This window comes from Lactuca sativa, chromosome 6, assembly GCF_002870075.4.
Source record: "Lactuca sativa cultivar Salinas chromosome 6, Lsat_Salinas_v11, whole genome shotgun sequence".
In the NCBI taxonomy this organism is placed as follows: Eukaryota; Viridiplantae; Streptophyta; class Magnoliopsida; order Asterales; family Asteraceae; genus Lactuca; species Lactuca sativa.
Window position 1 is genome coordinate 91,606,673 of NC_056628.2, and position 72,089 is coordinate 91,678,761.

The 72,089-nt window shown below is 36.6% G+C and overlaps 1 protein-coding gene across 1 annotated transcript; it reads right to left on the reverse strand.

Annotated features, from left to right (window-relative positions):
• Nucleotides 1–34,433: 34,433 nt before the first annotated feature.
• Nucleotides 34,434–36,369, reverse strand: LOC111895924 (uncharacterized). Its single transcript, XM_023891975.3, has 3 exons — nucleotides 36,213–36,369; nucleotides 35,968–36,070; nucleotides 34,434–34,696 (listed from the first exon to the last, which is right to left on the reverse strand). The coding sequence occupies exons 1-3, from the start codon at nucleotides 36,217–36,219 to the stop codon at nucleotides 34,609–34,611; spliced, it is 198 nt and encodes a 65-aa protein (XP_023747743.1). The 5' UTR covers nucleotides 36,220–36,369; the 3' UTR covers nucleotides 34,434–34,608.
• Nucleotides 36,370–72,089: the final 35,720 nt, after the last annotated feature.

The following is a 72,089-nucleotide window of genomic DNA, read 5'->3' on the forward strand; positions in this document are numbered from 1 at the left end:
GTTTTTGTAAATTGGTCAAAATTATACTTTGAAGCAACATTTTTGATTTTATACATAGTCTAGCGGAACTAAAAGTTGGTCGGTCTGAATCAATTTATTTAAAATCTAATATTAAAAAAATATTATCTAGAGCTGTAATTAAACATTACCTTATACAACTAGATGTTTTAATTTGATTATTACCTGAAATGATTAAATCCAAAATTCAAAATGATGTATGCTCTCAACAACCTCCAACTCAACTCCACGCAAGCATTTGTGCTTGATAAGCTTTTCTATAGACCAATGGAACTTTCACACGTCATATACACCTTGAGCCCTTTTAAGTATATACGATGACAACTTTTATCTTTGTAGTTTATCAATTCTAGTATATCCTTTTACACATTTGATTCATATTAAAATGGATAATATATATTAAAATGGATAATATATTAAAATGGATAATATAGTTAAAACAAAAATTAGCATCTTCCTAAGTGTCAAACCCATGTTAACAAAGCAACATTATATCCTTCCAGGAATACTTTTGAATTAATAATTTACATAATTTAAATACCACATGATTTACTTATACAAATCAAAACACCATTATATTATAGCAAATATAACATCAAATACAGGTTTTAAAGATTTAAGCTGACAAACATATCCAATGAAAATTTAGGGAAGATCCAACACTCTTTGATGTGTTCGATGATGTTTTCTTTTAGAAATTTTAGCATTTACTTTTTTTTGTTAGAAAAAACTTAAATTTAAGAAAAGCTTTATTTGAAAGTACAAGTTTGAATTTTTAATTTTAAACAAAAAACAATAGAATTGTTGATTTTTAAAGTAAATTACACAAATGGTCCCTATGGTTTGGAATAATTTGCAAGTATAGTCCCCAACTTATTTTTTTAATTCGGAAGGTCCTTATTGTTTGTTATTGCTATACGTTTGGTCCCTATTGTTTGGTTTTGTTACGCGTTTGGTTCCTATCTTACGTAAAAAGACAATTATTTAAATAAGGAAAATGGTAGGGTAGGTAAGATAAGGTGAGAGGTGGGGTTAAAGGTGTGTTTATTTAAATAAATTTAAAAAAATCAAGGGAAAAATAGATTTTTTTATGTAAGACAGTGATCAAACGTGTAACAAAAACATACAGGAGAGACATTCCGAGTCAAAAAAATAAGTTAGAGACCAAACACACAAGTTACCCTAAACCATAAGGACCATTCGTGTAATTTACCCTCATTTTTATCCAACACCATATCTTTCTTTATTAATATATTCATTCAAAATAAATAAAGACCAAAAGAAAACATTAAATTTAAAATGTTAATAAAAAATAAAAAAACACAATTAAACAAATAACATCAAATAAAAAAATAAAACAAAATAAATAACATCAAAATAAAAAAATACAACTAGTTGCCCAAGTTGAGTATTTAACGGTTTGCAATATGTTGAGGAGTCCCAATGAAAAGTAGTGGATTTGTTAGCAACATAATTTCCAAATAATATCTTGATTTACTTCTAGACTTTCTTGATTGGTTGGAAGATCATTTTTTGGTGAAAAATGACATATTACTAGATATTCGTCTATGAGACTTATATTGTATAATGTAATAAACGTATATTATATTTCTAACTTGTATAGATGCACTACCCATGTAGAGTTTCAAACCATAACACAACGACTTATAAGACACCAAAAGTTCATTCTATCGTCGTTCTTTGTTGATTTCTCATGCTGCCCTAAACCTTTTTCTATCAGCGTCGTTTTGATAGGTAAATGTTTTTATCAAGAGTTTATTCGGCAAATAACCAAAAAAGAGGGGTTCTTTGAAAAAAATAACCATGAAAAAACGGATTTCGGCTAATGTCATAAAAACCCTCAAGTTTTCAGGGTTTTGTCGGTTTTTGCCCAAAGTTTAATTTTATGTCCGTTTTTACCCTAACATTTTCCAAAAAAATGTTATGTTTTACTATTTTACCGGTGATGACAGGTTACCCTTCGCAAAAAACCCTTAAGTTTATAGTTTTTTTTTATGTTTTTACCCTTAAGTTTATATTTTTTTTTACACTTTTACCCTTTTTATTTTTTTTTCATATTATATGTATTCATGTAGAAAAATTATATTTATATATGAAAAAAAAATAATTAAATATTGTATTTACATTTGTTAATGTTATTTCTTTATATATATATATATATATATATATATATATATATGTGTGTGTGTGTGTGTGTGTGTGTATGTGTGTATGAGTTTTTTCTTGGATAAACCATTTAAGATGTAAAAGAAACACAAATTAATATGTTTTTAGAACCACAAGTACATATTTTTATGCATTTAAAAATGTACATATTTTTAGAAGAATAGATACATATTTATGTATAAATATGTAAAAAAAATGTATTCATACTTCTAAAAACTACATCTATAAAATACATATTCATTATTCTAAAAATATTATTTATCTTTTTAAATGGTATAACCTTGCAAACACACACACACACACACCAATATATATATATATATATATATATATATATATATATATATATATATATATATATATATATATATATATAATACATTAAAAAAATATAAATATAATATTTAATTAAACATTTTTTCTTATATAAATACGATTTTTCTGCATGAATACGTAGATTATGAAAAAAATACTTAGGGTAAAAGTGTAAAAAAATTATAAACTTAAGGGTAAAAACGCAAAAAAGGATAAACTTAAGGGTTTTTTTTTGCGAATTTAATATAATTGTAACCTAGAAAACCTGTTATCACCGGTAAAAAGGTAAAACCAAACATTTTTTCGAAAATGTTAGGGTAAAAATGGATATAAAATTCAACTTTGGGCAAAACCGACAAAACCCTGAAAACTTGAGGGTTTTTATGACATTAACCCTTTCGGAATCTGACCATAGGATCGGCAGAACACCCTCTGCGGATTGAGTAATCCCACTGAGCAAATGAAACACCTCTGCGGATCTTGTGTTTTTTAATTTTTTTTTTGTTTATTAATATATTTTTTTTAATCACATAAGATATTATGTGATTATTCTGTAAAAAATTTGACAAAAAAAGGATAAAAATAATGAACTTATGTTTAATATCAGTCCACAAACTATTTGGAAATCTACAAAACTGTTATCAGCGGATCAGTGTACACCTCTATACAGATCAGTGTATAAATTGTCATACCGGATAAATATTGTATCAACTCACCCCGGCATTGAAAAATATAGAAATGACCTCCAATGCACCAACTTCTACGAATGCAAATATAGAAATTTGAAGATGAACTCATATTATAAATAAGAAAATGCAACTCTTTATGAAAATTGAATGAATTTGTATAAGACAAAAAAACTAGTATTCTTACAAAGTACTGTTAATTCCGCAGCAAAGTATTATTAGTGCCGCAACACTAGTTCGATTTGCATTACTATTTCATCAACTCCGTAGCAAAGTATTGTTAATTTTGCAGTACTGTTTCGTCTACTCTGTATCAAATAGTGTTTGATCTGCAATACTAATATTTTACTATAAATTTACTTTAGTATGCGTATGATTTCATCTAATTTTCACCCTTTCTTTCATTAATTTTTCTAGACACCATCAAATTTTCACTCACAATGGGTTCCAGACAATGGAGCACTGAGGAGATCGTACGTCTAACACGTGTGTATATTACTGTGTACGAGAGCATCGGTGTGAATGATCCAAGTTTTTTGACCCGTTTAACTTATACCTACAACGCCGATCCTCAAACCGTTGCAGGAAACTATCGTAACATTGTTGCTGTCACAGTTAAATGGTATGAAGTAAAAACATAAATTTTGTTATTCAACGATCTTTATAACAAAACTGATGATGAACGGCTCAATGAAGACGAGGAAGTGATCTTAGAGGCGGCGAAAGAGGAATTCAAATCCATTAGCGATGAGTCGGAATTCAAGTATGAAGCCCTTGGAATCTTATAAAAGATCTCCCGTACTTTTAATGTTTTTGTAGTACGTTATTTTGATGTAGTTGGTTTTTATTAGGTTATTTAGATGTATTTGGTTATTTTAAGGTTGTTTATATGTACTGCTTTGTATAAGGTTATTTTTATTTTTATTAGGTTGTTTTCATCGTCTGCGTAATACATGGAAACAGATACAAACACTTTATTCCATAAACTACAAACACTACAAATACATGGAAACAGATAAGACAAACCTTACAAATAATAAGATAAAGAAGTAGCAAACATTACGCATAAAATACTACATTCTACATGAAATACTTGTTTTTTTTCACTACATTCCAAACGTCATCATATTCGAACTCATTTCCATCACGCTCCATCATGTAATGCTCTTTAACAACTTGTAAAAGTTCTTCATCTCATTTCCATCACGCTCCATCATGTAATGCTCTTTAACAACTTGTAAAAGTTCTTCATCGTCTACGTAAAAACTTGACATATTTTTAATATAATTATACCATCGATTGAACCATGTGACTTTTTCCTTTAATTCCATCCACTTAGTAACAACATCTTCTTTAAGGCGGTGTTCTCCTTCTTCCATCTCATAGTTGAACAAACCTGTTATGCGGGTCCATTCATCACCTACAAGGCAATGATGCGGAACTATTGGTGTCACACCCTCGTTAACGTTCATCCAACATTGTGTTAGGACCATCACCTCTGTTGTCGTCCATGAGCATAGAGCATCGGTTGATGTCGGTGCATTTGAAGAAGTTGGTACATTAGTGGCCATTTCAGAATAAAGGTGTGAGTTTATTGAAGAATGAATGATGATTTAAATAAGATAAATGACTCTACGGATTGACAAACAACTATGCAGACTGAGAACAGCTCTGCAGACTTGCAAACAACTCTACGGACTGACAAACAGCTCTGCGGACTGACAACAAGCTCAACAGACTTGCAAACTGTTGGAATAGTGTCTAAGGCTGCAACTATATTTGGCAAGTATTTGACCCGGTTGTGCATGGTCCTTTTGGGTTGCCTTCACCATAGCAACTTGATAGGATGATTTATTATGAGAGAATAAATATTATTAATATATTATGGGAATAATATAAAGAATAATATATTATTTGATTAATATAAGTCATAGAATTAATTGGAATTAATTTGGTGACTTAAAGAGATTAATTAAATAAGAGGGTATAAACTGTCAATTGTTTGATAGTTAAGCTTTGGACTGTAAATCCATATAGATATACAAGGGACGGACTCTAGAAGCTAGGATAGCTTCAAAATCGTCCAATGAGTTATCTATGGAATGGATTTGGATAGCCTTAAGAGAAGATTATCCAATTAGGGTTTAGGTTGTAACCCTTAAGGAGTCTACAAGTATAAATAGACCCCATGGCTAAAGGAAATCGGCACTTCACCTAAAGTAAGAGAACCCTGTCCGATTTCCTCCCCTCTCCTCTCTCCTAAATCATCTTTCTTGCTATTGGTGTTTGTAAGCCATTAGAGGAGTGACAATTGTGACTTTAGAAGCTCCAAGACAACAAGATCAACAAGGAATTCAAAGGTATGGTTCTAGATCTGTTTCAATGTTGTTATTTAACCTAATTAGTCATTAGAAGTCTTGGATTCAAAGCATGTTTAATTAGAAAGCCTAGATCCAAGCATTAGGGTTTTGCATGCGCACATAGGAAAGTTCTTATGGCTAAAACTCATCAGTGGTATCAGAGAGTAGCTTGGTTTTCATTAAATTGTTGCTTGATTAACTGAAACTAAACTCAAAATTCGATTTTTGTGTTTCTGAGTCATGGACTCGGCGAGTTCCAAAGTGGACTCGGCAAGTTGGCCTGACTCGGCGAGTCCCTTTGTGCACTCGGCGAGTCCAGGCGTCAGGAATGGTCAGATTCGGGATTTTTTCATAATTATCTTATGGAAACTTACCTTAATCATATTAGATCAACCCTAATCCGATTTTTTGATATATATGACTATTATCTTGATCTAATTAAAGATATTTATCAACTAATAAAATATTTAATTTCCTTATTAATTAATTATTTTGATTATTTTGGTAATTATCTTGAAAAGAAATTTTGAATAAAATCAAATATAGATAATTAGGATATTAATTGTTAATTGGAATTATTTGTTATTTGATCCTCCATGTTTTAAATGTTTAAAACTTGCCCTCAAGTTTTGAAATTTATATTTTGTAATTAAAAGTTCTAATTTAGACAATTTAAATTTCAAACCCTAGATTTTATAAGGTTTAAAATACAACCCTATACTAATATTATATTACTAGAATAATATATATATATATATATATATATATATATATATATATATATGTATAACTAAATGCTAGTCTTACCGTTAGTAGGCCTCATTCACGAAGCCAATCTATAAGGTGGGTATAAGGTTGCGGCCTATAAAATGGTGCTTAATGGGTGTACACTCACACCCACCGCTTGCTTGATTGGTGGAGGGTCGTTAGCCGAACGGGTAGGATAGGGCAACCTCATCCTCTCATTAAAAGTATAATAAGTAATACAAAGTCACTACACATATTTTTAAAAATTTCCCAATCTTAGTTACTTTAGGAAAAGTGAATTGATGCAATCCCATGAAATTACACTTTGCACCATTGCTAAGAAGTTAGTGGAGCGTGTGTGGTTTACCGGCACACTAATTGGTTCTAAGCAAAGGTGGCAAAGGGTGATTCATTGTTTATCATAGTTCGATGGAGCGTGTGTGGTTTACCGGCACATCGAATAGGGGATCGTTACAATGAAGGCACCATGTGAATTTGCATGGTAATTCACACCCGCTTTGTGATCCTCGGTATCCCAGTCACAAACAAGAGGGGCATATCGAGATTTAAACATGCCATTGAATAGTTTCAATGAATCTCATCCGAACCTAGGAATTCTCAATACACTTAGGACTAATAGTTTAAGTTTTGTGATGGAGAATTAGTGAATCGTCATTCACTTACCTTTAATTTATTTGCATGTTAGATTACGTCATCCCTTTTCTAGTATGTAAATGTTATTGTTGGATCCTAGCCCTAATTTTTCTTATTAGGTGATAATTAGGGATTCTTATTCTAATCTATCTTTGTCCTTTCTATTTGTAGATGTCGAACGCTAACAACGCTGCTGCTAGTTCTTTCACGTTGATGAGCCTTTGCCAAAAGGTCACCTTCGATGGAACGAACTTTAGCGAATGGATAAGATACATTCGCACCATTGCTCGCTATGAGGATAAGGAGTATGTCCTCGATGAGAAGCTCGAGAAGATCAACCCTGAAATTGCTACTCCGGCTGAAATCACCGCTTTTGAAACTCATGAGCGAGATGCAACGAAGGTACATTGCATCATGATTGCCACCATGAACTCCGAATTCCAAAAGTCCTACGAGGACATGTACCCGTACGAGATGCATCAAGACTTATTGGAGAGATACCATCAGAACGCGAGACAAGAGCGTTATGAGATTTTCACCAACATGATTTCCGCTAAGATGGGTCATGGAGAATCTCTTACCGTGCACCTGCAAAAGATGCAAAGGTATGTCAACCGTCTTCGCAAGTTAAATGTTGACTTTGGGGAAGACTTGGCGATCGACATGGTGCTTCACTCTTTGCCTCCGATGTAAAACCAATTTAGGATAACCTAACACATGAACAAAGCAGAGGTCACCCTAAGCAAACTCCAAGGTCTCTTGAGGGTCGCTGAGAGCAACTTCAAAGACAAGTCTATTGCACCTACTCCCAATCCGCCTGCTGCTCCTGTCTTGGCTATTGGTCAAGGAAAGGGAAAGAAGAGGAAGGCTTCATCGAAGAACTATCGCAAGGTCAAAGCCCGAGATGGTGCCTCTTCTAGTGGGACCAAAGTTGATCCCGCTAAGCCCTGCCCTAACCCGAAGGAGGCAGAGTGCCACCACTGCCACAAGATAGGACATTGGAAAAGAAGCTGCCCAGAGTACCTGCAAGCCATCAAGGAAGGAAAGATCAAGCCATCTTTCGCAGGTATATACACAATTAAATCTAACGATTCTAACCATGCTATTTCTTGGGTTCTTGATACCGGTTGTGGTTACCACATTTGTTCTAATGTGCAGGGACTAAGAAGAAGTAGGGATGTGGAGCAAGGAAGAATCAATCTAATCATGGGGAACAGAAGATCGTCGCCTGTGACCAAGATTGGAGTGTATTCTTTAGTGCTTAGGAATAATTTGTGTTTAGATTTGAACAATTGTTGCTATTCGCCAGAAATGGCTAGAAACATCATTTCATTTCATGGTTTATATAGACAAGGTTTTAGATTTTCTTTTAATAATGAGAATGGTTCTATTTTGGCTTATCTAAATGGTGTCTTTTACTTTGAAGCTATACCATGTAATGGAATTTATGAAACTGTTATGATTGTTGATAACTTAGGAAATGATGTTTTGAATATAGATTCTTCCACTAGTATGGATAAAGCATCCTTGTGGCATTGTCGTCTTTGACATGTCAACAAGAAATGCATAGCCCAACTCCAGAAGGATGGAGTGTTGGAGTCATTCGACCTTAAGGAAGATGACACGTGCGAATCTTGTCTACTTGGAAAGATGACTAAGTTACCCTTCACGAGTACGTGTGAAAGGGGTGAGGGTCTATTGGACCTAATACATACTGATGTATGTGGACCGTTTAGATCAACCACGAAGGATGGGAACCGCTTCTACGTGACCTTTACCGATGATTATAGTAGATATGGGTATATCTATTTAATCAAGCAAAAGTCAGAAACCTTTGAAAAGTTCAAAGAGTTTAAGAATGAAGTGGAGAATCAATTGGGCAGGAAAATCAAGATGCTTCGATCCGATCAAGGAGGAGAGTACCTAAGTCTTGAATTCCACAATTATCTCAAGGAGTGTGGAATAGTTTCGCAATTGACGCCTCCTAGGACACCGCAGTTGAATGGTGTGGCAGAAAGGCGTAATCGAACCTTATTGGATATGGTTCGCTCTATGATGAGTCGTGCTTCACTACCTATCTCTTTTTGGGGGTATGCCTTAGAGACTGCCGCCCATATCCTTAACCGAGTCCCTACTAAGAAGGTTGCCAAAACACCTCACGAGATGTGGAGAGGGAAAGCTCCCTCGTTGGCACATATCAAGGTTTGGGGTTGCGAGGCTTTCATAAGATGAGATACTCACGACAAGCTCGAACCTCGAAGTGAGCGATGTATTCTCATTGGCTACCCGCAGACATCCTTTGGATATCTCTTCTATAGACCGAAGGACAATGTTGTCTTTATTGCGAGGAGAGGAGTTTTCCGAGAGCGAGAACTCATAAGCCAAGGAGACAGTGGGAGGCAAATCGAACTTGAAGAGATTCAAGAGTCGATAGATGAAGGAACCTCTACCGCTGGCACTCAACCCGAGGAGGAAACTCCGGTTGAACCTATTAGACATTCCGATAGAGTTAGAGTTCATCCCCATTTTTATGGTTTTCATATTACTACCGAAGGGGACACGTATATTAGTGATGGTACACTAATAAATCTTGATGAACCTAATAGCTATAAGAAGCCATGGCAGGCCCAGAGTCTGCGAAATGGAAAAAGGCAATGGATAGCGAGATCCAATCCATGTATGACAACCAAGTTTGGAATTTGGTTGATTGTGTACCCGGACGTAAGACCGTTGGGTGCAAATGGATCTTCAAGAAGAAGACCGACGTGGATGGAAAAGTACACACATATAAAGCGCGATTGGTTGCGAAGGGCTTTACTCAAACTCCCGGTTGACTATGATGAGACCTTCTCACCAGTTGCGAAGATAAAATCTATTAGAGTGATGCTAGCAATTGCTGCATTTCATGATTATGAGATTTGGCAAATGGATGTCAAGACCGCTTTCCTTAACGGAAAGTTGGCTGAGGATGTTTACATGGCTCAGCCAGAGGGGTTTGTGGATCCGAAGCATCCAAATAGAGTGTGTAAGCTTGAGAAGTCCATATATGGACTTAAGCAAGCGTCTCGCAGATGGAATCTTTGCTTCAATGAGAAAGTCAAAGAGTTTGGATTTGTACGAAGCGAAGATGAATCATGTGTATATGTCAAAGCCAGTGGGAGTATAGTAAGCTTCCTCGTTCTATATGTCGATGACATATTACTCATAGGAAACGACATCCCGACTCTGTAGGAGGTTAAGTCCAGGCTCGGGAAGTGCTTCGCTATGAAGGACCTTGGAGAGGCTTCTTACATTTTGGGAATAAGGATACTAAGAGAAAGAAGTAAGAGACTAATTGGACTTAGTCAGAATACTTACTTAGAGAAGGTACTAAAACGTTTTAGTATGGAAAACTCAAAGAAGGGAGAATTACCGATACAAAGTAATGACAAGTTGAGTAAGACTCAAAGTCCGAGTACCGAAGCCGAGATAGCAGAAATGAGCCGAGTACCATACGCTTCCACAGTTGGCTCAATCATGTACGCTATGACTTGTACTCGCCCTGATGTAGCCTTCGCTTTGAGCATGGTTAGCAAATATCAAGGGAACCCTGGCGGAGCACATTGGATTGCGGTGAAGAATATCCTTAAGTACCTTCGGAGGACGAAGGAATGGTTCTTGGTCCTCGGAGGGAGTGATGACTTGAAGGTGCGAGGGTATAGTAACGCCAGTTTTCAGACCGACAGGGACAACTACCGTTCGCAGTCGGGCTGGGTCTTTACCCTGAATGGAGGAGCAGTGACATGGAAGAGTTCCAAGCAGGAAACCGTAGCTGATTCAACATGCGAATCAGAGTACATTGCAGCGAGCGAAGCGTCGAAGGAGGCAATATGGCTAAAGAACTTCATCGGTGATATTGGAGTTGTACCTTCCATAAAGGAGCCAATGGAGATTTTCTGTGATAACGAAGGAGCGGTTGCCTTGACCAAGGAACCGAGGGATCATGGTAGATCAAGACATATCGACAGAAAATATCACTTCATTAGACATCGTGTAGAAGAAGGACAACTCGTAGTGAAGAGGATATCATCAGAAGATAACCCAGCAGATCCGCTTACGAAGGGACTGAGTAGGGTTAAGCACTTGTAGCATGCTAGGAGTATTGGGTTGAAGGATGATATTAGCATAGATTAGATAGTATTAGAAACGTGTAATAGATAAATGTAATTAACATTTGATGATTAAATAAAGGAGTTTTATTTATGAGTAATGTTACTATCTTATGTTAATTGTTTAACTATTGTTTCACATTGCATGTTTTGACTTCCAGAATAATTAAGTTTATTAGGAATAATCGGATTGTTCAAATTATCCACAATCGTTCATATGTTGGAAGTAGATATGAATGAAGATTGTCATGAATTGGTGTGTAGATTGTCTAAATGGTTTTAGACATAGCAAAGGGTTGCTGCAACGTTCATGAGTGCTTATGAACTAGTTTTGAGCATTGGAACAAATCTGCGCTTGCTGGAATCACCTTATGGAATATGATATAAAAAGGGTGATCGCAAGACGATAATATCATATAGTCTTAAAACCTAGATATATGGTTTGTTATTTGTTAATTGATTGTACATTGATAATGCGAAAACGCATCAGTAACTCGGTGTTATAAAACGCATTGTTGTGTATAGTTGGTTAATGAATAAGTAAATGCATATAAGTCGAAGTTTATCTGTAACTTTTATCTAAAAAGGTAAAAGCGATATCTCAACTGCTCGATGATTTGATTTGACTTATGTGCTGGGCCCGGTCAGAACTGAATTGATGTGTTCGATTAAGTTCTATGTCAAATAAATCAGAGAGAGAGAAACCTAAATGCTTGACTAACCATTCCATAGGATTGTCAGCATGATATCTAACAAAGGACTGTACGATCCCTTATCTAAAGGACAAGATTGATTAGATCAGAGTTTGACAGTGTCTTTGAGAGCTACGATTGCAAATCGAATTGTACTTGTGCATATAGTTACTAGACTTATCCAAGTGAGAGACTGTTGGAATAGTGTCTAAGGCTGCAACTATATTAGGCAAGTATTTGACCCGGTTGTGCATGGTCCTTTTGGGTTGCCTTCACCATAGCAACTTGATAGGATGATTTATTATGAGAGAATAAATATTATTAATATATTATGGGAATAATATAAAGAATAATATATTATTTGATTAATATAAGTCATAGAATTAATTGGAATTAATTTGGTGACTTAAAGAGATTAATTAAATAAGAGGGTATAAACTGTCAATTGTTTGATAGTTAAACTTTAGACTGTAAATCCATATAGATATACAAGGGACGGATTCTAGAAGCTAGGATAGCTTCAAAATCGTCCAAGGAGTTATCTATGGAATAGATTTGGATAGCCTTAAGAGAAGATTATCCAATTAGGGTTTAGGTTGTAACCCTTAAGGAGTCTACAAGTATAAATAGACCCCATGGCTAAAGGAAATCGGCACTTCACCTAAAGTAAGAGAACCCTGGCCGATTTCCTCCCCTCTCCTCTCTCCTAAATCATCTTTCTTGCTATTAGTGTTTGTAAGCCATTAGAGGAGTGACAATTGTGACTCTAGAAGCTCCAAGACAACAAGATCAACAAGGAATTCAAAGGTATGGTTCTAGATCTGTTTCAATGTTGTTATTTAACCTAATTAGTCATTAGAAGTCTTGGATTCAAAGCATGTTTAATTAGAAAGCCTAGATCCAAGCATTAGGGTTTTGCATGCGCACATAGGAAAGTTCTTATGGCTAAAACCCATAACTTTGCAGACTGACAAACAACTCTGCGGAATGAAAAATAGCTCTATGGACTGACAAATAGCTCTGCGGGATTACTGGATACATATTTCATTTAAATTGGACAAGCCTTTTAATTTTGAGAAGTTGTGGATAGTTTTAAAAATGAGTTCCTTCAATGAGGTGTTAAAAAAAAGTTTCTCCAACCTACCAATTTTCTTTCATAATCTGCAAATAACCAATCCTAACACCTTCACGTGCATTAAGAAAGATATGTACAACCGTTTCCAATTTTTTTTGTGGCATTGGGATGCGTGGTATGTAATCATTTATACTAAATTTTTGGTTATTTGAAGTTGTTAACTGGTCATTGTTCTTATCTTTTCTTGAAGATTCGTATGTTTCTCACGTCTAGGATACCAATCATATTCGTTTGTCACGTACCTCTAATTGGGACTTACATAACATCCATGTACATTTCGGTTGCTTTAGATGGAAATCATGAACCCCTACTTATAGTAGTTGCTTTGGGAACCATAAACTATGACGAGTCATGGGTATGGTTCATGAGGAGGCTGAAAGAATGTTTAGGTGACAATATGGAAGTTGGTTTCATAAGCCATATGTTTGACTCTATACACTTCACAGTACAGAGAGTCTATCCTGATTCATATCATGGTTATTGTTGTAAAAATATAGCTGAGAAAATACGAGCTTCCACCGAAAACAATACAGTTGTGGAGCAGTTGTTCTGGAAGACATGCAAAACATATAATGTGTCTGATTTTTATGGGAGTTTGAACACCTTACAAAATGAGGTGAATAGAATGATCTTTACTGGCTTGACAATATTGCCATTGTAAAATGGGTACGGGCATTTTTCCCTAAAGTACGTTTCAATGTGAAATTCATTGACATTCCCCATGTCGTCGATTGGATAATGACAAACAGGCATGAGTTACCAATAACAACAATCATTCAAATGGTCCACGATTTCATGCAAGGAGTGTATGGTCAACATGCAGCATTCAGAGGTAATAATGATATGTTTTAATATAAATTATTGCATCATAATTTTATTTGATGATTCAGTTAATTTCACAGGGGATTTCATGGTCTTCTGACCCCTTAAGGTGCTTCAAAAAATATTTATCAACTCCGATGGTTGTAGGGTTAGGCATATTGTTGGCGACAGATATGAAGTGAGTAAGTATTTAACCACCGAATCCATGCAATTAGATCGTGACATTTGTATTTGTGGGAAATGGAAAAAGTGTGGTATACCTTGTCATCACGCTATAGCATCACTACAAAGGCTTGAAATTGAAGAAATCCAACTTATGGTAAATTATAAGTTAACTATTGCGGTATATCGAAATGCTTATCAAACTGAGATGGTGAATCCTATTCCAAACCTTATGCATTGGGAAATACCAGTTGAAAGTATTGTTGTCTTACCACCATGACAATTTACTTGAATTGTAATGCATGGATGACAACTAATATTAGTTTCTATTTACTTTTATGTTAACATTAGTTTTGGTCCGTTGACGCTGTTATATTTTAATAAATAATGTGTACCTTTTAATTATTAATATTTACCTTTTAATAAAAAATTGTAATATATGGATCACAATTATTGGTTAAAGACAACTTTGCGGACTGACAAACAACACTGCAGACTGACAAAAAACTCTAAGGAGTTGAAGAGTGTATAAATAGTCATAGATGATCGTTGAATTTTTCATAAAGAGTTGCATTTTTTTTTATAATATGAGTTCATCTTCAAATTTCTATATTTTTCAATACCGATGTGAGTTGATACAATATTTAACAGGTATGACAATTTATACACTGATCTGTAGAGTACACTGATCCGCTGATAACAGTTCTGTTGATTTCCAAACAGTTATGTGGACTGATATTAAACATAAGTTTATTATTTTTAACATTTTTTGTCAATTTTTTTTACATAATAATCACATAATACCTTATGTGATAAAAAAAAATAATATTAATAAACGAAATAAACAAAAACAAAAAAAATTAAAAAACCTAAGATCCGCAGAGGTGCTCCATTTCCTCATAGGGCTTACTCGATTTGCAGAGGGTGCTCTGCGGATCCTATGGTCAGATTCCGAATTCCGTTTTTTCATGGTCATTTTTTTCAAAGAACCCTTTTTTTTTGTTATTTCCCAAATATTCCTAAATACCAGCTAACGTATTGCAGATGTGTACTTTTATAATAGATTAAAACTCATTCTGCCTTTAGTATCATAAAATAATCTAAAAATGGAAATTATTTATCGATATCATCAACTATTTGTATGAATAGTTCTCTTTGCCTCCCAAATCATCTTCTAAACATCTCATCACTATATATGAGAATATCAACGGATTAATATTGCACAAGACAATCATGTGAAGCTTCACGATTTTTGTTTACATGATTTCTTATATTTAATGGTCCACTTGAACTTACAGTATAATGAAAAGAGGAAAGAAGTTTGAGCACTTTTTGACAAAATATAAATGTTATGAAGGACGAAATCGGTTTGCTAATGAAGCACTCCAATCCGTCGGTCCCAAGGTGGATGGAGTCGAACCCGCCCAGGCCGAATCCTTCCTACCCATCTGCCCCATATTCCTTCTCCTCCAACAGTTTGAGGAACCCTCAATACCCTCTCTTTCTCTCTTGCTCTCCTCCTACCCATCCCTCTCCTCCTTCCTGGTCAAACCCGCTCACTCCAACCCGCTACGATTCCCTCTTCCCTTATATTCATATGTATTAGATGAAATTGCAGTGTTTGAACTTGATGATGAAGATAAATGTCGATATATAGTGCCCGAACTTGATTATGAATCCATTTAATACTTGTAAAGTGGTTTGTGAAAATTAAAAAATGAGAGAAATAGTTTTTTTTTTTTTGAAAAAATATAACATGAATTAAAGTTATTTTAATTGAAATTTAGCCGTTACAATGGTTGGTGTACTGCGTTCTCACACACATACACACACCTTAATTCTTCATTTTTTTCTGCAGCACCAAGCACTGAAGCGGTGTTCCCGCCAATGCTACCCCATCCCGAGATGCCCCCACTCCATCTTTAGACGACCCGTCCACTATTGCTGTGAAAAGGTCAAATGCATTTTGATAAAACAAGAAAATTTGTCTAGTTCATATTAAAAAGAATTTCGGTTTTAAATGAAATTTGTTTGAGGAAACTCAAACAAATTTGTCTAGAGAAATATAATATTGTTGGTATATTGTATCTTTGGGCTCCTACATTATCATAAATGTTATTGGGTGTCATCACCCTCTTTCTTATTGGGTGATTGGCTTTTGAGATGTGTTTGGGGGCATTCTTTTGTGTTGATGGGCAATTTTGGGAAGGTTGTTGACATCCACAAGCAGCCTCCACTCCCAACTTTTTCAAATTCTTTTAATTTAATATATCTTATTTATATAACTAGATAAAATAGCATGTCTTACTTATATGATACGTTAAAAGAAAGATAAGGTTTATAAATAAATAAAAAAGGAAAAAAAATAATATAAACAAACGGGATTATTTATAAATATAAATGAGGGCATTTGAAGTTTCAACCTAATCATGCAACACATGTGGATTTGAATATAATATTAAGGCGCCCTATATAATATTGATAATGGTTGAAATTTTTGGAAGCTCTTAAAGCATATTTAAATATGTATAATTACCTTATCTAACAATTAGATTATGATTTTCATAAACATTATAACATTTAATACAATAATTATTTATTAAAACTGGACAAAAAAAATATTGACTGCCATCCGTCCTAAATTTTTTTTTATCCTTCTAAATTAACGAGTTTTGGTCCAACTAGTATATGTATTTATTTTTAACATATTAAAGTTTGTTAATTTGAGTAATTGGATTCAGTTTTTCTCCAAGCCAACGAAATATTAGGCAAAAAGAATTTCATACCGAGCTTTGGTACATTGGGCTCCTATTTTTTTTTCTCTTTCCATTTTCTTTTAAGGCTATAAGAAATACCTTCACCACATGGTACAGTAGGTTTGACTTGACACTATGGTGGATGTGAGAACACCAAACCGACAGTAAATTTCCCATGCACTGTGAAACCTTGCGCAAGAGATATTCACCCACTTATCTCCTTGTTCTTCCGACCGTTACCTCAATTTGGATCCATATTTCAATCCACATGTGCATAAAAAAGGTCAAGAGAATACACATGTAGATCCGGATCCATATTGATCCTTATTTATAAGCACGGTTAAGATGGAATATCTTTGGTGCGATTTTAGTGGGTACCAAATATGTAAATAACTAGAATATCCATTAATGACCATGTTTTACACCCAACTGGGAGTTTCAAGTACCTAGGATCTATCATCCATAAGATAGAGGGTATCATCCATAAGACAAAGGGTATTGAGGATGACGTTAATCACTGTATAAAGGTGAGATAGTTAAAGTGGAGGGTAACGACATGAGTTTTGTGTGATAAGAATGTGCCACCGAAACTAAAGGAAAAACTTTATAGGGTGGTGATAAGGCTAACTTTGTTGGATTTGAAGGAATTGACCCTTACTGACATGACCTTAGATAAGAGAGTGTGGATGCTTAGAATCATGATAGTAGAGTAGTAATTGGCATGGTCTAGGGTCTTGTTTCATTTTTAGTGCTTGTCTTCGTACTAGTTTTCAATTCCTAATTTTTGTCTTTATATTTAATTATAGAATGTGCAGCTAGTATATGCTTTCGACTTACTCATTATATCTACTTCCACTACCCGCTTTTTATTCATTGTTTTACTTTCCGACCTTTCTCAGATATAAATTTTCTTTTTCATGTATCGGTCTTCTCCTTCATATATAACATTTCATTATTCATCATGGGCCGATGTTTTGGTTTTAGAAATTTTATGCAGGGATAACTTCAATGTAGGCGTGATGCTATGTGGCTTCTCGATCAGATGTTAAAGAGGAAATACAACTTCTTCTATTATTTGGATAAGGAGTCACGTCTGTAAAATAAAGGCGAATCTAAGTTAAGAAAATTATCGGTGGAAGACCTTGGGAACGTTCTCTAATGCCTAGGTTAGAACTCGATACCATATTGGTAATATTGTTGAGAATTAGGTTGTTAAGTGAATTCTTGTTACCTGCCTTTTGTGCTGGAAATGGTTGTGGTATTTAAACAGCCAAGGAAGCCCTTTGTTACTTACCTTACCCAGGACCTTGCATTGCCTCTTAGTAATAAGGGTAGTATGCTTATAATAAAATAAGGCTTTTCCTTGATTCCTAGGATATTGCTTCAGTACTAGGATGTATATTTTATTAGGTTATATTTGATGGTTTTTGTAGGTTAGTAGATATTGTCAGAAGCTTAGGAGACTCGTAAGCTTTGGATTTGTAGAAAACCTTTGGTTTGTAATGTCTTCTTAAACCTTTATTTGATAGCTGTTGTAGCACTCTTGCATGAAATGTTGTATCAAACCACTAAATGTTTTGGGAAGCTTTTATTGGGATCGCTATCCACTTTAAACTCTGAAAAATATTTTGATTTAAACTTTAAGGCTATTTTTCCACAACTAAAACTACGAAATTATTTTAAAGTATTTTATTAAAGGGCTATTTCATATAGGCCCAAGCGAGGGGTGTTACAAATGGCAATCAAGATTACTAGAAAAGGATCCATGATGATCCACAACAATCAGCATGCCACTACGTATGTACTCCTTTGTGTTCTTTACAACTGTCACACCCCCAAACCGGAACAACGGAAACGTTCGGGGGCGGAGAACGTCATATATAATATCATAACAATTGCATAATAGTAAAACAAGCAACAACATCCATTGTATTTAAAATATAGTTACTACATGTGTGTTCTGTGTATTGTTTATAAGACACCAAAAATGTATAGCAAAATAAAAGCAGAGTCTTGAATAAGCTCCGTCTTCTCAAAAACCTGGGCAAGTGTACTAGTCTACTGGTTCCCTGAGAATACAAGTTATTTTGAAAAGAGAGTATCAACATTTAAGTTGGTGAGTTCATAAGCATTTAGTATTTGATGTTTGTATTTGTTCCTTGAAAATTATAGTATGTTCCCCAGAAAATCCCATATTTTCTCTATTTAAATGAAAAAGCATTCTTAGGCCTTAAGACCAAAATGTTTGTATGTTATTGTACTCTGAAATAGTGTGAGTGGGTGTTTTCCATAAATGTATGTTTTCTTTGATAGAAAATAGTGTACTGCACTTGTATGAACTCTATAGTGTAATAGTCCTGGAAAATAATGATAGGTAGTCCTAGTACATAAAGTAAAACCACAGAAGTGATGTTTTTTTTGTAAACCGAAATGTTTAGTTAATGATTAATGTGAATGAGATTATAACCATGCTTAATTGACTAGTATTCTAAACGACATTCTTCAGGCTTCGAAAAGTTATGACATTTGTCACCTGTAGACCTGCCGGTCCCAACTGTAGCTAACAACCAAGGTGCAGGATTGTCAGTCCCGTATAAATCTATACACAAACTCAGGCTCTCCCTCCAGGAGACTCTAGTTATAAAACATGACTTAGCAAGAAACTTACTAAGTGCCATGAAGTAGTATCTCACATTCTAGTATTAACTCGTTTACGCATAGTGTGTATATGTTTTCTTGTTCTTGTAAATGAATAATGTACTCGTAATGAAAAGTAGTTTGTACTTATGTATTGATTCATGTATTGTATTATTGAGCTAGATAATAGTGTGGATGGATCTCAAAACAATACCTATTATAGTTTCCAAATATTTTGTTTGTACTGAACTGATTAACACTGTTATTGAAATAAGTTTAATACTCATATATATATTTGGCAAGTATAATTAAGGTTTAACTAACCGTCGGACAGGTGATCCTACCCTAAGCCCACAACCAAACAAGGAACAGGAGTCAAGGCAAGAGCAATAGTCCTAAGTTTGTTAAATCCTAATTATACATAAAGATATATACATAAAGATATATATATATATATATATATATATATATATATATATATATATGAATATGGTTTGATAAAAACAAGAATTTAAGAGTTTGAAAATAGTTTAAACTACTTTAATAAGTTTTATAAGAGCATTAATATCATAAAAATGGTTTGTAATCGCATGTAAGTGTTAACACAAATATATTGTGTTCTACTTGTATTATCCCCCTAAAAGCATTTAAAAATGGTAAAACATAGGGGTATGAAATCACCTTATGTGAGTGTTCGAGTGAAGATACAGTGTAATAGAGTAAATTCCACAAGTTAAATCTCGTAACAAAACCAAGTCCTGATAGCATTTCATGCAATATATATGTATATAATTAGCGAATATAGTGATAAACATGTTATGGAATAGCCTAAGATGTAAGAATCACTTACAAAATGGAAGGATTATAGGTGATGAACCATGAAGCTGTTAGGAGTTTTCGGCCACCCAAGGATTTTCGGTCTCTTGATGATCAAGTGGTGTTCTTGGTGAAACCAAGAGGATCAAGGTGTTTTCGGTTGGGTTTAAGGAGATGGAATGATGATTGCTTGATGGTATGAAGAACACTTGAAGAACTCGGTATGATCCTATGAAGATTCAAGTGATATTCGGATGATAGTTGAGAGAGAATGGTGGGTTTTCGGTTGTGTTCTTGAGAGAAAAAAAGGTGTTTTCGGCTAGAAGGTGTGATAATGAGGTATTGTTTTCGTTCCCCATGTATATATTGTCGAAAACATGATGGGATACCTTCGTTGGGAATGACAAAATACTTAGGATCTCGTGCCAATGGATAGAATTTAGGGGTTTTCGGTCAGGAACTTTACCCGAGAAGTAGTTTTCGACCGAGAATAGTTTGTAGTCCGAAGAGTTTACGGCCGAAAGCGGTTTACGGTCCGAAATAGTGATCATGCAAGGGTTTTTGGCCGAAAAGAGTTTTCAGTCCGAAGGTCTTATGTTGCGAGGTTCTCGGTTGGAGTGATTTTACTTCTAAAATTTTCAAATTTTTACAACACTTATAACAAAAGGTTTTTACAAAATTTAACTTAAGAAATTAACAAAACAACAAGTTTGAGTTTTATTGGATATGTTTGACCTTTGTTGACTTTGGTTGACTTTTACAAGATTGAAAAATGACGGGTTGTCACAACAACTCTACAAAGTTAAATCAAACTTATTGATTTTCAAATCCATATTTTAAGTTGAATTTTTAATAACTTTACTTCAAACTTTGTGTTATCATATTAAAAGTTATCTTTCCAAAATAAAAGTGTAACTCATTCTTTCTATTATCAACCAATTTTTATAAAATTTAGAACTGAAGTCGAAAAAGTAAAAAAAAAATGGAATGTAGTTACTTACAATAGCGTCTGGTTAGAATCAAGAAAGTGCATTGATTGGAATTTGCTGCATGATGAAGTTGTGAACACAAATCTTTCAAACTCCTACAACAAAAACAAATAAAAACTCAAAATTCAAAACAAAAATCAATCATATTATGAAAAAAATAAAAACAATAATTATTGTGTTATTCTTTCAAATTTTAGTCCTAAATTCGGATTTTTTTCTTCATTTGATTGCTTAATGGTTATATTAATAGTAAAATACATGCAAGAACACACACAAACTTGTGTTTTGATGGAACAATTCCTACATGTAAGAAAACGGATCAACTTACGTGTAACGTCGTAAAATTTAAAACAATTTTACATTTAAATAAAACAACCATAACTCATATAATAGTTCTCAAAATCTCATAATGTCAAATGTCATAGTAATAAAAAAATCCCAGAATCTCAATCAACTCTTCTTCCAGTGTGTACAGATCATGTCGGCGCCTTCCCGCGATTATCGCTAGTACCTGAAACACATATCACAAGACATGGTAAGCATAAATGCTTAGTGAGTTCCCCACAATACCACATACAACACATATGCCACTCAAGGCCATAGCTCTATGGGACCTTCCGATCCATGTGTCTCAGGGGACTTCCATCCCAACCCTGGTAGACCTTCCGGCCCTACCCATATGACCTTCCGGTCCTCATCATCTTGACCTTCCGGTCCATACACTGTTGACCTTCCGGTCCATATCATACTACTCATAACATACATAGCACATACATATCATATAACAACATACATCACATTCTACTCGTAGCACATAAGACCTTCCGGTCACGCATAATTACCACTCTAGGTAAAGTATAGTGAGAAGACTCACCTCGTATGAAGTCGGATAACTCTCGTGCTCGAATATCCCGACCTAGCCTCCTCCTATCAACAGGATAACATCTCTAATCAAAATCCTCTCATGTCCTCATCTCTAATAATGGGTAGAAGACCATTCTAAACTTCTCTAACCTCTCTTGAGTCATCTTGACCAAAAACCCATGGTCAACTCTAGTCAATGGTCAAACTTTGACCAGACTCGTCGAGTGCACATGGGTGACTCGGCGAGTCCAAGCGTGTCCTCTGAATCCTTCTAAGGCCTCACTCGACTCATCGAGTGAACCTTCCACTCGACGGGTTACCACTGGTCATGAATCATAGGGCAACCCCAACTCGACTCGTTGAGTTCTCTTATGGACTCGGCGAGTTTCTACCATGGCCATGCTCAAATGACCTCCTGAGGTCAGATCTGTTTCTTTAACCTATAGATATGACTTCCCAATGCTCAATAATCACGTAAAGGTCCAATCTTGGCACTCATGCAACGTCCATAATGCTTCTTTTGGTGAAATAGCTTCTAAAATGGCACCCTAGGTTCATATCTCCAAAGGAATAGCATAAAGTAGGATGGTTGGGACTCTCTGGACCTCTTAAGGTCTAGATCTAAGAGTTATTGCACCTTGGGTTCTCAAAATCTTCGAATCTAAGCTAAAGAAGGGGAAAGAAAACCCTAGATTCAAGTAGATCACCATAAACACGAGATTAAGCATAGATCCATACCTCTAGTAGCCTCCTCTGATAAAATGGTAGCAGATCTAAGCTCCTTAAGCCGTTTAGCTTTCCCTCCTTCCTTCTTCCTTGCAAAATCACACTAGAATTGATGAAAACGACTTCCCCCCTCTCTCTCTCTCCATGCTCTCTGGTTCTCTGGTGCTCTCAAGGGTGAAGGTGGCCGCAAATGAGAGCCATAAGATCCCTTAAATAGGGCACATGCCCGAGGATTTAGGGTTTCTTCCCACAGCGCGGACTCGTCGAGTCGACTCACCGACTCGTCGAGTCCCTTCATTAAACCCAGTCAGCAAATCGCGATCCTACTCCACGAGTCTAGGCGTCAACTCGTCGAGTCCCCCCTTGACAAAAATAAATAATTAAAATATGATACCTGAAATTCCAGATGTTACATTACAGTTGATGGTTATATATATATATATATATATATATATATATATATATATATATATATATTCATTTGTGTTTTACCTTGATCTCTTTCTTGCCAATATAAAGCTCCACAACCTTTCTTTGCTCTTCTATAATTGTGAATATGTCTTCCTTCGATGGTTAATCTATTAAAGATAATTACGTGTTTACAATATACCATCTGAATTCATCCTATTTTATCTATTGGTAGCAATGTACTTTTGTCAGAATTTCAAAATTTATTAAAATGATTGTTAGCGTTTTTTCCATTTGTAGCAATGTACTTTCAGTTTGATTTTTAATAAATCATTAAATCAGATATTGCATTAAATCATGTATTTTATATTTTTCGCAATTATGTATTGAATCTCAAACTTCAAAAGAACATACGATGATGATGTTTCTCTCTCAACAGTTTTTCCCTGGATTTTTCTGAAGTATTTTTTTTGGATTTAATATGATGTATAGTTTGAAGGTTAATGTTGATGTGAATGTGAATCCACTACACAAGTGCTAGAGTTTTTCGGATTTTGGAGGTAAAAAATGATGGGTTTTGGTCATAAGACATCCTATGTGCTCATACAAACCCTAATGCTTGGATCTAGGTTTCTCTATTGTACATGCTTTGAATCCAAGACTATAAACCCTAATTCTAGCATATGGAAATCGATATTAATATATAATTAGGTTTATGATATTACCCTGATTGTTATGTAGCAATAATAATCCCAATTCCTCCTTGAATTGACCTTGGAAGGCTTAGAGTCACAAGTGTCACTCCTCTAATGGCTTACAAACACCAAGAGCAAATGGAGAAGGTATAAAGAGAGAGGAGAGGTATAAGAATTCGTCTCTAGGACCTCTTGGGAAGGCATGGATGAATTCATGAGCCTTGGGGGGTCTTTATATAGGTGTAGAGATTAGGGTTTTAGTCTTTATTCTTATCTAGTTGCCTGCCCACCAAGTAACCATAAGATAAGCCTTGAAAACCCTTATCCTAGTCGAATTCTAAGGCCTTATCGCCTTAAATTCGTCCAACCTATTAATAAGATAATCCTTACCTTATTTTGTAACTATCACATAATTACAATTCAGCCCCTCTAGTTTAATTAATTACACTTGATCACAAAATTAATTCTTAATTAATTATTGACCAATATTAATTAAAAAAATATGATTTCTCCTTTAATATATTATTCTTATAACATATTAATAAATCATAATAACCTCTCTCTCTCTATTTATTTCTCCAATCAAGTTGCTTTGGTGAAGGCAACCCAAAAGGACCATGCACCATCGGATCAAGTACATACCAAAATAGTTATGGACTTAGACACTAATCCAACAGTCTCCCACTTGGATAAGTCTAACAACTATTATGCGTATGACTTCAGATCCTGATCTGCAATCGTAGCTTTCCAAAGCCGTTGTCAACTCTGATCCTATCAGATACGTGTGTCCTTAGATAAGGGATCATATATTCCTCCATTCTAGATATCATATGAGATATGATTTCAAATCATTCTCTTTGTACTATATCTCGATTCCCGATTTATGACGACTGACTAATTGAACAAATCAAATTAGCCCTAGCTCGGCCGAGCATTTACGTTTGTCATCACAAAATCATCGAGGGGCCCAAAGATATCGCTTTTATCCTACTTTGAATAAAAGAAATGGATAAAATTCGATACAATGCTTGCTTGCACTCACTCACCGAATCACACACAATAATATGTTTTATAACACCAAGTAACTAGTGCGTTTACATATTATCAATGTGCAACCAATTCGCAAGATACAACTCACACATCTCGGTTTCAAGAATATAAGATGTTATCGTCTCACCAATCACTCATGATACAATTCATGGAGTGATCCAAGTGAGCGTGGGTTTAATCCAATGCTCAAATTCATATTCATAAGCACTCATGAACGTTGCAGCAAACATTTGCTTATGTCTAATGCTCTTTAGACAATCAACACACCAATTCACGACAGTCTTCATTCATATCTACTTCCAACATATGAATGACTGTGGCCCGTTCGAATAATTCGATTATTCTTAATAAACTCAATTATTCTGGAAGTCAAAACATGCAAATGTGAAACACAAGAATAATACAAATCCCATATGGCCTCAAACCTTTGAGTATAAATAAAACACCTTTTATTTATCACCATATCGATTACTCATTATTTGTCGTTTCGGTTAATCAACTTCTTACTTGAATTATTACACTTGTCCCATGCTCCTAGCATGCACATAATGTTTACTCATGGTTCTTACTTTGTGAAATAGATCAAATTGAACACATTTCCAATCTTTCTCATTTCACAACTCCAAATCCTTTTCCATAAGTGAAAGAATATCAAATTCTTGCTACTTATAGAATATGCTAGATTCTAACATTCGATGCAACTATCCTTTCGTAATGTCACTGCACCAAAGTCACAAAGACTATTGCCAATGATATTACAAAGTCCTCTATCAGAGATTGTTACAAGACAATTCCTTAGATATGATGTCTCTCACTCAAAGTACATTCCTTTGAACATCCTTTTGCATAAAGGTTTCTAATCTAGACATAGTTATTTCAATATTCAATTTCCAATATGGACACGCTTCCATATTTTCCATATGACAACTTATTCTTAATAGAATCTTATCTATTCATAATAATGTCGATATGGTCCATTCAATACCATGCTTCCAACTACTCACAAGCAACCAATCCTCGTCGAACTTTGGATTGTCCTTTGATAGTTGTTTAATTATTTTAGTCAAAACCGATTCTAGTCCCTTTTCCCTCTAAATGCACTAGACATTTGGAAAATTTTAGAATGGTCAAACATTAAAGCATTTGCAATCGATCCTTTACCCGAAGCGTATGGGACACGACGCATAATGTTTTATTTTCTATGTTCTCAAAATTCGAATTGTGAAGAGGAATGCCGTAATCATAATCGAAATTTTAAGAACACACTATGTACCCTTGACTAAATTTATTAACATTTCTCAACCTAAACCTTTAGATTTGAAATGAAGCATAATATTCTCTCCCTTAATTATAGCAAAACAACTTTACAACCCTTACGACTTTGCAAGGTATAACTCTTGTTTTCTATAATTAATATTGCCAACTTGCAATACGTGACTTAATAATCATACAATCATAACATTTATGCTCCCACTATCATGATGATTATTATAAAACATAACACTTATGCTCCCACTAGCTTCGACATGTACTCATAAACATCTTAACTTTCAGAAAAAAAAAACAATGCTTATTGAATTTCTTAAGTTCATGTTTCTCATACTTAGTGCTTTGATAATCTTTTATCAAGGCTTCTTGAACTTATACACCTTTCCCTTCGATAGTTCATATGTGAGTCTAAACACTTAAGACTAATTGCCAAACCTCACAATTCAAATTATGGAAAGGGATACCGTAACCATAATCGAATTCGAGAATGCAATTTTACAATCACTATCTTCTTAAAATCTTTCTTAGTGAAAGCATTTACTCACAATAATTTTCATGAAGGAGGAAATCTTATGACACTTAGATTTAAACGGTGTATGTGTTCCTATCCATGTGAATTTGTTAAAACTAAAGTTTACGACAAATTCAAACTCATATGGACCAAACTTTCTTAATCTTGATTTCTTGCCTTATGGTAGCACAGCTGCCCTCCACGTCTTCCAAGTAGTTAAGCAGCTCACCTTTTCCTATCAATATACCTTTCATTGATTAAGGTGCTTTACCTTTTATGCGTTCAAAATGAGAACTCATAGAACACACATGCATAATTGATTGGATTGGCACAGAAACAAAATAATGTCAACACGATAGGTTGTAAACCTCAACTCGTGCGCTAGTGATGATCGATAAGGTTTATTTGATTTGTTCTTGAAACCTTTCAAGACCATTAAGACTCCCACTTACTCCTTGACATATAAGATTCTCTTGTCAATAACCATTTCTTGACAAACAAATATCCAAGAGTTAGTGTAGCTCATATCAAAATACTTCATAAATTGGTCCTAGTTGGTCTTTGTCTTATCCAAGACATCACAACTTTCCACATTTGATGAATGTTATAAACCTTACTTTTTCACTCGATGTCACAATCTTAACTCTAAGACTTGTTTTGGAACGAAGTATGATTGACTTATTGATTTAACCATTTCTTCAATTCTTGATTCCTCTTCTTAGACATACAATTGTACTAAGACTCATTTAGAGGATCAATTGAGATATGGTTCTTAATCATTAAGACCTATCATAAAGCATAAAAGGTACTCTCCCATCTTCTTAGAATGGAGAAATTTTTATCTTTCTTCCTACTTGATTCTTCTTATTCGTTCTGCTATTGATCTAAACCCTTTAATCAATTCAGAATTACACTTAATCTTGTAAGTATAATCATATTTACTAAACCTTTAGTAAATCATGACGAATATCTTTGTTACTCTTATGGTGGACTTGATCAACACGCAAATTTGTGTATTCGATCTCCAAGTCCTTCACTTGACACCTTGTCAACGAATTAGTTTAATTTCCAAATATGAAATTTCTCATTCATCGTGCAACCAAGTTGCATGATTCAAAGTTTCTGTCCAATTGAAACTTGGGCGATGAGAAACTCTCCCTATTTGGTAAATTCTCGACTTCCCATAAATAACATAATAAGAACCAAATCCATTATTGCTAATAATAGAAACATTCAAACATCAATTTTTCATATACGCCATTTCAAGGATAAATAAATAATATAAAATCAAAATTTATTTTATTGCGGAAAAATTTTTGTCCTTACAATGCAATTCATTGAAAAACTATGCTAATACATTTTTCATAGCAATCTAATTCTAACTCTAAGTAGTAGCTCAAGAATCTAATCTTCGAGAAATGCGATCAAAATCCATTCCTTCACGGTTAGATTCTGCTCACTTCTTCCCTTAAGCTTCATTTCTTTTCTTCGATCCTACAAAACATCAATTGTAATCTTATCACATTATGTATTAAGAATCTAGAATAGAAGCTTAAAAGAGTTAGTTAATGGATTTTTCCTAAAGCAAAGCCATACGTTTTGACTCTCCCATCTCTTAAATCTCTTAGGTAAATAGGGCAACTTCGTCTCTAATGCCCCTTCATTGGCAATAAAAGCAAATTGACTCTATCGGAATAGGACATGGAACTACTTCAGACATCGCCTTTCTCTTATGATCAAACTTTTCAATCATTGCATGTCTTTCGTTGCCATTGTCTACATCCATAGAGCTCTCGAAGGCAGATTCACCAATCAACATTGCTTTTCTATTGCGCCAAACCATTGCTGATTCAGCAGCAATAAGCATATAGGTGAGATCTATGAGGGTCACGTCGCGGTTCATCATATAGTACTCTCTTACGAACTCACTATATGAGTAAGGAAGTGACTGAAGAACCCAATCAACAGCCATTTCCTCACAGACAACGGATTCCATCATTCTTAACTTATCAATGTGTGATTACATCCCTAGGACGTGTGCACACACCGACTTTCCTTCTTTGTGTTTTCTTGCCAAAAGGGCTTGAGTGATCTTGAACTTTTCAAGCCTTTTAATTTGTGGGTTAGGGAGAATAATTGGAGGAGGAGGAGGAAGTGAAGCATGGTTTCTTGTTCCTCGATCGAATCGTGGAATATCATCTTCATGTGGAATGCTTGTTCCACGGGATTTGGGAAAACCATAGTTGTCGAACTTTGACATCTACAAAACGGGAGAAAAACAAATTCAAGTTAGTTGATTGATTGATTCCTTAGTAAATCACCCAAATGAGATACTAAGGCTAGGACCCAACACAATATTCTACAACTCGGGATAGGGATGCCGTAACCCTAATTGCAGAATATTTGAAGGTAAGTGAATGACGATTCACTAATTTCCACCACGAAAAACGAAAAGGAATTTAAGTTTTAAATCTATGAAAACTCCTAGATTCTTTGAGATTCATTGAACTTTCAATGGCATGTTTAAATCTCGATATGCCCCTCTGGTTTGTGACTGGGATGCCGAGGATCACAAAGCGGGTGTGAATAACCATGCAAACTACATGGTGCCCTCACATGTTACATTCACCTATTCGATGTGCCGGTAAGCCACACACGCTCCACCGAACTATGACAAACATTGAGTCACCCTTTGCTACCTTTGCTTAGAACCATTTAGTGTGCCAGTAAACCACACATGCTCCACTAACGTCTTCGCAAGGGCACAAAGAGTAATTTCATGGAATTGCATCAATTCACTTTTGCCTAAGTAACTAAGATTGGGAATTTTCTGAAAACATTTAGTTACTTTTATACTTTATTATACTTATAATGGAAGGTTTCGTCCTATCCTACCCGTTCGGCTAACGACCCTCCACTAGTCAAGAGTGTGGTGGGTAAGAGTGGATACCCATTCAATCGCCATTTTATAGGCAATTTCCTTAAACACCCCTTATAGACCAGCTTCGTGAATGAGGCCTACTAACGGTAAGACTGACTTTTACTCATACATATATATAATGTTAGACTTTTAATGTTATATATAGTATAGGGTGTATTTTATACTTTCAAAATACTAGGTGGTCTAATTTAATAATTATACTTTTAATTCAATTAAATTGCAAACCTAAACTTTTATGGATTTATTAAACCTCTTTTAATTATACACCTTAATTAATTAATTAAACCATAAGGGTGTGATTTGAACTTTTTCAAAACAATACTAGAGTTTTAGAATTTAACATTCCTAATTAAACTTTTAATCCACTTTTAAATTTCAAAACTTGAGGGCAAGTTTTGAAACATTTCAACACATTAGGGTTTAGAATTTAAACATACATCAAAATTAAACCATTTAATCAAAATTTAAATTCCAAAACTTGAGGACAAGTTTTGAAACATTTCAAAACCTTAGGGTTTTAACTATTTAAATTTCAAAACAACAAAACTTTTGGGTTCAAATTTAAACTATAAAACCTAAAGGGGAAAATATGAAACATTTCATAACAACAAGGATCAAATAACAAATAATCTAAATGAACAATTAATCACATAATTATCCATATTTGATTTATTTAATGATTTCTTGCAAAACAATTTATCAATTTAGTCAAAATAATTAATCAATTATCACATAAGGAAACAATTATCTTATTAATTGATAAATATCTTCAATTAGATCAAAAATATAGTCATATATATCAAAAAATCGGATTTATATTGATCTAACATGATAAGGTAACAATCCATAAGCAAAAACAGCAAGAAATCGCGAAATACCCTCCATCTGACGAGTTGACTCGTCGAGTCAGGCTTGGACTCGTCGAGTCTACATGGACTCGGCGAGTTCAGCTATGGACTCAGCGAGTCCAGCCTCCAGAAACCAAAAAATCGAATTTTTTGAACATGTAATGCATCAATACAATTGAAACCAGTCTAGTCCCTGATACCACTGATGAGTTTTGGTCATAAGACATCCTATGTGCTCATACAAACCCTAATGCTTGGATCTAGGTTTCTCTATTGTACATGCTTTGAATCCAAGACTATAAACCCTAATTCTAGCATATGGAAATCGATATTAACATATAATTAGGTTTATGATATTACCTTGATTGTTATGTAGCAATAACAATCCCAATTCCTCCTTGAATTGACCTTGGAAGGCTTAGAGTCACAAGTGTCACTCCTCTAATGGCTTACAAACACCAAGAGCAAATGGAGAAGGTATAAAGAGAGAGGAGAGGTATAAGAATTCATCTCTAGGACCTCTTGGGAAGGCATGGACGAATTCATGAGCCTTGGGGGGGGGGGGTCTTTATATAGGTGTAGAGATTAGGGTTTTAGTCCTTATCCTTATCTAGTTGCTTGCCCACCAAGTAACCATAAGATAAGCCTTCAAAACCTTATCCTAGTCGAATTCTAAGGCCTTATCACCTTAAATTCGTCCAACCTATTAATAAGATAATCCTTACCTTATTTTGTAACTATCACATAATTACAATTCAGCCTCTCTAGTTTAATTAATTACACTTGATCACAAAATTAATTCTTAATTAATTATTGACCAATATTAATTAAACAAATATGATTTCTCCTTTAATATATTATTCTTATAACATATTAATAAATCATAATAACCTCTCTCTCTATTTATTTCTCCAATCAAGTTGCTTTGGTGAAGGCAACCCAAAAGGACCATGCACCATCGGGTCAAGTACATACCAAAATAGTTATGGACTTAGACACTAATCCAACAAAAAAAAAACACATAATAAGAAGCTTTAAATTAAGAATTTTACCATGACAATAAAAAAAAGGCCCAACAGCTTTCATTATCGTGTTTCTCTAAACGTACGGAATATTTAATACCCCAAAACAAACAATAACAACCACTTCCACCCTATGTGACGCATGGGCTAAGCCCCTAGTTCTAATTAAAAATGGGTAAAAAAATGACAATCATATAATAGAAAAAGAAGTGAAAGGGCTATAATTGTCCAACTTACTCTATCTAATTGGGTAAGAGTCTGCAGACCGAGTAAGAGGTGAAATTTTGACGAAACAGACCGAGTCAGAGGTTACCTCTTACTAGACCAGTCAGAGGCAAACAAACAACACCTTAATGTATATTATAAGTTAGAGTAAAGAGAAAAATTGGTCCATGTGGTTTACCAAAAAGTGCATTCTAAGTCTAATTTTTCTTTTTGTCGCACAGATGGTCCGAATTTGAAACTTCTATGCAAATTTGGTCCCTCGAGTAAACTGTCGTTATCTTTCTCTAGTTAAGTTGGCTACATGCTCCTTATGTGAGGGTATATTTATCATTTTACATATTTCTCTTATATTATTTTAATATATAAAATCAAAAACACATACCTATACCCCCTCCTCATCCCTCATCTTTCTCATTTGATTTTCACAAGTAGATGATACCACCACCACCACCCTCATCACCGAAACACTGGCCTCATTGTCGAAACGCCACCTTCCTCGTCAGAATGTTGCTACGTTGCCAAAACGAAAGCCCTAGCTTGCTCTCAGATCTTAAAAACATATGGTAAGGTTTCAGATCTTACTAACATTGTTGATGTTAGGGTTACTAGAGATCTACAATTTTTCTAACAGAGTTCCACACTATAGAAGACGAAGGGCAGCGACAACATTCCAGATAAAAAAAAACCCATGAGCATCCATCCTCTTCTCCATTGATTTCTTTTTTCAGTAGGTTTTTATTTCTAAAAACCCTAACTCCTACGGGTCGTATTTGAGAGTATGTGTTCATCTCGTTTTCAGGAGGTTATCACATCATGAGAGTCAGGGTTTTAGAAAACCCTAATCGATTTTGCTTTCAAGAGGCTTTTGCAGATCTGTCATGGATTAACTTAGCTCAAGAGATGGAAAGCATAATATGTCATGGATGAACAAAGTGGATTTTTCTAGATCTGCAAAAACCTCTTGAAAACAAAATCTGAGATTTAGGAAAAATCCTAACCGATTTTGTTTTCAAGAGGTTTTTGCAGATCTAGAAAAACCGACTTTGTTCATCCATGGCATATTAGGCTTACCGTCTCTTGAGTTAACCCATGAAAGATTAGGGTTTTCAAACTTTCAGACTTTCTGGTGGTGGTGGAACAAATGACATGAAGATGGTGGTGGTTCGGTTGATCATATAGAGAAAGACAGTAAGAGGATAGAAAGGGGTGAGTAGGAGTGATATTTTTAATTTTAAATAATAATATAGAGAAACATGTAAAATGACAAATATGCACTCACTTGAGAAACATGAGACCAACTTAACTAGCGAAAGATAATGGTAGTTAACTCGAGGGACCAAATCTACCTAGAATTTTCAAATTTAGACCATCTGTGCAACAAAGAAAATTGAACTCAAACAACATTTTTTGGTAAACCGTAGGGACCAATTTTGCTATTAAAAAGTTTCTACCAAAATTTGTAATTTTCAACTCTCTATAAAAACTAGTTCAACATATTTCCATACACATTTTAAATTCTTCATTTCTATTAACTTAAATCTCCCCCCTGAAATATTTCTCCGATTTTATTTCTCGATTCCTAGAAATTGATTTCCCATCTCTCCATGCTTCTACAACCTGCAATTTGTCAACATATATATCATCTCATCTAGTGACAGATTGCAATGAGGACTTCAAATTTATCTTCTCTTCTTCTTTTTGTCAAGAACATTTTCAGTCAATAATCAAAATCCCACTTTGATATTCTGTCACATATAAGAGTCCTTCAAGAAATACCATCGTGGAAGAAGGTCGCCTTCGTCACCAAAGGATTAAAGAAATCAATCCAAATCCAAAACAAACCCTCTGAAAATTCTTCAAAATTTGTCATTGAGTAAATTATAGAAATAGCCCCTGTGGTTTGTTTAAATTCACAGCTTTGGTCCAACCATTGAACAATGGATAGGCTACATCCCCATGGTTTCTAGAAATTACACTATTGGTCCCTCCACCGTTAAATCTAACACTGAAGCTGTTATATTTGAATATATTGACCATTTTACCCTTAATATAAATCAATTAACACTAACTATATGGACCAAAACAATAAAAACACTAAATATAGGGACAAAATCAGTAAAAGCTCTAACCTAAGTTCTTATCCCCTACTACCGGTTACCTACCCGCCTCCATCCTTGTGTTCCCTCCCTCATCCTCCATTATCAACGACGTCCCCCACCCCACCATCATTATCGCCTCCTCCTCCATCCATCTCCGTCGCACCTTCACTTGCAACTACATCCCACCCTTCACTACTCTTTATCAAAGTTGAATCCCAGACGCAGATCAATTAGTGAGATAACAAAGGGTTTGATGAAATCCATGTAGAAAACAAAATTTTCTTTTGTGTTCCCAAGTTGGAAAAAAGTGGAAGGAAAATAAATCATTTTGTTCTTTCTTTCCAAATACTCCTAAATCGGAAGGAAAGTTAAGAGGAAAAGAGATCTTTCCATTCCCTTCACTTTCTTTCACTTCCCTCCTTTAATGAAACTCGGAAACACCGATTTTTTTTTGTTTTCTTCTCATTTCAACTCATTTCCTTTCCTTTAACAATCTCTTGTTAAGTTGAACTCGAAAACGGGGTGAAAATATTTTGATTTATATAAATATATCTTTTTTTGTATTTAGACGACAATACAAAGATTACCATACATAATTGGTTAAAAGGGGGAGATGGTGTTAACCACCAAATGATGTCACATGAAAGCACAGAAAACTAATGGATTATTTCTTGATAAATGTAACAATTAAAATACAAGCCAAATGTTACAAACTTACAATATCTTTATAAATATAAATCTTTTCATAATCTCAAGCAATGTAAAACTTGAATTTATCTATTATAATCAAATCACAGAATGAAGATAAGTTCATCAAGAAATTGTGTTATTTCTTGGTGGATTTACCAGCATCACCACTCCCTGCAGCCTTTTCTGCTTTCTTAGCAGCCTTCTCTTGAAGTGCTTTTCCATCCCTGTGTTGTGTATCACCCGTTAATTAACATCTTAAGTAAAAAAAAAAAGTTTGAGGTTTAATACGTAAAAACACAATATATAAGGTATTTTATAAAATTAACTAAAGAATTTAATAAATCCTTTCAAACAAAGGAATGTATAATTTGAATTTTATTGTGGAATAGACCAATTTCAACTATAAATTTAAAAGGAAAAAAAAGAAATCTTGAATTTCTAAGGAAAAATTATTACCAAAGAATCAACTTTTTGTAGTTCACCTGACAACATCTTATGGTAACCAACTATTGCACAAATTATACACACCAAATAATTAAAGTTTCAATTTTTTCAATTTTAACCCATTTAACCAACTGAGTTGGCATCCTATGTGGCATACACTTGGCTAAAATCATCCATGTCAGCTTTGTTTTTCCTAAAAGCAGGATTGTCTACTTTCGTGTTAACTAGGTATTTTTTCAAAGTAGGAGTTTTAAGTAAAAAGATACCTAAATGAAACAAGAGACAACGTTATTTTTGAGTAAAACCAGATGTTTTGGACAACTGTTGCCAACATTACACCAGGTAGGATGCCAGCTCAGCTGGTTTGCAAGTTGAATGGGATAAAACTGGATACAAAATGAATAAACTAAAACAAAATTGAAACTTTAATTTTCTTTTTTTCTGTTCCAATTGACAGACCCTAAGAGCTGTAACAGTTCAATTCACTAGACACATAATCATATCATTTTGTAAACAGAAAATTGTTGGATGGCTACTTAACAACACAAACCTGTCTGATACTTCAGAGTTCAGAGATTTCAACTCTCCCCTTCTTTTAAAAAGAGTTGCAGATAATTAGAATGATGGCTTTCTTCTTATAATAATAAGAGTTCCTTTTCACCAAACATACCATAGAACTGATGAGATACAATAAGAATTTTAACAAAAGTAAATGGTAAACCCCATTATCTGGTGTTTAGTTCTTTGTATTCAACAATTATTATGGTTTGTGTGATTATCAAACTTTACAAAGACTTACAAGCGACTCTTATTCACAAATCTAGCAAGATTAATTGCTATACCACGTAAAAACTGTGTTTAAGTCTTCGTTTTCTAGTATTTACAGAATGTGTAATTCTCAATCGTAAATTATTCACAAATTAGCAACACCAAATGCTAGATCCATTGTTTCATAAGGACTAAATCTAAGTTATATTTGACGCGCCACAAATTAACAGATATCAACACAGAAGACACAAAATTTTACCAAAATTAGGGCAAATATTCAAACCTTTCACGACGTTGTTCAGGAGTCAACCCATCGTCTTTGTTCTTCCCTTTGGCGCCACCACGAGCATTAGCTCTTTCGCGATCCTTCTCCCTCTGGTTACCTCGTTCGATCTTCCATTAAGAAAAACATATACACAAACGAAATCCATGTGTAGATATTTGACGCAAAATATATAGAAAGCATAGTTAGATAGCATCAGATCTAGTACGAAAAGCAGCAAACTATGTAAATCTGCAAAAGGATATGAGTCATCGTCGGAGAAGAAATCTAAGATCCGGTTTGCGTGAAGGTGAAGTTGAAGTTTGAGCAGGTGAATAATGAGCTGTGAGCTGAAGTAAATACTCCATACCAAAGGAGAATATCGAAATTATAATATTTTATTGGTTTAATGACTTTTTCCCAAGTTTTATAAATAAATGAAAGTAAAGATGAAAAAAAAAGCATATTAAAAAACGACAGTGTTGTAAATCATATGATGATGAAAATGGTTGCTCAACTTGATAAGAAAACTATGTATATAAAGTCTATAAGTCAACTTACTCAAACTCTACCCTATAAATAAGAGTGTTATGTATTTGTCTTGCATATTTCGTGTATCTTTAGAAATACTTGTAAACACTTTTATATGGTTAAATAAGAATGTTGTCGTGATCTTTATGTGTTATAAATGGTTTTTTTTTTGCCCCTTTGGTATGACTAAAGTTGTTTAAAAACTCTTAACATTTGCATCGTAAATTTCAATAGTTTTTTTTTTTTTTTCTCAAAACATGAGTTTTGTTATATATTAGTCATCTACCAAACGATATATTCACATTTAAGTTGGAAAAATTATGAATGACCGTTTCCCCAAATGTATTTATATGTTGAATTGGTGTCTCAGGATTGATCCGTCATTCGATCAATGAGAACTCGTTCACACTTGTGTTTATTGAACCCGTTGTTTTGAAAAACAAAGTCCATTCTCGTAAATCGTGTGCTTCTCGGACTTGTCGTTTCGAAACAATGTTAGCAAATTGTGTGTTTCTCAAGTCTGTCGAAACACACTTTGTCCTAGTACAAACCATAAACGTATAAACATGTCATTATATGTGATAATTAATCTAGTATTTTTCTTCCCGTTGTAGGAAAATATCGATCAAACTTGAATTCCTGATCTTGGATGTTGTCGACAAAAACTATTTGGACTGGACTCAAGATATGTAGAACCATCTAGATGCCCAATGCTTGTTGGATTTCATTTATGAAAAGGACAATCGTGAAGTTGGAGTTGTTGGATTGTATGTCTAAGATCCTAACTAAATTAGTATAATGTTGAAGAATAAAAGTAAAATCCTTTTATATTGCCCTCATAACCAGGAAATTGCTTGAATTGATTATAATAGAGAGACAAATGATTTATTAATATATTATGATTAATATATTGATTGAAAATAGTAATAATTAATTGACAATTAATCAGAATGATTTGGAATTAATTATAGGTTAATTAGAATTAATTAAAGGTACAATGACAGAGTTGTGATTGTTCAATAGTTGAATAAAAGAGAAGATATAGAACCTCCCTTTTAAGAGTGGGATGGTTTTGAGTCCATAAAGAGGGTTTCTGAAGTCTCCAAATGATAAAAGGAAACTAGATAATTATTGAATTAAAATATTATTATTTTGAATTCAAACATAGGATTTGTGGGATTATCTCCAGCTATATAAAGGGGCACAACCCTTGGACTTTCGACCTACTCCTCTACACATAGAGAAATCCAATTTTCTCCCTTCTCCCCTGAAAGAACACATTCTCTAAACTTTACAATATTACTTCAAACATGCTACATGCATATTCATAATTATAATTTACGTTAGTGGTTTAATTACAAAAGTCTGGATACAAACCAACTATTTAGGTTTTTATAAAGTTCTATATATTACATAACTACCAGGAACTTATAATTCATATACATATAGGAACACTAAGTACAAAAGTAATAATATTAACTATTCTAAATCTTCCAACAATACATGACTATACTAGATGCTTATCACCTATAATAGTTAAACACTGAGAGGGATTATAATTTTGCTAGAATATATAGGCTTTCAGCCCTACCTAGCCCTATGCCAATACCAAAAGTGATACGAATCATGCTCTACATGGCTAAAGGGACAAAGCCAATACCATAAGTGATACGAGACATGCTCTACATGGCCAAAGGCACAGATCCAATACCAGAATAATACGAGACATGCTCTACATTGCCAAAGGCTCAAAGCCAATACCAGAAGTGATACGATACATGCTCTACATGATCAACGGTATAAAACCAATACCAGAATAACACAGGAAAGCACATTGTACATATAACACATAACATACAATTGTCCCTATATTGAACTCACCGTGAAATAATCGAATGTTGCGATGAAATTACCCCTTAAGTGCGTTTTTACCGGTAGAATCTGACTAAACACTATCAGCAGTTAACAATCGTCGGCTCGAAAAAATGGATCAAAATCAGCAATACGGGAGAGAGGGTTGCGTTTTCGTCTAAAAGGAAACAAGAGGGCTGATCCTCTATTTATAATTCGAAAATTCAACTCTCACGTCGTGAGCCTTATTGTTGGATTAGTGTCTAAGTCCATAACTATATTTGGTATGTACTTGACCCGATTGTGCATGGTCCTTTTGGGTTGCCTTCACCAAAGCAACTTGGGCTGCTTGGTGGCTAAGTTGACCATTAGGGTTTAGACTGAAACCCTAGCTGCCTACACTATAAATAGAGGCCATTGGATGCAATTTTGGATACTTGCTTCTAAGAAAACCCTAGGGCCGATTTTTAGTGTTCCTCCTCCTCTCTCTTGATAGTCTTCTTGCTTGTGGTGTTTGTGAACCATTAGAGGAGTTACAATTATGACTCTAAGCTCAAGATCAATAAGATTCAAAGGATTCCAAGCAAATTGAAAGAGGTAAACACTTAGATCTATTCTGTCACACCCCAAAACCGGAACGACGGAAACGTTCTGGGGTGGATGACGTCATGTCAAGTATCACAACATATGCAGTATAGTAATCAAAGTACAACAACCATTGCATTAATAGTAATAATTTTACATGGTTTACATTACATAGAAACATCAAAATAATACAAGTAATAATATAGGTGCAGCTTGGTACTAAACTGTCTTCACCAAAAGTTCCTGAGATGTACCTGTCTATAGCTGACCTGAGAATACAAGTTATTTGAAAGTGAGTATCAACATTTTTATAAATGCTGGTGAGTTCATAAGTATTTAGTGTCATTTTATTCAAATAACTTTATAAAAGTAGTAGTTTAAAATCAACGGTGTATTAGAGTCCTTTCCAGAAAATCCTATATTTTCTAAATAAAAGCAGTCTTCTACCAAGACCCGACAATGTTATGTTTTAAAGAGAATTTCCCTAAAATATTATCATTACCAAAATACGGTAGTTGATTTTAAAGAAAGTAGGAGAATATTAGGGAAAATAACATATGCCTCAGCAGTGACTACTGCTGACTAAGGCAAAAGAAATCATAGACTCCAGGAGAGTATCGAATGAACGACACGCCTGGCTCAGTCTAACGAAAGGAGACATAGACCTCAGACAGTATCAAATGAATGATACGTCTAGCAAGGTCTAAAACAGAGAGACACTGACCCCAGACAGTATCAATTGAATGATACGTCTAGCAAGGTCTAAAACAGAGAGACACAGACCCCAGACAGTATCAATTGAATGATACGTCTAGCAAGGTCTAAAAATAGTGAATACAGACCCCAGACAGTATCAAATGAATGATACGTCTAGCAAGATCTAAAAACAGTGAATACAGTGTTAATTCCCGTTACCTTAAGACCATGAATTATAAGGTAACCCCGAGATACTCGTAACCATATTGATAGACACTAGAGAACTTGACGCCCTGCAAGCGTAAAAAATAATGTGACATTTGTCACCCCTTGGCTTGGTAGGCCGTGGATTGTAGCTAGCAGTCAGGGTGTGGGGGTGTCAATCCCGTATAGATCTATACACACAATGCCCGCTCCCCCTACAGGAGACTCTGGTTACCAACTAGACGACGGAGAAGGTCGTGTCCTGAAGATGCATCTCGTGTAGTGAGTTCTGAGGTAAATACTGGACTAATAATAGAGACTCACAAATAAACTGATCGACGTAAACCTATATGTCTATGCCTGTATACATAATATATAATTAATGATCAAACGACCTTCGGACGGATATCCGATCCCACCAGACCACATCTCAACGAAGAAAAGGAAATAGGGCGAACTAGCCTTCCTAAGTCCATTAAACATTATTTATATAACTATACAAGCACAGGCATACATTTAACTAAGTAGAAGCATTTAACGAGGTTGAAGTGTTTATCGAAATAGAAGTGTTTCACGAAGTAGAAGTGTTTCTCGAAGTAGAAGTGTTAATAAAGTATAAGCGTTTACGAAGTAGTAGCGTTAATAAAGTAGGAGTGGTTCACTAAGTAGAAGCTTATCAAGAAGTATAAGCGTTAACGAGTAGGAGCGTATCACTAAGTAGAAGCGTATCAAGAAGTATAAGCGTTAACAAGTAGGAGCATTAACTAAGTAGAAGTGAAGCAGTAGTATCTTAACCAAGTAGGAGTATAAAAACATGGAAGAAAACTTTGATGAAAACTTTGGAAAACCTTTATACTTTAAGAAAATCATGACTTGGTATTCTTTTGTAAAATAAGTTTGAAAACCTTTAGAACCCTTGAAAATCTTTCATAAACAAGTTTTGATTATAACTTTGATAAAACAATATATGTAAAGAAAACCTTTGTTTAAAATGCTGCTGTAACTGAATTTGAAATAAAACATACAACGCGAGAGACAATTTGAGAAGAGCTTTGAACAAGTAAAAACATCTTAGAAAGCCATTTACAATATCATACTTGGTAAAATAGTTGACAGTGTAAGAAATCCTTGTGCATGCGGGTTATCAATCACATGTGATTGATATGATATCTGGCATGTTTAACTTGTATTCCCTCCCATAAAAACATGTAAAAACATTTAAAAGGGTAATTCAGGGGTATGAACTCACCTGTTGTAAGTGGATCGGGTGAAGGTGCCGGTGTAGGATGCTAAGTGTCAAGTGAGGACTTGACCACACACACGAATCCTATTTAACATGTAATGATACATTTAAGTATCTAATTAGTCATTTAATAAATAATTAAGCAAGTAAGGATGTCTTACGACATAAAAACACTTTTCTACAAGTGCTAGAAGTGTCCCGGGTAACATCTAAGGGTGTGTATGGCCTAGATAGGAGTTTACTCTTCAAGAGTAAACTCTTTATAGAGTTTACAACCCTAAGACCTTGTCCCCATGAATTTACGGCCGTAAACTCATGGATGGTGTGTTCTTTGATGCATTAAGGTCTTGTAACACTTGTGGAATTAGGCTTGGTTCAATTCTAGGGCTTATGAAGGGTTTAAGGCTTCAAAATGGACCATTAAAGGAGTTTACGGCCTATGGATACTCCTTAAGGAGTTTACGACCGTAAACACATGAGTTTACGGTAGTAAACTCATGTTGGTCCATTTCTTTTGTTGTTTGGTGGTTCTAACTCATGCATGTAAGGTTCTAGTCACTCTAGGAGCATAGGAAGGTGTTTAGGGCACTTAAACACCTTGGAAAGGTGTTTACGGTCTAAGGAGATGCTCTTTGGGGAGTTTACTACCTTAAACATATGATTCTACAGTAGTAAACTCATTTTGTCCGTGAATCCTATGTTTTGGTGCATCAAACGAAGGATTACAAGGCTATAAGCACTCATGGAAGCTTTTGGAGGTGTTTGAGGGGTAGTTTAACACCTTAAAAGGTGTTTATGGTCCATGAACATGGGTTTACGGTCTAAGAACATCCTTAGACCATAAATTCATGTTTACTCCCCATTTGGTCCAATTTTGGTGTTCTAAGTCCTTTCGGGTAAGCCTCTAAGCCATTGCTAAGCATGAGAAGTGGTTTGGAAGGGTTTTTGAGCATTAAAACCCACATTCAAGGGGTTTACGGTTTTGGGATGCTCCCAAGACCGTAAACTCATGTTCTTGGGGTTTTTGAATGTTTAAACCACGTATTTGAAGGATAGATGAGATGAATATCAAGCTAGGGAGGTTAACTTACCGATTTGAAGCTCGAAGAGGCGATTTTTGACCAAAACCCATTTGTAGAGAGAGAAGGTAGAGAGAGAGTGTGTCTAAGGTGGGAAAAGGTGGGAGTGAATCCCACTCAACCCTTACATAGGGTGGAGCTTATGGCCTGGCTAGGGTTCTCCTGACACCAACCGCGAACGGGTTTTTCATGTCAACCGTTAAACACGACAACATTTTAAAATTATACCACCTTAATTTTTGTTCACTTGACGAATATTATTTAAAATATTCCAACGGGTTTAATTCCGGTCAAAAATATTTTCGGGATAAATTTGGCTAATTTTTTTTTTGACGTAACTAATTTCGACGTTAACTTCGACGGAAATTTTTGGGTTGTCACATGTTCTTATGATGTTAATTTCGAATTATACATGTTAGATCTAGGGGTGCAAGTCTTGGATTCATTGCATGTACAATAGAGAAACCTAGATCCAAGCATTAGGGTTTGTATGAGCACATAGGATTGTTCTTATGCATTAAGCCCATCAGTGGTATCAGAGCCATGATTGGTTTCTGTTGTATGTGATGCTATGACTATTTATTTGCTAAAAATCGCTTTTTTTGCTAACTGCCTGGTGAACCCGACGAGTTCCATGAGGAACTCGACGAGTTCCAATGTGGACTCGACGAGTTTAGCTGTCAGACAAAAAGATTTTCAGATTTTCTTGCTGTTTTGCTAAAGGATAATTGCCATATATGTTTTAATCTGATAAAATACGAATTTTTTGTTATTGAAAGATTATCCTTGTCAAAACACAAGATAATTACCAATTGATTAGATAATAATTTCCTTATATGATTAAAATTGATTATTTGAATTAATTGGGTAACTTATCCTGCAAGAAAGTGAATTAGGTCAAATATAGATAATCACTAAATTAATTGTTTGATTTATATTATTTGTTATTTGATCCTTTATGTTTTGAAAAGTTAAAAACTTGCCCTCAAGTTTTGAAATTTAAATTATTTGATTAAAAGTTTAATTATTGAAAAGTTTTAAATTTCAACCCTTAGATTTTTACAAGTTTAAAAATCAACCTTATACTTTATCTATTATAAGATTAATATATATATATATATATATATATATATATATATATATATATATATATATATATAAGCTAGTCTTATCGTTAGTAGACCTCATTCACGAAGCTGATCTATAAGGTGGGTATAACGTTGCTGCTTATAAAATGGCGCTTAATGCGTGTACACTCACACCCACTGCTTGCTTGACTGGTGGAGGTTCGTTAGCCGAACGGATAGGATAGGGCACTTAATACCTCATTATAAGGATAATGAATATTACAAAGTAACTAACATGTTTTACAAATTCCCAATCTTAGTTACTTTAGGGTAAAATGTGAAAATGATGCTATTCCATGAAATTACACTTTGTACCCTTGTCAAACGTTAGTGGAGCGTGTGTGGTTAACCGGCACACTAATTTAGGATTAACATTGGTGGCAAAGGGTGACTTGATGTTTTTCATAGATCAATGGAGCGTGTGTGGCTAAATGGCACATTGATTAGGTGATAGAGACATTGAGTGTACCATGTTGATTCACATGGTTATTCGCAACTTGTTTGCGATCCTCGACATCCCAGACGCAAATATGAAGTGCATATCGAGATTTAAACATGCCATTGAAAAGTTCGATGAATCTTAAAGATCTAGGAGTTTTTAAATACATTTAAGACTTAATCTCTTTTTCGTTTTTCATGGTGAGAATTAGTGAATTGTCATTCACTTACCTTTAAATTATTTACTTTTAGAGTACGACATCCCTTTCTAAGTTGTAAATAATGTTGTTGGATCCTAGCCCTAATTTCTCATTTGGGTGTTTAATTGGGGATTATCAAACTTTATTCCTTTCTATTTTCAGATGTCTAACGTAAACACAAACAACACTGCTCCTGGTTCATTCTCGCTAATGAGCCTATGTCAAAAGGTGGCGTTTGATGGATCGAATTTCAATGAATGGTTGAGATACATTTGCATGATTGCTCGTCACGAGCACAAAGAATATGTCCTCGACGAGAATCTTGAAAAGATCAATACAGAAGTCGCTACTCCTGAAGAAATAGCCGTCTTTGAGGCCCACGAGCGTGATGCAACGAAAGTTCATTGTATTATGTTGGCCACCATGAATCTTGAACTCCAAAAGTCCTATGAGGGCATGTATCCGTACGAAATGCATCAAGATTTGCTGGAGAGGTACCACCAAAGCGCAAGGCAAGAGCGCTATGAGATCATCACCAACATGATCACCTCTAAGATGGGGAGTGGAGAGTCCCTAACCTCGCATTTGTAGAAAATGCAGAGGTATGTTGATCGTCTTCGCAAGTTAAGTGTTAACTTTGGGGAAGATTTGGCTATCGACATCATTCTTCACTCCTTGCCCTCATGCTACAACCAATTTAGGATGACCTACCATATGAACAAAGAAGAGGTCACCTTGAGCAAACTCCAAGGGCTCCTAAGGAATGCTAAAAGCAATCTTAAGGACAAATCTGTTGCATCATCCTCTACTGTGGCTGCTCCTATATTAGTAATTAGTCAAGGAAAGGGTAAGAAGAAGAAGGCTCCAAGTAAGATCCACCACAAGGATAAGCCCCATGATGGTTCCTCCTCTAGTAGAACCAAAGGTGGTTCAGTCAAACCCTCTTCTGACCCTAAAGAAGCAAAGTGCTACTACTGCCATGAGAAGGGCCACTGGAAACGAAGCCGTGCTAAGTATCTGCAAGACATAAAGGATGGGAAGATAAAGCCCACCTTTGCAGGTATGTATTTTATTAAATCTAACAACTCATCATTTACTACTTCATGGGTTCTTGATACAGGGTGTGGTTTCCACATTTGTTCTTATTTGCAGGGCCTAAGAAGTAGTAGGGAAGTGGAACATGGAAAGATGAACTTGATTATGGGAAACAGAAGATTGTCGCCTGTGACCAGAGTCGGAGTTTATTCTTTAGTGTTGAGCAATGGGTTAGGATTAGATTTAAATAATTATTGCTATTCGCCAGATATGGCAAGAAACATCATTTCATTTCATGGATTGTTTAGACAAGGTTTCAGATACTCATTTGATAATAGGAATGGTTCTATTAATGTTTATTTGAATGGTGTCATTTATTTCAATGCATTACCTTTTAAGGGGATTTATGAATCTGTGATGGTTGTTGATAATTTAGGAAATGATGTGTTGAATATTGATTCGTCTACTAGTCTAGATAAAGCATGCTTGTGGCATTGTCGCCTTGGCCATGTCAATATGAAACGCATAGCCCAACTCCAAAAGGATGGAGTGTTGAAGTCATTCGACCTTAGGGACGATGAAGTGTGTGAATCTTGTTTACTTGGGAAGATGACCAAGTCACCCTTCATTGGCACTTGTGATAGGGGTGAGGGTCTATTGGATCTCATACACACTGATGTGTGTGGGCCCTTTAGATCCACCACAAGGGATGCTTGCCGCTTCTACGTGACTTTTACGGATGATTATAGCAGATATGGATATATCTACTTAATCAAGCAAAAGTCAGAAACCTTTAAAAAGTTCAAAGAGTTTAAGAATGAAGCGGAGAATCAGTTGGGCAGGAAAATCAAGATGTTTTAGTCAGACCGAGGAGGAGAGTACCTAAGTCTTGAGTTTCACGACTATTTAAAAGAATGCGGAATTGTTTCGCAATTGACGCCTCCGAGAACACCACAATTGAATGGTGTGGCTGAGAGACGTAATCGGACCTTGTTGGACATGGTTCGTTCTATGATGAGTCAGGCTTCGTTACCAATAGCTTTCTGGGGGTATGCCTTAGAGACTGCCGCCGATATCCTTAACTTAGTTCCCACCAAGAAGGTTGCCAAGACACCTCACGAGATGTGGACAGGGAAAGCTCCCTCGTTGGCACATATCAAGGTTTGGGGTTGCGAGGCTTTCGTAAGACGAGAGACTCATGACAAGCTTGAACCTCGTAGTGAGAAGTGTTATTTTATCGGCTATCTAGAGAAGTCTTTTGACTATCTTTTCTATAGACCGAGTGACAATGTTGTCTTCGTTGCGAGAAGAGGAGTTTTCTGAGAAAGGGAATTGATAAGACAAGAGGACAGTGGGAGGCAAATTGATCTTGAAGAGATTCAAGAGCAAAGCGATGAAGGAACCTCTAACACTGACACTCAACCCACGGAGGAAACTCCTGTTGAGTCCGTTGACGAGTCCTTACCTCTTAGACGTTCTAGTAGGGTTAGTGTTCAACCCCAGTTTTATGGTTTTCATATTACTACTGAAGGGGGTACGTTTATTAGTGATGAAACACTGATAAATTTGGATGAACCTAGCAGCTACAAGGAAGCCATGGCAGGCCCGGAGTCTGCTAAATAGAAAGAGGCGATGGACAGCGAGATTCAGTCCATGTACGACAACCAAGTTTGGAATTTGGTTGATAATGTACCGGGTCATAAGACAGTCGGGTGCAAGTAGATCTTCAAGAAAGAAGACAAACATGGATGGGAAAGTGGACACTTATAAAGCACGATTGGTTACGAAGGGCTTTACTCAAACTCTTGGAGTTGACTATGATGAGACCTTCTCACCAGTTGCTAAAATAAAGTCTATTAGGGTAATGCTTGCAATAGCTGCATTTCATGATTATGAAATCTGGCAGATGGACATGAAAACCGCTTTCCTTAATGGGAAGTTGGCTGAGGATGTGTACATGAATCAGCCAGAGGTTTTTGTCGATGCGAAACATCCAAATTGAGTGTGCAAGCTTGAGAAATCCATTTATGGATTAAAACAAGCGTCTCGCAGGTGGAATCTTTGTTTTGATGAGAAGTTCAAAGAGTTTGGTTTCCTAGAAGCGAAGATGAGTCATGTGTATATGTCAAAGCCAGTGGGAGTATAGTAAGCTTCCTCGTATTGTATGTCGATGACATACTGCTCATAGGAAACAACGTCCTAACCTTGCAGGAGGTCAAGTCCTGGCTTGGGAAGTGTTTCGCTATGAAGGACCTCGGAGAGGCTGCTTATATTTGTAACATCCGAAATTTCAGGTATTATATTTATTCTTTGTATTTCAAGTTTTGTGGAAGAACTCGGCGAGTTGGTGCGTAGACTCGCCGAGTAGAGACGCGAATCATTATCCGGGTGGATGACTGGACTCGGCGAGTCCATGCTGTTTAATGAAACCCTAATTCCTCGGGTTTGGGGCCTATTTAAGGGGCCTTATGGCCGTCATTTGCGGCTACCAGACCCCAGAGAGAAACCCTAAGTGAGCTAGAGCGATTGTGAGAGGAAAGGAGCCATTTCTTGATCATTTTTTCGTGTTTTTGCAAATAGAAGAGGACCAAGACAAGAGGAGGCTGAAGAGGGTGCTAATCCAGTGATTCCAGGGCTCAGAGACTTCATTTTGAGGTATTCATTCGACCCTTCTTCATTTTATGGTGTAATTCCTAGAGTTAGGGATTTTTAGCCCCTTTTAGAGGAAGGTTATTGAGTAATTGGTCCCTTCTCGTGTTGGTGCTGTAGATCTTGACCCAAAAAGGTCCAGAGACCCTTTTCCCTTGAGCTTTATGAGTGATAATGGGGGGTTTTGAGTTTTGGATGTCATTTTAGTGGTCATATCTTCAAATAAGGCCTTTAAGCCTTTGCATGAGCACCAAGATGTTAGCTTTACGTGATTATCATGCTTGGGGAGGCCAGATCTATGATTGTATGGGACGGATCTGACCTCAGAAGTTGTTTTGAGAGTGTGCATGGCATGAACTCGCCGAGTCCCAAGAACAGACTCGGCGAGTAGTATGAAGGTTGCCCATTAATCATTCAGTGAGTGGACTGCCGAGTTGGGGGATGACTCAGTGAGTCAGAAGGGGATTAGAGGACTGAAGTTCAAGGCTGTACTCGCGCGAGTTGTTCTTGAAACTCGGCGAGTTGAGTCGGGGTGGCCCCGCGATTCATGCCTGATGTGACTCGTCGAGTTTAGGGAGGGACTCGACGTGCCAAGCGGGTCAAAGAGAGTTAGGAGTCATGTGTGTACTCGCCGAGTCACCGGAGTGCACTCGGCAAGTTGGGTCAAAGTTTGACCGTTGACTTTTGTTGACTTTTTGGGTTTGGTCAGCAATGGAGCCCTTGAGTCAAGAGGGGGGGGGGGGGTAAAATAGTCTTTTACCCTTCTGAGGGTGAAAATAGAGGGTCGAGTCTAGCCTCGAGTGTTATATTTATGAGGATATTTACTTTGTGTGAATAGGCGGAGGCTAGGCAACAGTTCTACCGAGTCAGGGATTTACGAGAGTCTGAGGTGAGTCTTCTCACTATACTTTACCTTGAGTAGGTAATCAGAGTTATGTTATACAGTGTTGTCTGCTATATATGTGTTATTTGTTGCATTGCATTATTCTATGTGATTTATGTTGTGCATGTTACAGAGTTAGAACCGGAAGGTTCACAGGTATAGAACCTGAGGGTTCACATAGTTTGGGTGCACGGACCCACAGAGTTATAGCCTCGAGTGGCTAATATGTGTTATATGTGGTATTTTGGGGAACTCACTAAGCTTCGTGCTTGCAGTGTTATGTGTCATGTGTTTTAGGTACTAGTGAGGATCGCAGGAAGGCGCCGACTTGATCAGTACACACACAGGATTTTTATGCTATGAGATCTTGGGATTGTTATATGCTATGAATTGAGTTTTAAACAATGATGTTTTTATGAGTAATAAATGAATTATGTTTTTATAAAATGCGAAAAATTGTTTTGAAATTTATGGTGTTACAATATTCTGGGGATAAGGATAGTAAGAAACAGGGAAAAGAGACTGACAGGACTCAGTCAGGATACATACTTGGATAAGGTACTAAAGCGTTTTAGTAAGGAAAATTCAAAGAAAGGGGAGTTGCCAATCCAAAGCAATACCAAGCTGAGTAAGACTCAGAGCTCGAGTACAGAGGAAAAGATAGCTGATATGAGATGAGTACCTTATGTTTCCGCTGTCAGCTCTATCATGTACGCTATGGCTTGTACTGACGCTGATGTGTCCTTCGCTTTGAGCATGGTCAGCAGATATCAAGGGAATCCTGGTAGAGCTCATTGGATTGCAGTTAAGAATATTCTTAAGTACCTACGAAGGACTAAGGAATGGTTTCTAGTCCTCGGTGGGAGTGATGACTTAAGGGTACGAGGGTACAGTGATGCTAGTTTTCAGATGGATCGGGATAATTACCGATCGCAGTCGGGCTGGGTCTTTACCCTAAATGGAGGAGCGGTGACTTGGAAAAGTTCCAAGCAGGAGACCGTAGCTAATTCAACGTGCGATTCAAAGTACATTGCGGCGAGAGAAGCGTCAAAGGGGGCTATATGGTTGAAGAACTTCATTGGAGACGTTGGAGTTATGCCATCCATAAAGGAGCCAATGGTAATTTTCTGTGATAATGAAGGAGCGGTTGCCTTCAAAGGAACCAAGAGATCATGGTAGATCTCGACATATCGATAAAAAATACCACTTTATTAGACATAGGGTAGAAGAGGGACTCCTTGTTGTGAAGAGGGTATCGTCAGAAAAAAAACCCAACAGATCCCCTTACAAAGGGACTGAGTAGGGTCAAACACTTGCAACATGCTATGAGCATTGGGCTGAAGGACGATATAAGTTTGGATTAGATAGATAAGAAACGTGTAATAGATAATTTGTACTTGACATTTGATGAATAAATAAAGTTGTGTTATTTATAAGTAAATCTACTATCTTGTGTTGGTTATTTATCTATTGTTTCAATTTTGCATGTTTTGACTTCCTGAATAATAAGATTATACAAACAGTCCACAGTTGTTCATATTTTGGAAGTAAGTATGAATGAAGACTGTCATGAATTTGATTGTGGATTGTCTAAAAGGTTTTGGACATAGCAAAGGTTTGCTGCAAAGTTCATGAGTGCTTATGAATATGATTTGAGCATTGGAATAAACCCGCGCTTGCTGGTATCACTGCTTACAAGTGATCGCAAGATGATAATATCATATAATCTTTAAACCTAGAGATATGGTTATTATTGGCTGGTTGATTATACATTGATAATGCGAAAAACGCACCAGTAACTTGATGTTATAAAACGCATTGTTGTGTGTGACTTAGCCAGTGTATGATAAAAGCATATAGGTCGAAGTTTTTCTGTTCCTTTTATTCTAAGAGGGTAAAAGCGATATATGGCGACTCGATGATTTGGTTTGACTTATGTGCCGGGCCTGGTCAGAATGAAGTTGATGTGTTCAACTAAATTCTGTGTCAAACAAATTAGAGATCAAGAAACAAATGTTGGACAATAAGTATTGTCAGCATGATATCTAGAACAGAGGATTATACGATTCCTTATCTGAAGGACGAGTTACTGATCAGAGTTGACAACGACAAGTAAGAGCTACGATTGCTAATCGGATTCTGAAGGCATATGTGAGATATAGTTACTAGACTTATCCAAGTGGGAGACTGTTGGATTAGTATCTAAGTCCGAAACTATATTTGGTATGTACTTGACCCGGTTGTGCATGGTCCTTTTGGGTTGCCTTCACCAAAGCAACTTGACAAGTGGTGTGTAAAACCCACTAATTTTAAACCTACTTTTAATTATCAAATAACACACAAAAGGCAGTGAACCTATCAATTGTGGTATAGCTAAATAAGCAGGGTATCGAACACAGGGAACGACAAATTAAACTAAAAACTAATTTAATCTAAGTTAATTAAAAAGCAGGGTTTGTTCTCTAGTTTTACAAGACTAGAAACTTACTAATTATTACTAATTTAAGCTAGAAAATAAAGACTTTGACTAGATTCAATAACGGAGAAGTACTTCTATTTAGTTCAACTTAATTGATCCTATGGTTGATTTCAAGGTAAAAGTGCAATGGATTAATTCTTTTGCTAGTTACCGATTCAATTGATTAGTTCCGTATTCACTTCATTAATCCTTAGCAAATAAATCAATTTAAACAATGGCCAGTTGTCTATTTCAATTAAATTTACTAGATATAATATTCGGGTTAAGTTAGACTTGCAATAGCTAATTAATTTATCCTCTTAATTAACTTCTTGTTTAATGGTCATCTCACAAGCTTGCACATAAATTTACTTGATTTTCTTATTAATCCTAGTTTCATGTTCACTACACTAGACATATGACAAAAAGTGTTCACTAAGCATATGAGATTGATAACTAATAGATGTTCATGCTAATTAATTATCTCCCTATTAACAGAAAATCAATTATCATTCACACACAAGGTTCTTTAGCAAGCTAAAATAACTAAATTAACCAACATAGAATTAATCCTACCAAGAATCAAACCATACTACCAATTTCGTATCCCCAAATAGAAGTTTAAAGGGTTTAGCTCATCATTGAAATAAAATTCAGCAAACAAACAGAATCTAAATGTTCAAACATAGTAACTAAACACAAAGATTTAAGAAGTATGATAAATTTTGCCTCAATGCTCCTTCGGAATTGAACTCTAGCTCGCTTTGACGATCTCTAAGGGTCCTCTGGCTTCTCAATCGCAGCAAAACCTCTCTGAATTGTCCCAGAACTCCTCCCTCTCAATCTGTGGAATTATCTTTAAATAAGCGGTCCGAATCGTCGAGTCAAGTGGTGACTCGTCGAGTCCCTCTCACATTCCCCGTATTGCGATAACTATCTGGGATCCCGAGTCATTATCCTTCTGATTCCTCGACCGGACTCGTCGAGTATCTATCTGACTCGACGAGTAGAAGCTTTTTTTAGTGTTTTTTCCTTCTTCATTCCACTCTCGAGCTCCTAACCGCTTCTCTTGCTTCCTTTTGCTTCCGAGCTTCATCTTTGGACTGAAAAACATAATTTAACACTTTTAAGTACCTTTTGTCCATAATATGCGATAATTTAGCTAATATATGAATAAAAACTATACTAAATACACACTAAATATGCACATATCAACAAGGTTATTTAAGAAAGTGAGAGGATATTATGGTTTATTAATATATTATAAGAATAATATATTAAAGGAGAAATCATATTTATTTAATTAGTATTAGTCATAAATTAATTAGGAATTAATTTGGTGACTAAAAGAGATTAATTAAATAAAGGGGCATAAACTGTCAAATGTGTTATAATTGATTGTTGGACTAGGAAACCTAATGGACTAAGGGGGAACGAAATTATGATGAAGGATCATCATATTTTCGTCCAAGGGCCTTATTCCAGAAGGTTCCTTGGGCTGCTTGGTGGCTAAGTTGACCATTAGGGTTTAGACTGAAACCCTAGCTACCTACACTATAAATAGAGGCCATTGGATGCAATTTTCGGATACTTGCTTCTAAGAAAACCCTAGGGCCGATTTTTAGTGTTCCTTCTCCTCTCTCTTGATATCCTTCTTGCTTGTGGTGTTTGTGAACCATTAGAGGAGTTACAATTGTGACTCTAAGCTCAAGATCAAGAAGATTCAAAGGATTCCAAGCAAATTGAAAGAGGTAAACACTTAGATCTGTTCTTATGATGTTAATTTCGAATTACACATGTTAGATCTAGGGTTGAAAGTCTTGGATTCATTGCATGTACAATAGAGAAACCTAGATGCAAGCATTAGGGTTTGTATGAGCACATAGGATTGTTCTTATGCATAAAACCCATCACTTATAAGCTCACGTCATGAGTCCAGTCCTGATAAGCTCGTAGGCTTTCCGCGTGTGTTCTACACTTGAGAGGTGTCGATGGACTACCTCATGTCGTGAGACTTTCTTGCTCATGTCGTGAGCTTGGTCAGATATCGAGGTTTGTGCCCCGAAATTCAAAAATTCATATACTTCGCATATGGGCTCTGTTTTTTAAGTTCTTTATATCCACAAGTAGGTGAAATTATACTCTACAACTTTCTTTTAGATTCCGTCGGATAATTTTGATTTCATTTTTAATATTATATTTTTAACAGGCCGGAATAGGAAAAGTCCGTTAAAAAATCATAACTTCTTCATCCGACGTCTGTTTTTGTCTGTCTTTTTACCGTTGACCTACTATTGACGAGACCTTCGATTCTCGTTTAGGTTGTGTCAGCTAAAATTTTCTTGATCTATAATTCGAATTTCGAGCTACACACTGCTATGCTGAATCTTAGATAAATCATAACTTCCTCATACAAAGTCAGATTTAGATGTTCTTTTTATAAAAGTTTTCCGTTTAATGAATACTACGACTTTCATTTAGATCACTAAAGCTAAAAAGTAGTTTATTGTAAACTCATTTTTTACGTCATACAGCGTCGTGCCGGTTCTGTCGCGAAACTTTGATAAGTCATAACTTCTTCATTATAACTCAGATTTTGGTGAGGTTATCGCCAAAATGTTTCTAACGAGATAATTTACAACTTTTAATAATAGTAGTTTTACTTATTTCCAACTTAAATGTTATATTTTCGTTAATTTTGATAATTGACTTTTTGATCGAAATCTTATAAAACTTCCCATCACTTCCAATATTTTCCGAATGATTCTAAACATAGTTTTACTTCAAATCTCATAAAACTATATTGTTAGAACTAAACGCTTAAAATCATATAATATTTAATAATATTCACTTTTAAGCTATCAAGCTTACAAAACACGATAATTATACAAGGTTATTAATGTGTATGTTACAAATATCTCATCCTTTTGAGGATTTCATCCCCAAAATTACAACGAGTTAAACAAATGGGAAAATTTCGCTCTTATCTCATTCTTATTTTCACAAATATAATTTGGGCCTCGATGGTGTTTCCGCTTGACAAACACTAACTCCACTTCTTTATTACACAATTCAATCGTTTTCTTGTTTATAATCTCTTCGGGCTCTTCTACATATCCTAATTTATTATCTAGTTTCACCTTGGATAACGGAACTGTTTCATCATATATGCTCAAACATTTATGCAGATAACTCACATGAAACACATCATGAATACCTGCTAAGTTTTCAGGCATTTGCAAAAGGTATGTTTGGTTACCAATTCTATGGACGATTTTGAAAGGACCAACAAATCTGGGACTCAATTTTCCTTTCTTCCCAAATTGCATAATGCCTTTCCAAGGGGATACCTTCAGCATTACGAAATCACCCACCTGGAATTCTATGGGTCGTCTCCTCTTTTCTGCATAGGACTTTTGTCGATCCTGGGCCGCTTTCATTCTTTATTGTACAATTTAAATCTTGTCAGTGGTGTCTTGAATCATTTCAGGGCCTCCAAGGATTTTCTGTCCTACATCACGCCAACATAATGGAGTATGACATTTACGACCATATAATGCTTTATATGGTGGCATTTTGATTAAAGTTAGGTAACTGTTATTATATGAAAATTCGACATGAGGTAAGTACTTTTCCCAGTTACCACCAAATTCCAGGACACATGCACGAAGCATATCTTCCACTGTTTGGATTGTTCTCTCCGTCTGACCATCTGTCTGGGGATGATAAGTTGTGCTGAGAGCAATCCGAGATCCCAATTCACGTTGCATACTTGCCCAAAAATGAGAAGTGAAGCGAGTACCATGATCGGAAATAATTTTTAGTGGCACACCATGTCTTGCAACAATTTAATCCAAGTATACGTGTGCATATTTCTCCATTGGAGCTATTTCACACTTGACAAGAAAATGTGCACTCTTAGTCAGTCGGTCGACAATTACCCAAGTGCTATCAGTTTGTCTCGCAGTCTTTGGCAATTTGGTAATAAAATCCATGGACAGCTCCTCCCATTTCCACATGGGGACATTAATACCTTCTGGACTCCCGTATAGCTTTTTGTGTTCCGCTTTGACTTGTAAACATACTATACATTCCTGCACGTATCTTCCATTGTCAATCTTTAATCTAGGCCACCAATAATCAGCCCGTACATCATATTACAGTTTACTTGTACCAAGATGTATTGATGTGACATCCCTAAAATGTCGGCCAGAAAAGACTGGGTTCATTTATGCTTTTTAAACATTTTCAGAGTAGATTCTTTTGATTTAAAAGAGTTGCGGAATTTGTTCCCAAAAACAAAGTATGATAAACTAATATTTACCAAATCATTTCATAAAGAAATGTATTTTCATTATATAATCAAAACTCGGGATGTCATGTTCCGATACAGACCATAAAGCATAAACGATAACATTACAAGTCATTCAACAAATATATATATATATATATATATATATACAGACTTGTAAACAAAACAACTTGATGATTCATCCATCTTATGCCCTTGCGCCACTTCCTGTAATACAAATAAACTGAGTGGGTCAGGCTTGGGAGCCTGGTGAGCATATAGGGTTTTCAACCCGCAATAAATAATTATATTTACTTTTACCAACCAACAATAACCCGATTACCCATTCCTGTTATCCTCACTTTACGTCCCTAAAACAACATCTATCTCAAGGGACCTAATCTAGGATTTTCATCGGGACGTACATTACTGTAGAGGGGCTTCCTCAACAATAAGTGTCCTAAAGGCAACTATGTGGGGGATAGAGTACACCGATGAACACATCGTTCACAACACCTACAAGTTATGAGCCTGCTAGCGCTCCACAGGACTGTCTAGAAAGAGTCTGTGGTCGCTATCCATACTCTGCTGAATAACTAGATCAACAACAACATCGAGGCCTCTCATCTGTTTATCACACATCAACTATCTACCCATGTTCTACCCAACATATTAGTAGATAAAAATATATATTTTTATACATAGTTTAAAACCTGTATAGCATTCTCATTCAATACATATTCCAAACAACGAGATGAGACATATACACATAACACGTATTTCATAGAGAATAAATCATATCTATGAGATAGAAGAAAGTGAATATACATTCACACATATAACAACAAAATATACACACATCACATATTTCGTATAAAATACTTCATAATTATGTGTTAGAAGAAGGTAACTACACACTCACTTGATCAGAAGATGATCGAACAGCACTACGACTTGTAGAAGTAGTGTTCTTTGGTAGATCTGGAAGATCTTCACAAAAACCAGGCTCCTCGCGGGCAGAGCTTCGGCTCGGGAATCTGACTTCTCGGGATCTTCGGGACTTCGGAACTTGCTTCGGGACTCGGGAATGATACCGGGGTTTCGGGATATGATTGACACGCAAAACGATGCAAAGCTTAGAGAGAAAGGAAGAAAAATGGCAAAAGAATTGGCTGCCCTCGCATGCTATTTATAGGGGCTGAGCTTCGGGGTTACATTGGGCGTAACTTCGGAGTATGTTGGGCGTATGCGACCCAAAAATGTCACTGCTTACGTCTTCGGAGTACCTGAGTGCGAGGCTGGTCACGCTTCGCTGTACGCTGGGCGTACAGCCTTACACTGGGCGTAACCCGGATAAGTCCGGTTACTCCCCTTCGGATAATATCGGGTTTAATAATTAAATTTATATTTTAATTATTTATTAAACTTCAAAAATTCATATCTTCTTCATATGAACTCCGTTTTCGACGTTCTTTATATCCACGGGAAGGTGAGACTACGCTCTACAACTTTCATTTCGACTCCGTCGGCTAATTTTGACTATTATTTTTATTATTTATTTTTAGTAGGCCTGGACAGGAAAACTCCGTTATAAATTCATAACTTCTTTATCCGACGTCCGTTTTCGTCTGTCTTTCGGTCGTTGCACTACTATCGACGAGATCTTCGATTCTCGTTTAGAAAGTTTCGGCTAAAACTCGCTCGATCTCAATTCGAACTTTTGGGCTATCTACTGCTAAGCTGAAATTTCGAAAAATCATAACTTTCTCATACGAAGTCAGATTTGGGCATTCTTTTTATGCACGCTCTCAGTTCAACATTATCTACGTCTTTCTTGTTGATCACTAAGGCTAAATATCACTCCTTCGTAAATTCACTATTTACGTCATGCTGTGCCACAACGGTGTCGTCGCGAAACTTCGACAGGTCATAAATTTTTCGTTATAACTCGGATTTCGGCATTCTTTATATATTCGAAAACCTCATTTCAACTACTACAACATTATTCATAGATATCAGTTTTATCTAACATTTTATTTTGACACTTATTTTCATTCTTAATTTAATTAAGTCACACAACTAAGCACAAAACACATAATACTCAAATAATACATCTTTATTATTTCAAGATGGGTTACAAAGGTTAACCTAGACTATTACATTGCTAAAGATGGCAAGCCCAGAAACACGGGCGTTACAATTTTCTCTTCCTTAGAATGATTCCGTCCCCGGAATCAGACATCAACAAACAAATGCGTGTAGCGACTCATCATGTCACTCTCCGTCTTGCTGGTGAGATTTGGCCCATTCGTGTGTTTCCATCAGACAAGCACTAATTCAACCATCTTGCATTGCAACTTCTTAGTCTTTCGGTCAACGATTGCCTCTGGTTCTTCAATCAACCTTTTGTTCTCATCGATTCTCAACTCCGAAAGTGGAATCACGTCGGGAACTTCTCCTGTGAACTTCCTCAAATAACACACATGTAAAGTGTTATGAATTCCATTCAGTTCTTCTGGTAGTTCGAGCTTGTAAGCTTGGTTCCCAATCCTCTGAAGAACTTTAAACGGTCCAATAAACCTTTGACTTAATTTTCCCCTTTTACCAAATCTTATAAGTCCCTTCCACGGCGAGACTTTAAGCAAAACCGAATCTCCAACTTCAAAAGTCATCGGTCTTCGCTTGTTGTCAGCTTAGCTCTTTTGACGATCCTGAGCTGCTAACATTCTTTCCCTAATTATTTTCAACTTTTCAGCAGTTTGATGGACTATCCCCGGTCCCATAAACTACTTTTCCCTAGCCTCAAGCCAACAAGACGGCATACGACACTTTTGCCCGTACAAAGCTTGATAAGGTGACATCTTTATGCTCGAGTGGAAACTATTATTGCAGGAAAATTCTACCAAATGTAAATGTTCATCCCAATTACCTTGGAATTCTAGGGTATATGCACTCAACATATCTTCAAGTGTTTGTATCGTTCTTTCGCTCTGACCATCAGTCTGTGGATGGTAAGCTGTACTTAAACACAACTTGGTACCCAATTCCTCTTGTAGACTTTTCCAAAATTGTGAGGTGAAACGGCTGTCACGATCTGACACAATCGTTAATGGAACACCGTGAAGCCTCAAAATTTCTTTCACGTAAGAATTCGCAAGCTTCTCCATAGACCATTTCTCCTTGGCTGCTATGAAATGTGCACTCTTAGTGAATCGATCAACGACCACCCAAATCATGTCGTGACCACTTTTCGTTCTGGGCAGTTTAGTGACAAAATCCATAGCAATGTCTTCCCATTTACCCATAGGTACATGCAAAGGTTCTAAACTCCCATATAGTTTCTAATGTTGTGTCTTGACTCTTGCACAAGTCACACACTCGGCCACATACTTTGCAACATCAAGCTTCATCGTCGGCCACCAGTAGTAGGGTCTCAGGTCCCTATACATTTTAGTGCTACCGGGATGAATCGAGTACATGGTTTTGTGAGCTTCTTCCATTAGAAGATCTCTGACTCCTTCTGTCTTAGGTATCCAAATCCGATCTTGGAACACCTTCAGTCCATGACTGTTTATACCGAACACCAACGTTTTACCCAAATGTTCCTCCTTTCGGTCATTCTTCTCAGAAGCTTCCTCTTGAGCTTTCTTAATACTTTCCACAATGGTTTAGACAACTTCTATTCTTAACGATCTTGGACTTTTTCTTTCAAGATTGACTTTCCGACTGAGAGCATCAGCAACAACATTAGCTTTACCGGGGTGGTAAGGTATCTCACAGTCGTAGTCTTTAAGTAATTCTAGCGAGCGTCGTTGCCTCATATTCAATTCTTTCTAACTAAAGAGATATTGGAGACTCTTATGATCAGTGAAAAGTTTGCACTTCGTGCCATAGAGGTAATGCCTCCATATCTTTAGAGCGAAAACTACTGCTGCCAACTCCAAATCATGAGTCGGGTAGTTCTTTTCATGCTCCTTCAACTGTCGAGATGCATATGCGATCACCTTATCTCTTTGGGTCAAAACATAACCCAACCCAACACCTGACGCAACGCTATAAACAGCGAAGTCTTCAACTCCATCGGGTAGAGAAAGAATCGGTGCCTCGCATAGCTTCTTCTTTAGCTTCTCGAATGCTTCTTTATGCTTATCACTCCAAGCATATGTAGCTCCCTTGTGGGTCAAAGCTGTTAATGGACTAGTGATCGAAGAAAAGCCTTGGATAAACCTTCGGTAATATCCGGCAAATCCTAAAAAGCTTCGGATCTCCGTGGGACTTTTCGGTTGTTCCCACTTCATTACAGCTTCAATCTTTGCTGGATCAACCGTTATCCCTTCCTGGTTGACCACGTGACCCAAGAATTGGACTTCTCGAATCCAAAAATCACATTTAGAGAACTTAGCATACAACTTCTCCTTCTTCAAGACTTCTAACACTTCTCGCAAGTGTCTGCCATGCTCCTCTTGGCTTTTCGAGTAAATCAGAATGTCATCTATGAACATTATCACAGATTTATCTAGGAACAGATTACAAACTCTATTTATTAAATCCATGAATGCTGATGGAGCATTGGTTAGTCCAAACGACATAACAAAAAACTCGTAGTGTCCATATCGTGTTCTGAATGCAGTCTTCTCTATATCCTGCTCTCTTACTTTTAGCTGATGATATCCTGACCTTAGGTCGATCTTTGAAAAATAACTTGAACCTTGTAGTTGATCGAACAAGTCATCAATCCTCGGCAACGGATATCTATTCTTTATCGTTGCCTTGTTCAGCTCTCTATAATTGATGCACATTCTCATACTTCCATCTTTCTTCTTCACGAATAACACCGGAGCTCCCCAGGGCGATGAACTAGGTCTAATGAAACCTTTATCCAATAACTCCTGAAGTTGCATCATTAGCTCCTTCATCTCCGTCAGTGCTAATCGATAAGGTGCTTTTGCTATTGGCGTTGTTCCTGGTAACAAGTCTATTCTAAACTCCACTTGCCTATCAGGTGGTAATCCGGGAAGATCTTCGGGAAATACTTCCGGATAATCACACACGACAGGGATGCTCCACATCTCCTTTTTCTCCTTCTTCGCATCAATCACAAATGCCAAATATGATGTACATCCTTTGGCCAAACACTTTCTGGCTTTCATTAGAGAAATGATCCCAGAACTTACTCTGCGTTTGTCCCCATACACCATAAATGAATCTTTCCCAGGCGAGTTTACTTTGACTATCTTCTTTCTGCATAATATCTCGGCGTCATTGGCGCTAAGCAAATCCATTCCCAAAATGATGTCGAAACCGTTAAGTTCGAAAGGCAATAATTCCTCGTGAAACTTATTCCCATTCAAGTCAATTAAGATGTTTTTCATACAATATCTAATAGGTACAAACTTGCCACTAGCAACTTCGACTAATAAAGCATTATTTAGTCTATCAACAGGCAAAGCTAGTTTTCTACCAAATTCATGCGAAATATGATGAGTTTGAGCCATAAGAACTTTCCTATGGGCACATGAAAACCCTAATGCTTGGATCTAGGTTTCTCTAATTGAACATGCATTGAATACAAGACTTACAATACTAGATCTAATGTAAACAATTGAATCAAATCATATGAAATTGGATCTAGGACAATACCTTAGATTACTTGCTTGATACTTCTTCTTCTTGGAGCTTAGAGTCCCAATTGTCACTCCTCTAATGGATTACAAACACCAACTAGCAAGAGGATGATCTTGAGAGAGAGGGGAGAGGGTGAGAAATCGGCCCTAGGGTTCCTTGCCTTCCATGAGTGCCGATTTCCCTCACCCTAGGGATCTATTTATACTATGGGATACTAGGGTTCCACCTTTAACCCTAATTGAATAACTTAGGCCCTAAGCAATCCAAGATCCTTCTAGATTTTAGGCTTCGAAGAATTTACGGTTCCTAAACCCTAAATTTCGTCCATCCCATTATCTGTAAGGATACATAGCCCAAAACACAACACATTTGACAGTTTATGCCCCTTTATTCAATTAACCTCTTTAAGTCACCAAATTAATTCTTTATTAATATATGACTTATATTAATTAAATAACAATATTATTCCTTTAATATATCATTCTCATAATATATTAACAATAATATCTCATCTCTCTTAACAAATCATCCTGTCAAGTTGCTATGGTGAAGGCAACCTAAAAGGACCATGCATAACCGGGTCAAGTACTTACCAAATATAGTTACAACCTTAGACACTAATCCAACAGTCTGCCACTTGGATAAGTCTAGTAACTATACATGCAAACACAAACCGATTTAGCAATCGTAGCTCTCAAAGACGCTGTCAACTCTGATCTTATCAATCTCTTGTCCTTTAGATAAGGGATCGTATAGTCCTCTGTTTAGATATTATGCTGACAATATTATGGAACTTATTGTCCAGCATTTTGGTTTCTCGATCTCAGATTCATTCGACATAGAACTTAATTGAACACATCAATTCAGTCGTGACTGGGCCCGACACATAAGTCAAATCAAATCATCGAGCAGCCGTGATATCGCTTTTATCCTCTCAGGATGAAAGTAACAGATAAACTTTGACTTATATGCATTCACTATTTACTAATCAGCTATACACAACAACGTGTTTTATGACATCAATTTACTGATGCGGTTTCGCATTGTCAATGCACAACCAATTAATAAACAATAAACCATATATCTTGGTTTTAAGACCATATGATATTATCGTCTTGCGATCACTCGTGTCACATTCCATAAAGTGATTTCAGCAAGCGCGGGTTTATTCCAATGCTCAAAACTTGTTCATAAGCACTCATGAACGTTGTAGCAAACCTTTTGCTATGTCTAATATCCTTTTAGACAATCTACACACCAATTCATGACAATCTTCATTCATACCTACTTCCAACATATGAACGATTGTGGACCATTCGAATAAATCGATTATTCTTAATAACTCAATTATTCAGGAAGTCAAAACATGCAAAGTGAAACAATAGTTTAAACAATCAACATAAGACAGTAGCTTTACTTATAAATAATACTCTTTTATTTAATCATCAAATGTCAATTACATTTATCTATTACATATTTCAAAACTATCTCATCTAAACTAATATCGTCTTTCAGCCCAATGCTCCTAGCATGCTGCAAATGCTTAACCCTACTTAGTCCCTTCGTAAGCGGATCTGTTGGATTATCCTCTGACGATACCCTCTTCACTACGAGGTGTCCTTCTTCTACTCGATGTCTAATAAAGTGATATTTTTTGTCGATATGCCGAGATCTACCATGATCCCTTGGTTCCTTGGTCAAGGCAACCGCTCCCTCATTATCACTGAAAATTTCCATAGGCTCCTTTATGGCAGGCACAACTCCAAGATCACCAATGAAGTTCTTCAACCACATTGCCTCCTTTGACGCTTCGCTCGTTGCAATGTAATCTGATTCACACGTTGAATCAACTACGGTTTCTTGTTTGGAACTTTTCCAAGTTACTGCTCCTCCATTCAGGGTAAAGACCCAGCCCGGCTGCGAACGATAGTTGTCCCTGTCGGTCTGGAAGCTAGCGTCACTATACCCTCGCACCTTTAAGTCATCACTCCCTCCAAGGAATAAGAACCATTCTTTGGTCCTCCGGAGGTACTTAAGTATATTCTTGACTGCAATCCAATGAGCTCTGCCAGGATTCCCTTGATATCTACTGACCATGCTCAAGGAAAAGGCCACATCAGGGCGAGTACAAGTCATAGCGTACATGATTGAGGCAACTGTGGAAGCGTAGGGTACTCGGCTCATCTCAGCTATCTCGGCTTCGGTACTCGGACTTTGAGTCTTACTTAACTTGGCATTACTTTGTATCGGTAGTTCTCCCTTCTTCGAGTTTTCCATACTAAAACGTTTTAGTACTTTATCTAAGTAAGTATTCTGAATGAGTCCTATTAGTCTCTTACTTCTTTCTCTCACTATCCTCATTCCCAAAATATAGGAAGCCTCTCCAAGATCCTTCATAGTGAAGCACTTCCCAAGCCAGGATTTAACTTCCTGCAAAGTCGGGACGTCGTTTCCTATGAGCAGTATGTCATCAAAATACAAAACGAGGAAGCTAACTATACTCCCACTGGCCTTGATAGATACACATGATTCATCTTCACTTCGTACAAATCCAAACTCTTTGACTTTCTCATCGAATCAAAGATTCCATCTGCGAGACGCTTGCTTAAGTCCATAAATAGATTTTTCAAGCTTGCACACTCTATTGGGATGCTTTGGATCAACAAAACCCTCTGGCTGAGCCATGTAAACATCCTCATTCAACTTCCCATTAAGGAAAGCGGTCTTGACATCCATCTGCCATATGTCATAATCATGAAATGCAGCAATGGCAAGCATCACCCTAATAGATTTTATCTTAGCAACTGGTGAGAAGGTCTCATCATAGTCAACTCTAGGAGTTTGAGTAAATCCCTTCGCCACCAATCGTGCTTTATACGTGTGCACATTCCCATCCACGTCGGTCTTCTTCTTGAAGATCCATTTGCACCCAACTGTCTTACGTCCAGGCACATTGTCAACCAAATTCCAAACTTGGTTGTCATACATGGACTGAATCTCGCTGTCCATCGCCTCTTTCCATTTTGCAGACTCCGGGCTTGCAATGTCTTCCTTATACCAATTAGTTGCATCTAGATTTATTAGTGTACCATCACTAATATACGTATCCCCTTCGGTAGTAATATGAAAACCATAGAACTAGGGTTGAACTCTAACTCTTTCGGAACGTCTAAGAGGTAAGGACTCGTCAATTGGTTCAACCGGAGTTTCCTCCTCGGGTTGAGCGCCAACGTTAGAGGTTCCTTCATCTCTCGACTCTTGAATTTATTCAGGATCGATCTGCCTCCCACTGTCTCCTTGGCTTATGAGTTCTCTCTCTCTCTTGGAAAACCCCTCTCCTCGCAACGAAGACAACATTGTCACTCGGTCTATAGAAGAGATATCCAAAGGATTTCTGTGGGTAGACGATGAAAATACATCGCTCACTTCGAGGTTTGATCTTGTTGTGAGTTTCTCGTTTTATGAAAACTTCACAACCCCAAACTTTGATATGTGCCAACGAGGGAGCTTTCCCTGTCCACATCTCGTGAGGTGTTCTGGCAACCTTCTTTGTAGGGAATCGGTTAAGGACATGGGCGGCAGTCTCTAAGGCATACCCCCAGAATGAGATAGGTAGTGAAGCACGACTTATCATACAATGAACCATGTCTAATAAGGTTCGATTACGCCTTTCTTCCACACCATTCAACTGCGGTGTCCTAGGTGGCGTCAATTGCGAAACTATTCTGCATTCCTTGAGATAGTCGTGGAATTCAAGACTTAGGTACTCTCCTCCTCGATCGGATCGAAGAATCTTGATTTTCCTGCCCAATTGATTCTCCACTTCATTTTTGAATTCTTTGAACTTTTCAAACATTTCTGACTTGTGTTTGATTAAGTAGATATACCCATATCTACTATAATCATCGGTGAAAGTCACGTAGAAGCGATTCCCATCCTTTGTGGTGGATCTAAAGGGCCCACATACATCGGTATGTATGAGATCCAATAAACCCTCACCCCTCTCACAAGTGCCAGTGAAGGGTGACTTGGTCATCTTTCCAAGTAAACAAGATTCACACGTGTCATCTTCCCTAAGGTCGAACGACTCCAACACTCCATCCTTTTGGAGTTGGGCTATGCGTTTCTTGTTGACATGTCCAAGACGACAATGCCACAAAGATGCTTTATCCACACCATTGGAAGAATCCATACACAACACATCATTTCCTAGGTTATCTACAACTATAACAGTTTCATAAATTCCATTACAAGGTATTGCTTGAAAGTATAAAACACCATTTAGATACGCATAAATAGAACCATTCTCATTATTAAACGAATATATAAATCCTTGTTTAAACAAACCATGAAAAGAAATGATGTTTCTTGCCATATCTGGCGAGTAGCAACAATTATTTAAATCTAAATTCAATCCATTACTAAGCACTAAAGAATACGCTCCAATCTTGTAACAGGCGACGATCTTCTGTTCCCCATGATTAGATTTATTCTTCCGAGCTCCACATCTCTACTTCTTCCTAGTCCCTGCAAATCAGAACAAATGTGGTAACCACACCCTGTATCAAGAACCCAAGAAATAGCATGGGATGAATTATTAGATTTAATTGTGTATATACCTGCAAAAGATGGCTTGATCTTTCCATCCTTGATGGCTTGCAGATATTCCGGGCAGCTTCTCTTCTAATGCCCTATTTTGTGGCAATGATGGCACTCTGCCTCCTTTGGGCTAGGGTTGGGCTTAGCAGGATTAACCTTGGTCCCACTAGAAGAGGAACCATCTTGGGACTTTCCCTTGCAGTGGTTCTTTGAAGAAGCCTTCCTCTTCTTGCCCCTTCCCTGCCCAATAGCCAAAACAGGAGCAGCAGACGGATTGGGAGATGGTGCAACAGACTTGTCCTTAAGATTGCTCTCAGCAGTCCTTAGGATCCCTTGGAGTTTGCTTAGGGTGACCTCTTCCTTGTTCATGTGGTAGGTCATCCTAAACTGATTGTAGCATGAGGGCAAGGAGTGGAGAACAATGTCGATAGCCAAATCTTCCCCAAAGTTGACATTCAACTTGCGAAGACGATCGACATACCTTGCATCTTTTGCAAGTGCACGGTAAGAGATTCTCCACATTTATCATTTTAGCAGTGATCATATTCGTTATGATCTCATAGCGCTCTTGCCTCGTGCTTTGGTGGTATCGCTCCATTAAGTCTAGATGCATCTCATAAGGATACATGTCCTCAGTGGACTTTTGGAATTCGGAGTTCATAATGCCTATCATGATGCAATGGACTTTCGTTACATCACGCTCATGTGCCTCAAACATAGCCATTTCTTCGGGAGTGGCAGTTTCTGGATTGATTTTCTCGAGCTTCTCATCGAGAACATACTCCTTGTCCTCGTAACGCGTGATCGTGCGAATGTATCTTATCCATTCGCTAAAGTTCGATCCATCGAAAGTCACTTTTTGACAAAGGCTCATTAGCATGAATGAGCTAGCAGCAACGTTGTTTGCATTAGACATCTACAAATAGAAAGAAACAAAGTTGACTAGAGTTAAGTCCCTAATTAACACCCAAAATGGAAATTTAGGGCTAGGACCCAACAACATTATTTACACATTAGAAAAGGGATGCCATAATCCAACATGCAAATAATTTGGAGGTAAGTGAATGACGATTCACTAATTCTTCACCATGAAAAACATAAGCTTTAAGTTTTTAATGTATTTAGAATTCCTAGATTTTGAGATTCATTGAACTTTTCAATGGCATGTTTAAATCTCGATATGCCCCTCTAGTTTGTGACTGGGATACCGAGGATCACAAAGCGGGTGTGAATAACCATGCAAATCTACATGGTACCTTCATTGTTACAATCACCTATTCGATGTACTGGTAAACCACACACGCTCCATCAAACTATGACAAACAATGAATCACCCTTTGCCCCCTTTTCTTAGAACCAATTAGTGTGCCGGTTAACCACACACGCTCCACTAACATCTAACGAAGGGTGCAAAGTGTAATTTCATGGGATTGCCTCTATTCACTTTTCCTAAAGTAACTAAGATTGGGAATTTTATAAAATAGTTTAGTTACTTTATAGATTCATTATACTTATTAACGAGGAGAGAGAGTTGGCCTATCCTACCCGTTCGACTCACGACCCTCCACCGGTCAAGCAAGCGGTGGGTGTGAGTGTACACCCATTAAGCGCCATTTTATAGGCGGCAACCTTGTACCCACCTTATAGACCGGCTTTGTGAATGAGGCCTACTAATGGTAAGACTAGCATATTTTAACTCATATATATATATATATATATATATATATATATATATATATATATATATATATTAAGCTTGTAAGCATATAATAGTATAGGGTTGAATTTTAAACTTGTAAAATTCTAGGGTTTGAAATTTAAATTATTCAAATTAAACTTTTAATCACAAAACTTAAGTTTCAAAAATTGAGGACAAGTTTTAAACTTTTCAAAAATAAGGATCAAAAAGCAAATAATGTAAATCAACAATTATATTGTCTCAATTGATCTTATTCAATATTACTTGCAAAATAATTAACCAATTCAATTCAAATAATCAATTATTATTACATAAGGAAATTATTATTCAACTAATTGGTAATTATCTTTTGTTTGGTCAAGAATATACTCATATATATGGTTAAAATCGGATTTTAATGACCCAAAACTGTTAAGGCAAGTTTCCTCAAGAAAAACAGCAAGAAATCCTGAAACTCCCTCTTTCTGACGCTCGAACTCGCCGAGTTCCCACTATGGACTCGCCGAGTTGGAGCTACTCGCCGAGTCCATAGTGGAACTCGCCGAGTTCATCAGGCAGAAGACCAAAAATCGAATTTTTTAAGCAACAAGCAATTAACCAATGCATTAATTCAATAGAAATCAATCAAGGCTCTGATACCACTGATGAGTTTGAGCCATAAGAACTTTCCTATGGGCACATGCAAACCCTAATGCTTGGATCTAGGTTTCTCTAATTGAACATGCATTGAATCCAAGACTTACAATACTAGATCTAATATAAACAATTGAATCAAATCATATGAAATTGGATCTAGAACAATACCTTAGATTACTTGCTTGATACTTCTTCTACTTGGAGCTTAAAGTCACAATTGTCACTCCTCTAATGGCTTACAAACACCAACTAGCAAGAGGATGATCTTGAGAGAGAGGGGAGAGGGTGAGAAATTGGCCCTAGGGTTCCTTGCCTTCCATGAGTGCCGACTTCCCTCACCCTAGGGATCTATTTATACTATGGGCTACTAGGGTTCCACCTTTAACCATAATTGAATAACTTAGGCCCTAAGCAATCCAAGATCCTTCTAGATTTTAGGCTTGGACGAATTTATGGTTCCCAAACCCTAAATTTCATCCACCCCATTATCTATAAGGATACATAGCCCAAAACACAACACATTTGACAGTTTATGCCCCTTTATTCAATTAACCTCTTTAAGTCACCAAATTAATTCTTTATTAATATATGACTTATATTAATTAAATAACAATATTATTCCTTTAATATATCATTCTCATAATATATTAACAATAATATCTCTTCTTTTTTAACAAATCATCCTGTCAAGTTGCTACGGTGAAGGCAACCCAAAAGGACCATGCATAACCGGGTCTAGTACTTACCAAATATAGTTACAGCCTTAGACACTAATCCAACAAAATAAAGGAGTAGTTGGCTCCCGAATCAAATAAAATTTGGGCAAGAAATTTGTTAACGAGAAAGGTACCTGAAGCGACATCAGCTTCATCCTTAGCAGCTTCCAGTGTAGGGGTGCAAACGAGCCGAGCCGAGCCCGAGTTTGGCCAGGCTCGACTCGGGCTCGTTTAAGTTATATGAGGCTCGAGGTCGAGCTCGGCTCGATTCGAGCTTTCTTGTATTGAGCTCGGCTCGAGCTCGTAAAGAATTATCCAAGCTCGGCTCGGGCTCGGGCTCGACTCGTTTTTTATCTGACGTGCCTAAATAAGCTTAAGCTCGACTCGAGCTCGTTAAGAAGCTCGTTTACTAATACCCTAATCCGTAATTCCCCTAATCGGCTCGGGCTCGTTTAAAATCGATTTCGAGTCGAGCTATTAACGATCCGATCCCGAGTAACTGGCGAGTAGCTTGGCTCGTTTGCACCCCTATTCCAGTGTCATTTGGAATGCTCTCGCCTTCGGCTTTGGCGGAATGTTGGGTTTTTCTGCCTCCTTCTTCTTCGGACAATCTCTTGAGATGTGCCCCTCCTCACCGCAACCATAGCAAACTTTCTTGGTGAGGGTGCATTTGTTGGCATAATGCCCTGGCTTTCCACATTTGAAGCATGTGGCTTCCCCGTCACATTTCCCATGATGCTTCTTCTTGCATTTGTCGCACCATTTCGCTTCACCTCCTCCACCTCCTCTCGAACTAGACTTCGAGAATTTACCCTTTTTGCTGGACCCCGAGGGTCCATCGCTTTTCCTCTTTTCACCAACCTCTGACCTCTCTAGACCTTTCTCCCTGATCTAGGTCTCAACATTTCTAGCAGCCAAGATGGCGGATTTCAATGTGGTTGCTTGCTTAACCATTACACCATAGTCCGCTGTTAGTCCGAGGGCAAACTTGTTGAACTTAGAGAGTTCTGTTGATACTAAATATGGGATAAGCTTCATTTTTTCTGTGAATCTAGCACCATATTCAGTAACGCTCAACTTCCCCTTCTTCAAATTTTGAAACTCATTGTTGATTTCCAGAAGGTCCTGCTCGGAGCAGTATTGTAGTTTCAGTTGTTCTACAAAGTCTTCCCAAGACATTTTGGCCGCTTCTCCCTTGGGCATAGAGTTAGCTAACAACTTCCACCAACTCAACACAACAGATTTTAGCAGAGGGATCGCAAGTGCGGTCTTCTGCCTGTTGCTGCATTCGCAACTTTCAAACATTGTCTCCATTTCGGAGATCCGGTCCATAACTTGCACCCGTGTCGGGCTTCTGGATAGACATGGTGGTTTGGATACCATGAGATCCTTGTACTTACTCCCACGCCCATCATTTCCTCCATACTGGTTGTTGTGTCTAACCATTGGTGGGTCGTCTTGACCAACGATCCCACTAAATTTTCCTCCTTTAGACTGGCCTTCATTCTCCTCGGGCTCTTCCACTTGAATTGACGGTTCATCACGATTCTGCCTATGCAGACGTCTTGTTTCTTCCATTTGACGATCCAACATCGTTTGAATCATCATTTGTACACCAGCCATTGTTATTGGCTCTGGTGCAGCAGCTACAACAGGTATTTGCTCAATCACTGGTGGTTGATTCCTATTTTCATCAGCATTTGTCCACTCCACTCCTCGTTCTCGCCATTTTTGATCTATACACCGAATAAGGCGAAATTAGATCCTCATTCACGATAGATATTCAAATCATCCTTATCACGCCGAAACGTTTACATGTTAGTTCTAATATCGTAACCATACGCTTAGAATCCTACACACATAAGGTTTCCAGATCCGGTCGGCAACAGACCATAGATCCGAACAAATAATATCATATATGGCAACATATAACATTTAGCGCATAAAAGCATTTTAGGCAACTTCCTAAAATAAACTAGTGCTCGTGTCTAAAATACCACAGACACACATCTCACAATCTCCACTTAGCATTCTAAGTTTAAGTAGAGAAATCCTACAAATTCCTAGTTCGCTTAAACTAATGTTCCGATACCAACTGTGACATCCCCAAAATCTCGGCCAGAAAAACCGGTTTCATTTATTCTTTTTAAGCATTTTCAGAGTAGATTCTTTTGATTTAAAAGAGTTGCGGAATTTGTTCCCAGAAACAAAGTATGATAAAATAATATTTACCAAATCATTTCATAAAGAAATGTCTTTTCATTATATAATCAAAACTCGGGATGTCATGTTCCGATACAGACCATAAAGCATAAACGATAACATTACAAGTCATTCAACAAATATATACATATATAGACTTGTAAACAAATCAACGTGATGATTCATCCATCTTATGCCCTTGCACCACTTCTTGTAATACAAATAAACTGAGTGGGTCAGGCTTGGGAGCCTGGTGAGCATATAGGGTTTTCAACCCGCAATAAATAATTATATTTACTTTTACCAACCAACAATAACCCGATTACCCATTCCTGTTATCCTCACTTTACGTCCCTAAAACAACATCTATCTCAAGGGACCTAATCTAGGATTTTCATCGGGACGTACATTACTGTAGAGGGGCTTCCTCAACAATAAGTGTCCTAAAGGCAACTATGTGGGGGATAGAGTACACCGATGAACACATCGTTCACAACACCTACAAGTTATGAGCCTGCTAGCGTGCCACAGGACTGTCTAGAAAGAGTCTGTGGTCGCTATCCATACTCTGCTGAATAACTAGATCAACAACAACAACATCGAGGCCTCTCATATGCTTATCACACATCAACTATCTACCCATGTTCTACCCAACATATTAGTAGATAAAAATATATATTTTTATACATAGTTTAAAACCTGTATAGTATTCTCATTCAATACATATTCCAAAAAACAGATGAGACACATACACATAACACGTATTTCATAGAGAATAAGTCATATCTACGAGATAGAAGAAAATGAATATACATTCACACATATAACAACAAAATATACACACCACACATATTTCGTATAAAATACTTCATAATTATGTGTTAGAAGAAGGTAACTACACACTCACTTGATCAGAAGATGATCGGACTCTGGAAGATCTTCACAAAACTCGGGCTCCTCGGGGGCAGAGCTTTGGCTCGGGAATGTCACTTCTCGGGATCTTCGCGACTTCGGAACTTGCTTCGGTACTCGGGAATGATACCGCGGCTTTGGGATATGATTGGAAAGCAAAACGATGCAAAGCTTAGAGAGAAAGGAAGAAAACTGGCAAAAGAATCGACTGCCCTCGCATGCTAGTTATAGGGACTGAGCTTTGGGGTTACGCTGGGCGTACGCGACCCAAAAATGTCACTGCTTATATCTTCGGAGTACTCGAGTGCGAGGCTGGTCACGCTTCGCTGTATGATGGGCATACAGCCTTACATTGGGCGTAACCCGGATAAGTCCGGTGACTCCTCTTCAGATAATATCGGGTTTAAGAATTAAATTTATATTTTAATTATTTAATAAACTTCAAAAATTCATATCTTCTTCATACGAACTCCGTTTTCGACGT

Coding starts and splice junctions, on each gene's coding strand:
- LOC111895924 (XM_023891975.3), bottom strand. Junction 34,697..35,967: donor CCTGAACAACGTCGTGAAAG/GTTTGAATATTT, acceptor TACACAACACAG/GGATGGAAAAGCACTTCAAG.